Here is a 66,521-nt window from a genome sequence, read left to right as displayed (position 1 = left end):
GTGGAGAGTTTAATTTGATTGGGGGGGGATTTATTTTGGTTTGGGGGGGATTTATTTTGATTTTTAGGGGGATTTATTTTGATGTTGGGGGTGTTAATTTGACATATTTTGTATTTATTTGGATTGTTTTTTAACATATTTGATTTGGGGCTGGGCTATTTTTCTCGCGGTGTCTCTGCTGACTCCTGGGGGGTCTCTGTGATCCCCGGGGGGGTCCCCTTGGCGCTCCCACCTGTGTGCGTGCGCTTGTGCCGCTGCAGCTCGTCGGAGCGGGTGAAGCGCTTGCCGCAGAGCAGCCAGGTGCAGACGAAGGGCCGCTCCCCCGTGTGCCACCGCAGGTGCGCCCGCAGGTGCGAGGTCTTCCCGTACACCTTCCCGCAGCCCGGGATGTGGCAGATGTGCTGCTTCTTCTTCCCGGGATCCCCGGAGCTCCTGGGAACAGAACACAAGCAAAAATAAATCCATAGAATCCAGAGTGTCAGGGGTGAAGGGCCCTGGAAAGCTCATCCAGTGCAACCCCCCATGGAGCAGGAACACCCAGATGAGGTTCCACAGGAACCAGGCGGGTTGGAATGTCTGCAGAGAAGGAGACTCCACAACCCCCTGGGCAGCCTGGGCCAGGCTCTGCCACCCTCACCACGAACAAGTTTCTGCTCAAATTTAAGCGGAACCTCCTGTGTTCCAGTTTGCACCCATTGCCCCTTGTCCTGTCCCTGGTTGTCACCAATGGCTCCATCCTCCTGACACTCCCCCTTTCCATATTGATCCCCATGAATGAGTCCCCCCTCAGTCTCCTCTTGTCCAGCTCCAGAGCCCCAGCTCCCTCAGCCTTTCCTCACACGGGAGATGCTCCACTCCCTTCAGCATCTTGGTGGCTGCGCTGGACTCTCTCCAGCAGTTCCCTGTCCTGCTGGAACTGAGGGGCCACAGCTGGACACAAGATTCCAGGTGTGGTCTCCCCAGGGCAGAGCAGAGGGGCAGGAGAACCTCTCTGACCTACTGACCCCCCCCTTCTAACCCCCCCAGGTCCCATTGGCTTCCTGGCCACAAGGGCCCAGTGCTGGCTCAGCCCACAGCACCCGGGATTCCCAGCTGGTCTCCCATCCAAGTGCTGACCGGGCCCGACCCTGCTTAGCTTCCCAGATCAGACGAGATCGAGCATTCTCAGGGTGCTATGGCTGTGTATATTAGGCATTTATACATATATATGTTCCCCGAGTATATCCTGATAGTATCCAAACTAAAACCTGTTTACAGGGGCAGAGCAGAGGGGCAGGAGAACCTCTCTGACCTACTGACCCCCCCTTCTAACGCCCCCCAGGTCCCATTGGCTTCCTGGCCACAAGGGCCAGCGCTGGCTCATGGTCACCCTGCTGTCCCCAGGACCCCCAGGTCCCTTCTCCCCGCTCCAACAGCTCATTCCCAACTTACACTGGAACCTGGGGTTGTTCCTGCCCATATACAAGTCTCTACACTTGCCCTTGTTCTATCTCCAGAGGGAGAAGGGGGCCGAGTGGCGCCAAACGAGGCGCTTTTGGGGTGCTTCTTGCCGTTCTCTGGCGTCGCAGCCTCACCTGCCCTCGCTGTCCTTGCAGTAGGGGCAGGTACACGCTTCCCTGCGCGTTTTCCGGCCCTGCTGGGGCTGCGGGTCCGGGCTGGTCTCTCCCTCCTCCACCGCCGCGTTCTCGTCGCCCAAAGCGTCGCCGCTCGCTCCGTGAAGCCCCAGCTGAGCGCCGTGCTCGCCTGGAATCACAATAAATGGGTTATTGGGAGCTCTGGGGCGGGAATGCGCCAAAAAGCGGCTTTGTTGTGGCTTTTCGCAAAGGCGGGGGGGTCTCGGCTTGATTAAAATAGTGAAGTTATTTGAATCAGCGGAGGGAAAACGGGCAATTCCCCCAATCACACCTTCCTACTGACCTCAAGTCCCTTTTCTGGCGTTTTTGGGATGAAAGAGGCAGTTTTCCCCCTTTTTCAAGCATCTTTGAAGCCTGACGGAAGCAACGGTCCCGGAGCAAATCTACAGGGCAGGCTCCAAACCAGCCCCCCGCGATAAATCAAGTGGGTTGGAGACATTACAGAAAGGGGAAAATAGATATATATATGTGCGTGAACGTGGTGGAGATCAAACACGTGTCCCCAGCAGCAAATGACGCTGAGATCTGTCACGTTTTCCCCCAATGAAATGAGGGTGCGTTGGGGTGAGTTTTACCCAAAACCATCCATCTGGGGCCTTTCCTGACGCTGTTTATCGGCAGCTCCGGCAGGACGGGTGGATGGGAAGGATCGGACCCCTGGCAGAGGCTGCTGGGACATGGGGACACAAGGGACATGGTTGGGGACACTGGTTTGCTCGCTCCGTCTCCTCTTCAAGGCGGGACACGGAGCATCCGCGGGGCGCTGGAGGATAAACTGCAGGCTTAGGCCAGGCCTAAGTGTCGGCTTGGCGCAGGTCGGGCTTTCCCTGCGGCCAGGAGGGAGTTTCACAACATCAATGGAGTGACGAAGAGTTTCTGGTGGCCGGAGCCATCGTGGCCCGGCGTTGCCATTACCAGCAGGTGTCAGTGGCGCCCAGTAAAGCCGGGCTTAAGGCCCAAGGCCACCAGGGATGGATCCCCGGGTACCTGTGACAGCGGACGGATCCACAGTGGCATTTTGATGTCACGGAGGGTGGATTTATGTGCACAACTGGGTCATTCTTCACGAAGACGCGGCTTCAATGAATCCGGGTGGCGGCGGCATCAACCGGAGCTTCGCGGTGCCGCGATTTCAGGACAAAAAATGGGGGGGAAACCTCTTCAGGCCCCTTGTGTTCACAGCCTCAACCAGCCCAGAGCGACGCGTGCATTGGGGTTTTATTAAGCTTTATAAGCCAACGACGACAGCTTGTGCTCCTGAGACAGATTATAGAGATTTCCCCGTGGCGGATGCGCCGGCCGGGGGGAGCGGCTGGAAAACATCAAAAAAAGGGAGAAGACACAAGCGCTCGCCCCAAAACGCGCTCGGGAGGGGGAAAATCCACCCTGATGTCCTGGAACCGCTTCATCTTCAAAGGCGCCAAAGCCTACGCAGCGTTTTATAGTCAAACAGAGCGGGGGGAAATAACCCAAATCCTCCTCCTGCTAATCTACGGCTCGCATCTAATGAAGGGAGAAATAAATTACGGCGAGGGAAGACAGATCCTGGACGTACGCGTTTTGTTCTTCGCATTTGGGCCGCGCCGAAGTCTCCAGAAAATTGGAGTTTGAGGAGGAAACAGCTGGATGATTGATGCTGATTATCTCTGCTAATATAGACCGCGCCTAAGACTAAAGCTTTCGTGGGGGCTGCCAAACTCAGGGCACCGAGACCCTGATGGTGGGGGGGACGTCGTCACCGCGCACGACAAACCGGGGTCACCTTCCCGACGCAACAAAACGGGGCGAGAAGAAGTTTTAAGGCCAAAAAAACCCTAAAGACGAAACCCCAACCAAACCTTTCTCACTCACAATTGAGTTCTCCCCACTTCAGCCTATTTTCGAGCAGAACACGCAAGGCCAGGGTGGCAACGCTCTCCCCAAAGGCACTGTCATCCTCACCCCATCGGATCCGAGACAACCCAGCTGCGCCAAGGGACAAAAGTCGCTTCTGTAACGCGGTCCCTTTGACTCCAATCACCTTCTATTTCCTTGCTAATTAGTGAAACGAGTTAACCTGCAGTAGGAGCTGGTTGGTGCGAACGGGCCGAGCCCTCGCTCGGTACCTTTTTGGAGTCACAGGATGCGCAGCACGCGGTTGCATTTCTGAGGCCGGACCGCAACGCTTTGAGTAATTGTGTTTGAATGCGGAGCTTTAACGAGGCGAAAAGCCGCGCGGCAAGTTCTGCGATAGCCTTTAATTGCCGGAGGCTTCTGCGTCACAATAAATGACGCTTCCTGCGGAGATGAAGTCAAGAGGGAGCTGGTGGGTGACAAACGGGGGGACGCGGGTGACCGGGAAGGCACCTTGTCCCACTTTCAAGACCCCAGGACTCGATAAATACCTTTATCAGGCTGTAAACTGAAGCACAGATCTCGTTTGCCCTTCTAATTGCAGCCTGGGTTGCTGTTAAATGGGGATGAAGCTCCAGTCCTGCTAAAGCGTTCACCGGGGGGGTGGCCGTGCCGGGGCGAAGCACCAGCAACCATGCCAAAAAATAACCCGGGTTTATTCAAAGGAAACGTCGCTGATGACACGGGGAAGGAGGAGAACGCGCAGGTGGGATGGGGAAGGGCCAGCAAGCGGGGAAACCCCCGCGGGCACCTGAACCTCCAAATTCTTCTTGTCTATCACCACCCACGGGCACCTGAACCTCCAAATCCTTCCTGTCTATCACTGGTAAGCGCGGACGCTTTATCCGAGCCCGCGGTTCCAATCCCATCCCTGTGCAGAGAGGGGGATCCGCAGCTGTATCACCCACGGGATCCCCCAGCCCTGCGCGGGGCCCAGGAGATGCTGCCCGGAGTGACGGTCTCAGCGCGGAGCCAGGTGGGAATCGCCCTGTTCCTCGTTGGGACGCAGCTCCTGCGGCACGGAGATAAACCCCGGCTCCTCCGCGCAGATAAAGAGCAAACAAGGGGAGATTAGAGGCTGGCGAGACGGCGCGGAGCCGGCGGGGAAACTCCTCCGCGGAGTCACGGAGCGCGACCGGTCCAACCAGCGCGGGGAGGCCGAGCTTCGGCCTTGGGGAGGAGGAGGAGGAGCAGGGAGAGCCCAGACTGCGATGGCACCATTTCTATACCCCCAGCACCCCCTTTTCCCCAAGCAGAGCCGGGGATCTCGTGGGATTTGTGCCGTTTCTTCCCTAAACCTGTTTGTTACAGCAAAGAGCGAGGCCAAGGAAGCCGGGACGGTACTTAAAGTCCAGCCCAGCTGGAGTTTAGAGGAGGAAATGTCACAATATAATTATTTTCTGACGCGGTGTCGCGGGTGTAATGAAACAATTAAGGAGGGATCCCATCAGGGTTTGCTGGCCCGAAAGCGGCTCCCATTTCCCTCCTCTGGCAGCCGCGGGGATGGCTCAGCAAGGCCACAAAGCTGCCCTTAAAAAGCAGAGAACAGGAGACAATCGGGTCTTTGTGCCCCGGGAAGAGCCCCGGACCAACAAAGTCGCAGCCTAGAGCTGGGACGCGCTTAGTAACACAGATTTCCAAGGGTTACTGCTTCCCCCACGAAGGATTTGGGGGTTTTTGTCTTTCAGAAGGGGGTCACCGCTGTGTCCCCGTCCCACCGCTCCACTCGACTGCAAATCTCAGTCCAAATGATGGATGGAGCCCCGAAAAGGGAGCAGGGGGCACCCCTGGGACAACACAGAATGTAGCGCTGGGCTGTGTTGCACAAAACCAGGGTTGAAGCCGCTGCCGCCGCCTGTTTACCCAGCACATACCTGGCGCTTTATCTCCGAGGGGACTCTGGTGGGGACAGGGACATCGCTGGCGAAACCGCAGGGACACGGAGCTAAAAAAGCCCCTCTTGTCCTCCCTGCAGCTCGGTCAAAAGGGGAAGAGAAACCCCGGTTCGCCTGGCACAGCGTCACCTCCCCGCGGACGTCCCCTCCATGAGCACCGCAGGGACAGTCGGTGACACTGGGGACCCCACCCAGGCGCCCGAGTTGCAGCACCCGCAGCTAAACTTGCACAGGAGCAAAAATCTGATTTTTAAAGGCATTTTCAAGCATCGCTTTCCTCCAAGAGGATCTTTCCCCTCTTGGGAAAGGAAACCCAAAAGCAGAAATCTCATCAGCGACCCCCCCGGGCCCTCAGGAGGAGCCGCTGTGACCTCGTCCCTGCGGTGCCATCGAGCCGGGGTGTCGGAGGGTCCCCGCGAACCCTTCCAAACCTGCGCCCCGCTCTGTATGTTTCAAACGTCACAACGTCAAAGCGCGGCCCCAACGTCACGTCGTCCTGCGAGCGGAGCCCTCGGCTGCGCTTCCCGGGGCGGCCGCCGGTGAAGCTGTCGCTGCGGATCAAGAGCTCAAAAGGAGGAGAAGGAGGAGGAGGAGAGTGGGCTGGATGGGTGGTCTCTGGAGCGTCCCCACCTCCGAGGGCAGAGCCAGGCGCAAATACAGGAACTAAAAGTCGCCCACGCGTTTCGCCGGCGCCTTCAAAACAAGCGCCGAGCAAGCGAGGGGATCCCGCCAAACGCGGGCGGAGAAAGGCCAAAGGGACCCCCCGCCTCCTGCCTTTCCACCTGTAAAATAAGTGACTGGGGGCAAAAGCAAAGGTGCTGGAGCACAAGCGGGTGTCTGGGCTCAGGGAAATCCGAGGATCAGGCTAATCCCGACCGCGGTGATAAACCCGGCGAGCCCGGAGCCGGGCGGCTGGAGCGACAGCCCAAAATATGCTGCAAAACAAGCCGGGGCGAGCAGCCGCCGCCTCCTCTCGCGAGGAGGAAGCACGAGTCAGATTGAGCAACGTTTCTGCCGTGACTAAACTTAGCGAGTGCCTTTTTAGCCCGAGCGAAACAAAGCAAAGAGGAAAACGGGGGGAAAGCGAGCAGAGCGCCTTCTCGGCAGCGATTTCCTCACGGAAGGGGCTTAAAACCCCCTGGACGGGCAGCGCGGTGCTTCCAAGGGACGATGAGCAGGCTCCAGCTCACAGCCCGCGTCCACAGCCCCCCCGGGGGCCGGGGGAGCTTTGGGGGGGCGAGCGGGGAGCCCGGCGGGAACATCTCGGGCAGGATGAGCTCACGGCGTCCCACGCCAGCGCCCAACTCGAGGCTAAATATACACCCAAGAGCCCGTCCTTCCGCCCCTGCGAGGAAATCCCCCGCGGCTTCGCGGCTGCTTGTTTTCTAGGGGGATTTAAGTTATTCCTGAGTTTTAGAAGGCTGGGACTCAGCTCCACACCCCAACCCTGACCTGAAAACCCCACGGCCTTGCAAATAACCCCACAATTGACCCTTTGCAGCGCACACAGTGTCCCCCGCTCCCCGCACATCCCTCCTTCCCTATCCACGAGCATCCGCGCTCTTCCTCTTCCTGGAATCACACACCCAAGAGTTAACTCGATCAGAAACTCCCCAAAATGAGCTTCAGTGTCTCTTGGCGAGCGGCAGAGCTTCAATAACTTCCTTCCCAACTCTCCAACTCTCCTCAGCATCAATCGCCCCCCTGGTGCCCCCCAAGCCCAGACGGCGCGGGGCAGCGGCCAGGCCGCTTCGTTTCGCCTTCCGTTTCCTCTTGCCCGGCTACGGAAAACGAAACCAAGGCAGAAAGAACTTACCGGTAGCATTGGCGATGGCGAGCGGCAGCCCCTGCAGCTGGTGCACCTGGATCCCCGAGGCTCCCAAGGCACTGAGGTTAATAGTCTGGAGGCCCGGCACGCTGGAGAGCTGGGCGGCGTTGACGGTGACGGTGCCGCTGGGGAGGGAGGCGATGGGGGTGAGCGCGGTGCTGGTGGTGCCCGTCTGGCCCAGCGACACTCCCTGCATGGGGGCCAAGGTGATTGTCTGCGCCTGGGGGTTCTGGACCTGGAGGTTTTGGAGCTGGATGGTCTGCCAGCTCACCTGGCCGTTGGGACCCACCGTGGGCGTGCGGATGATGATGGGCCCCGAGTTGGGGACGGCTTGGAGCTGCAGGTTCTGCAGGGCGTCTTGGGAGATGGCTTGGGTGGCGAAGGTCTGGCCGGAGAGAGGGGTGGTCTGCAGGGCTTGGATCGTCTGCCCCCCCTGGACCAGCTGCGGCTGGATGAGGATCTGCTGCTGCTGCGACTGCTGGCTCTGCTCCCCCTCCTTCTGCGCCCCCGTCTGCAAACCCACCCCCGAAACTTGGCTCTGCAGAGAGTCCGAGCTGGGGCCGCTGCCGACCCTCTGGGGCGTCTGCGCCTGGACGTTGGTTCCCACCGTGGCGCCGGTGGAAAAATTCATGATGCCCACGTTACTGGTGGTGGTGGTGGTGGAGTAGCTGTTGGCGTTGGTAAAAAAGGCGCCGGAGCTGGCGTGGGACGTGGCCGTGTTGGTGGAACTGACGGTGGCGCCCGAGGTGACGGGCTGGGAGCTGCTGTCCGGAGAACCGGAGCCGCTCAGCGTCACCGTCTGCGAGGTGGGGGCCAGGCTGGCGGCCACGCTGTTGACGGGCAGCAGGGTGATGTTGCCGTTTAGAGCCACGGGGACGTTGGCCACGTATTGGGTTTGCCCCGAGAGGCTGTTGTTGGCCAAACCCACGCCCTGGATGGGGACGGCCTGCTGCAGCAGGTTGGGCATGGCGATGAGGTTACTCGTCCCCGCTCGGCTCGTGATGATCTGCTGGTTGGTGCCGGGGATGATCTGGAGCTGCCCAGACGCATCCTGCTGCACGTTGACTTGGGCAGGGGTGGTGGCGAACTGGAGCTGCTGCCCGTCAATGGTTTGGAACTGGGGAATGACCTGGTACTGGATATTGGGGATGACCCCCGGCAGGCCCGTGAGCACCTGCTGGTTCTGCAAACCCGAGGCGGTCGTGACCACGTACTGCCCCGCGCTCACGGGGCGGCTTTTGGAGCCGTCGCCGCCGTTGTTGCCGTTGCCGCCCTGCTCTTTGGAGGCCGTCGGCGTGCTGGAGCCGGCGGAGATGATCTGCCAGCCGTTGGCGGACTGGGCGATCTGGGCGGCGGCGGCCGTGAGGTCCAGCTCGCCGCTCCCGCCCTGCTGGCCCTGCGAGCTGTTGGAGTTCTCGTTGGGAGACTCGATGCGGCTGCAGGTGGCCGCCAGCAGAGCCAGCGGGGAAGGCTGCGACTCCTGGGAAGGAGAAGGAGGAGTTAAGGAAGGCGGAGGCGGCCCCGCTGGGCAGGGCGAAAATTGGAAAAAAAAAAAAAAAAAAAGAGGGAAAAAAAATAAAAAATTAAAAGAGAAAGCAGGGAGGAGCGTACTTGGAAAAGATAAACACTCCTTCCTGAGAATACCCACCCACAGCCGGAAAAATACGGCTGCCAGACACAGGGCTGTCAGGCCGGGACAGGGTGAACCCGCAGGGAAAAACCCTCCGGGAGAGAGGAAAGGGGAGAGAGGCTGCATGGAAAAGGGGAGGAGAGACGGGAGAGACGTCTCCTCCACCCCAGAGCGGGCAAATCTCCCCACGGGAGAACAATTCTGGGGAAGTACGGTCATCTCTGGGCACCGCGACCTGGAGAAGGGCCAGCGGGGCTGCGGTGTTTACTGGGAGCACTGGGACTGTGTTTTCGAGGGCCCGGCGCGGGGCTGGGGGCGGAGGGGACGCCAGGGCGCCGTGGGTCAGCGCTCCGGCGGGGCGCTTGCCAGCGTCGCCGGCCCTCGGCGCTCGCTCGCCCTTTCTGTTCCTCTCCCCGGGGAGCGGAGCCGCCGTAACGCTCGGCTGGGCCAAACAAACACCGCGGCCCGGCCCTGGACTTTGCCACGGGGACAGCGAGTTCCCCGGGGCTGGCGGTCCCCTCCCCGCACTCACCTGGCCCTCCCCACCGCCCGCGCTGCTGGTGCTGCTGGCGTCTCCTTCGCCCTTCTCGGGCTTCACTGGTGCCATCTCCTCGGGACTCTCTTGGTCTGCGCGGGTGGGAAACGACAGCGGGAATTACAGACATTTTCGGGCGGGAGTTGGGGGCCGGGAGGGTGAGGACAGATGGGGTGTCCCGGCCGGGCGGGGGGACACGTCCCGTTGGCTGGCACGCCGGGGGGGCCCTGGCGCTGGCGCGAAGGGGCTGGGAAGCGGCGGGAGCTGCCAAGGGGAGCTGGCGCCGGGACAGGCGGGGGAGGCCCCGGCCCCGCTCCAGGCCCCGGCTCCGCCCCGCCCGCCCGGGACACTCCCTGCCCCCCCTCCCCACCCCTGCCCCGGCCCCCCCCCCGGATCTCCCCTCCCTGCCCTGCCCATGGGATTCCCCAACGTGGATCCAGCCCCCGGGGATCCCTGCCCGGGATTCCCGGCAGCGCGCGGGGTCTCTGCTCCTCGGGTCCCCGCTCGGCCCCCCCCGCTCCCCCAGCAGCGCTCCGGTGTGTCCCCCCCCCAAACCCCGCGGCGGGTCACACCGGCCCCGGCGATCACCACCCCCGGGCCCCCCACCCCGGCTCCATCCGCCCCCAACGGCGCCTTCCCCGGGGTTCGGATCGACACCCCCCGCAAACCCCCTCCGCCCCGCGCTCGGTCTGCCGGCCCCTCCCCGCAGCGCCCCCCCCGCGCCCCGATCCCCGGGGCCTCCCCATCGCCCCCCCCGCCACGCCGCCCCCTCCTCCGCTCCAGCCCGGCCCGGCCGCCGGTCCCTCCCCCGAGGCCTTCCCCCTCCCCCGGGTCCCTCCCCCGGCAGGTCCCCCCGGCGCGGCGAGGCGCGGCGAAGGCCCGGCCCGGCGGGGCCCGGCCCGGCGTGGGGCGGGGCCGCCTCTGGCCCCTCCGAGCGGGCGGGCGCCGTCGTTCTGCGTGTGGTTGCGGCCGAGCGCCCCCCGCCCCGCCGGGCCCGTCCTTACCGCTCATGGTGGCCGGGGGGGACGAGCCCAGAGCGGCGGCGGGGCGGGGGGGAGGAGGGGCGGGCGCGCCCGGTTCGCTGACGAGGCGGCCTAACCCCGCCGGTGACCGCCAAGGGGCTGCCGAGGGAGGGAGCCGCGCGCCGCGGCCCCGGCCCCGCGGCCCGCCCCCGCCGCCTCACCCACCAATGGGACGCCGCCGCGGGCGGGCGAGTGACGGGCGGCGCGGCCAGTGAGGAGCGAGGGCGGGCCGGCGGAGGGGGGAGGGAGGCGGGAGGGGCGACGCCCCCGCCGCCCCGCCCCGTGGGGGAGGGGGAGCGCCGCGGGCGGCGGCCAATGGGGAAGCGGGAGGGGTTGGCCGGCGGCGGCGGGGACCAATCAGCGCCCGCGCGGGCTCGCAGGGAGACCCCGTATGGGAGCGGCCGCGGCGGCGTGGGCCGCGGCGTGATGGGCGCGCCCCGCCGCCAATGGGTAGCGGGAGGCGGGGTGGAGGGCTGACTGGCAGGAGGGCCCGCCAACCGGCCGCGCGGATCGCGCCGTGGGGGAAGGGAGACTCCGCTACTGACAGGCGCGCTGTCCAATCCCAGCTAGGAGGCGTCGGCCGCGGCGGGGCGCCTCGCCAATGAGAACGGCGACCCGTCTCAAACTAGCCAATAGGCGGCGCGGGGAGGCGGGGCGAGCGGCCGGGCTGCGCCCTTGGAGGGGCGGCTTGGCGGCGCCGGGAATGTGGCGGAAAAGGCGCCATTTTGGCGCTGGCTCCGCCCCGGCCGCGGCCGCCGCTTCACCGGGGCCGCCCGCCCGGCAGCCCGGGCCGTGTCCCCGGCGGCGTCCCCGGCGTCCCCGGGACACGGGCCGTGTCGCCGCAGCACCGCTCCTTGCCCCCCGCCTCACGTTTTCCTGTCACCCGCCCCCTCAGCCCCCAGCTCAGCGCGACATATGTCACGGGGCCTCGCTCCCCGGGGCCGTCGCCCCCGCTCCCTGTCGCGACAGGCCCTGCCACAGCGCCCAGCCCCGTCACGACAGCGACCGTCACCCCCCCCCGTCCCCCCGCTCTGTAAACGGACGTTTTTCGTGGTGTTTCACAGCAAAAAAACAACGCGCAGTTGACACAAACACAAGTTCCGAGCAAACAGGGTCCTGGGGCCGCGGGGGGGGCGGCTCCAGCGGCGAGATGACGTTTGACGGCTTTTTGTGGTGTTTCTTGTATTTCATCAAAGCCGCCCCCCCCGGGCCGCCCCCCCGCTGCCCTTTGATGTGCCGGTGCAGTGACAGGGACCCCCCCAAGCCCGGCAGGGGGTCACCCCGTGTCCCCCCGTCCCGCGGGGCGGTGGCCGCTGTGTCACCCCGACCCGCTGTGGCCTTGATGCCGCCCCCGCGGGGGACAGGGGGTGTCCCCGCGCCCCCCGCCCCGCGGGGACACGCGGTCCCTCTCATCCCCCGTGTCCCGCTGGCTGCGGCGTCAGCGCTGGGGCCGGGCCGGGCCCCCCCCGGGCCTCGGGTTCCCCTCCTGACCCGCTCGGGGACATGTGGGGACACGGAGCGTGTGGCCACCCGGCACCCCAGTCCCCCCAGTCCTCCCCCAGTACCCCCCAGTCCTTCCCAGTCCCCCCCAGTCCTCCCCCAGTACCCCCCAGTCCTTCCCCAGTACCCCCCAGTCCTTCCCTAGTCCTTCCCAGTCCCCCCCAGTCCTTCCCAGTACCCCCCAGTCCTCCCCCAGTACCCCCCAGTCCTTCCCCAGCCCTTCCCAGTCCTTCCCAGTCCTTCCCCAGTACCCCCCAGTCCTTCCCAGTACCCCCCAGTCCTCCCCCAGTACCCCCCAGTCCTTCCCAGTCCCCCCCAGTCCTTCCCCAGTACCCCCCAGTCCTCCCCCAGTACCCCCCAGTCCTTCCCAGTCCCCCCCAGTCCTTCCCCAGTACCCCCCAGTCCTTCCCCAGCCCTTCCCAGTCCTTCCCAGTCCTTCCCCAGTACCCCCCAGTCCTCCCCCAGTACCCCCCAGTCCTTCCCAGTCCCCCCCAGTCCTTCCCAGTACCCCCCAGTCCTCCCCCAGTACCCCCCAGTCCTTCCCTAGTCCTTCCCAGTCCTTCCCAGTACCCCCAGTCCTTCCCCAGCCCTTCCCAGTCCTCCCCCAGTACCCCCCAGTCCTTCCCAGTCCTTCCCAGTTCCCCCCCCAGTCCCCCCCAGTCCTTCCCAGTCCTTCCCAGTCCCCCCCAGTCCTTCCCAGTCCCAGCGCCCTCTGGTGGCCGCAGCCGGTCGGTGCCGCCCCCGGCCGGGTCTCTGCTGCCGCCTGGCGCCCTGTCCCGCTGTCCCCAACGGGGTCCCCGAGTGTCCCCAACCCTGTCCCCAACCCTACCCTGTCCCTAAGGGTGTCCCCAACCCTGTCCTGTCCCCAGCCGTGTCCCCAACACCACCCTGTCCCTAACAGTGTCCCCGACCCTCCCCTGTCCCCAACCACGTCCCTACCCTGTCCCTAACGGTGTCCCCAACCCTGTCCCCAACCCTACCCTGTCCCTAAGGGTGTCCCCAACCCTGACCTGTCTCCAACACCACCCTGGCCTGTCCCCAGCTGTCCCCATGTCACTGTTGTGTCCCAGTTTCTCTCCCTATCCCCAGTTCTGTCCTGTCCCTGTCACTCTGTCCCCAGCCCTGTCCCTGTCACCATCAGCTCTGTCGCTGTCCCCAACCCTGTCCCCATCCGTGCTGCTGCTGGGGACTCAGGACAGGGACCGAGGGGTCCCCAGCTCTGGCCAGGGGGCTGGACCAGTATGGGGACAAACTGGGAGGGGGAGCAGGGGCACTGGGACCAGTCTGGGAGAGAATGGGGGCACTGGGATGAGGAATGGGGGCACTGGGACCAGTCTGGGGGGGTCACAAAGGCACTGGGACAGGTAGCGTGGGCACTGGGACCAGTCTGGGAGAGAATGGGGGCACTGGGGTGGGTGACAGGGACGCTGGGGTGGGTGAGGGGGGGCAGCCCGGGGCCCCCAGCCCCCCCCAGCCCCCCCGGCCCCCCCGGCCCCCCCGGTCCCCGGCCCCCCCGCAGGTCGCGGCCGCGGCGGCATCAGGGCGACGCCGGGCGACTCCCGGCAATTTTGGGTTGGGAACCGCAGAAATGCAGCGCGGCGCGAGCCAGGGCCGGCCCGACCGCGGGGACGGGACCGGGCACGGGGGGGCCACGGCACGGGGGGGGCACAGGGAACGGGGAGAGCCCCCGAAACACTGGACGGGACCTGGGGGGGACACAAGGGACGCCGGTCCCTGGGGGGACCTGGGGCTTCGGGGGGGTCCCAACGCTCGGGAGGATCCCCTGGCAGCTTGAGTGGTCCCAGGGCTTCGTGGGGGGGGTCCCAGCCCCCGGGGGGGGTCCCTTGGCAGCTTGGGGGTCCCAGAACATCATGGGGGGGTCTGTGACAGTGTGTGTGGGTCACAGGGCTTGGGGGTCCTGGTGGGGACCCAGGTTGCAATGAGGGGTCGCAGGCAGCTTGGGGGGCGCAGGATCCCGCAGGGGGGTCCCACGGCAACCTGGGGGGGTCGCAGGTCCCCGGGAGGTCCTTTGGCAGCTGGAGGGGGGGGTCAGGGCCCCCAATGCCACCCCCGCTGCCACCGCTTTGATGTGGCTTCTGCACCGCAGCGCAATGAGAGCCACATGGCGGGGGGGGACACACAGATGGGGGACAGACGGACGGGGGTGCGGAGCGGGGGCCCCCCCCGGGTCCCTGAGGTGTGTCCCTGCCACACCCCGCTCTGTCCGGCCGCACTGGGGGTCCGTCCCTGTCCCCCCCCCGGGTCTGTCCCTGTGTCCCCGCGGAACGGGACTGTCCCCCCCGTCCCGGGGCCACCGCAGTTATTTCGGGCCAGGCCGGGGATAATTAGAGGGTGGGGAGGAACCGCCGCGGGGGGGCCCGGCCCGGCCCCGGGACAACCTCTGCCCCCGGCTTCCCCGGGGGGGACCCTCCGCTTCCCCCCGCACCTCCCTTTGTCCCCACGCACCCCCAATGTCCCCTTGCGTCCCCCCGGAACTCCTGGGTCCCCCCCAGGTGCTCCTGGTGCCTGTGTGTCCACCATGTCCCCGTGGGTCCCTCCCAAGCTCTCCTTTGTCCCCAAGGGTCCCCCTTGTCCCAGGGGTGCCCCCAATCTCCCCCATGTCCCCTCGGGTCCCCTTTGTCCCAGGGGTCCCTCCAAGTTCCCACATGTCCCCATGGGTCCCCTCAATCTCCCCCACGTCCCCTTGGGTCCCTCATGTCCCTATGGGTTCCCATGGGTCCCTTTGGGTCCCCCCCAATCCCCTGGGACCTCTCAGGATCCCCCCACATCGCCTTATTTCTCCTCGCGTGCCCCCAGACTCTATAGATCCCCCCATGCCCTATAGATCCCCCCCAGTCCCTATAGATCCCCCCCAGTCCCTACAGGTCCCCCCCAGACCCTCGTCTTTCCCCCCATGATGAGGAACTTGGGGGGTGGTGGGATGCCGGGGGTGGGGTGTCCCACCCGAACGCCTGGGTCCCTCACACCGTGGGGGGAAAGACCGAAGCCGCGGTGTGGGGGGGGCCCTCAGAGAGTCCCGCTGCCCCCCCGTGTCCCCCCGTGTCCCCCCGTGTCCCCCCCGTGTCCCGCTGGAGCCCGCGGGCGCTGGCAGCCGCGGCCGGCGCACCCACACGCGGGGGGGGCGGGGGGGCCGCCGCTATTTCGGGGCCTCCGACCGCAAGAGAAACATCCGGGGGCAGGAGCGTGGCGGGGGGGGGACATGGGACGGGGGGGGCGCGGTGGCCACCGCCGGTAAGAGGGGCGGGGGCGCCTGGGGCCACCCCCGGGGTCCCCCCCCAGCGGCTCCTCATGGGGCTGGGGGACAGCGCGGGGACACGGTGCTGGGGTGGGCGGTGGGCACCACGTTCCCAGTGCTCCCAGTTCCCATTCCCGGCGCTCCCCGTTCCCAGTGCTCCTTATTCCCAGTTCTCCTCATCTCCAGTGCTCCCAGTTCTCCCCATTCCCAGTTCTCTCCATCCCCAGTGCCCCCAGTTCCCATTCCCAGTTCTCCCCATTCCCAGTTCTCCCTATTCCCAGTGCTCCCAATTCCCATTCCCAGCGCTCCCCATTCCCAGTGCCCCCAGTTCCCATTCCCAGTTCTCCCCATTTCCAGTTCTTCCTATTCCCAGTGCTCCCAATTCCCATTCCTAGTGCTCCCCATCCCCAGTGCCCCCAGTTCCCATTCCCAGTTCTCCCCATTCCCAGTTCTCATTCCCAGTGCTCCCAGTTCCCATTCCCAGTTCTCCCCATTCCCAGTGCTCCCAGTTCTCCCCATTCCCAGTTCTCCCCATTCCCAGTGCTCCCAGTTCCCACTCCCAGTGCTCCCCATCCCCGGTGCGCCCAGCCCCGGCCCCCCCGCACACATGGAAGCCATTCGGGGCTGGTTTCCCTCCCTTTGAAGGGCCGCGGTGCCCCCGGCCCAGCTGCCGCCTCTGACCGCAGGACGCCTGGGTCCCCCCGCTCTGCGCAGGGGGGACCAGTCCCAGCTGGGGGGGCGGAGTGTCCCCCAGCCCCTGGGGACAGGCCCCGGGATGGGGACAAGGACAAGGACATCATCCTGGGGCACGACGGGCACTTCTGCCCCCACGGGGGTTGCAAGATCCGTCCCGCTGAGACCCCCCCAGACTCCTATCATGGGCGCTGAGACCCCCCAAACTCGGGTCGTGGGGGATGAGACCCCCCCAACTCATATTATAGGGGATGAGACCCCCAGAATTTGTGTCACAGGGATTGAGACCCCCCAGAACTCATCTCATTGGGGCTGAGACCCCCTGAACTCGTATCATGGGGGCCAAGAACCCCAAAATAGTTGTGGGTCTGAGACCCCCCCCAAACTCATGTCATGGGGTCAAGCAGGGATGTCGGGGGGGGGGTAAATAAACTCAAGGCTGAGGGGAAGGATGGAGGGGCGGCCAGTGGAGGGGGTTGGGGGGGGTGAGAGCCGAACCCCCCCTGCCCCCCCCCCCCCCCGCCAGCGGACCCAGGCGTCCGGCCGGGGTATAAATACCCGGGTAATTGCGGGGGCCCCGAGTGCGGCCGCGGGGCCGTGGGCGGCCGGGCGGGCGCCGCCCTGTAATCAACCCCCCCGCTCCCCCCCCGGCGGCCACCGCCGAGCTTTGAAGGGTCCCAAGGGACACGGGGGGGTCCCCACCACCCCAAACCCGGGGGGGAGCCCCAAATCCCAATTTATCCCCCGAACGAGGGGACCCAGGCGTTCGGTGGGGACCCAGGCATTCGGGGGGGACCCAGGCGTTCGGGTGGCTCCCAGTTCCCCCTCTGGGCGAACCAAATCATCGCAGCGGGAGCCAAACCCCCTGACCCCCCCAAAACAAAACGCGAGGAGGGGGTGAGGAAGAGGAGGGATGAGCGGCTGTCCCAGTTTGCTCCCAGTTTGTCCCAGTTTGCTCCCAGTTTGTGGGCAGTGGAAGCCCTGGAGAAAAGGGGGGGCCCTGGAGGGGGGGCCGGTGGTTGTGGGAAGGGGGGGCCGGGGGGGCCGGTGGTTGTGGCCTTCGGCCGCGGCGCCGGCGGCTCCGGAGCGGAAAACCCTGAGTCAGGGCTGGGAAAGGGCCCCGCTGGCTCCCGACCCGCCTGGGGGGGAAACACGGGAAAAGGGGGAAGCGAAACGGGGAAAATAGGAAGAAAAAGGAACAAATTAAAAAAGAAGGGGGGGAAGAAAAGGAGGGGAAAACAGAGTGGTTGGAACAAGCCCCCATAGTGGGGAAACTGAGGCACGGGGGGATCCCCAGCCCCATCTCCAGGGCCACTCATGTCCCTGTCCCCAGCCCCTGCTCCCCCCTGTCCCCATCCTGGGTCCAGTTCTGTCCCCGTCCCTGCTCCGTCCCCTTCCCTGGTCCCTCCAGCTCCATCCTTGTCCTCATTCCTGCTTTGTCCCCATCCTGTCGCTGTCCCCACCCCAGACCCCCGTCCCCGCGCTGCTCCATCCCCGCTGGCACCACTGCGGGTGATTTCGCCCCATGTCCCCCGCGCAGGCCCTGGGGTGACAGGGTGAGGGGGTGACGACGAGCTCTCAGGTGCCCCAGGTCCCGCCACCCCCTTTGTCCCTTTGTCCCCTTTCCCCTCCCTGTCCCTCTCTTCCCTGTTGCCTTTTTCCTTCCTCCTCTCCAGCACTTTCCCGTTCACCCCTCCTTGCCTTCCCTTTCCCCTTCCCCTTCCTCTTCCCCTTTCCTTTTCTATTTCCCTCTTTCCCTTTCCTTTTTCCTTTTCTTTTTATTTCCCTTTCCTTACTCATTTCCTTTTTCCTTTCCTCTCTTTTCCTTTCTTCTCTTCTCTTCTCTTACCTCTTTTCTTTCTCTTTCCCTTCTCAACTGCTTTCCCTCTTTCAATTCCTTGTCCTTTTCGTTTAGACTTTTCCTTCTTTTCCCCTTTTCCTTCTTTCCCCCTTTTCCTTCTTCTTCTCCCCTCTTCATTATTTTCCCCTTTCTTTCTACTCTTCCCCTTTTCCTTCTTTTCCTATTTTCCTTCTTTTTTCTCTTTTCCCTCTTCCCCCTTTTCCTTATTTTCCCCTTTTCCTTCTTCTTTTCCCCTTTTCCTTCTTTTCTCCTTTTCCTTCTGTTTCTCTCTCTTTTCTCTCTTCTCCCTTTTCCTTCTCCCCCCCCTTTTTCTTCTTTTGCCCTTTTCCTTCATCTTTCCTCCTTTCTCTTCTTTTCCCCTTTTCCTTCTTTTCCCCTTTCCATCCTTTCCCCCTTTTCCTTCTTTTCTCCCCCTTCTTTTGCCCTTTTCCTTCCTCTTTCCCTTTCCTTCCCCTTCCCCTTTTCCCTTTCCCCCTGCCCTCCCTCCCCCGACCCCCCCCCGTGCCCGTCCCCCCCCCGCCGAGGGGCGGTTCGGGGCTGGGCTCCCGTTCCGGTGCCGGCCCGGCCCAGCCCCGCCGCAGCGGCACAGCGGGGCGGGCGGGCGCGGTGCTGCTCCGGCCCTCCCGCGCCGACCCCGGGACACCGGCACCCGACACCGGCCCCCTGGGACACCGCGACACCCCGGGACACCGACACCCCGCCACGGCGACACCCCCGGCCAGCGACACCCCGACACCGACATCGGCCGCTACCCACCGCCGGCACCCCCGGACCCGCGGAGCCCCGGAGCGCGGTGAGGAGCCCCGGGGCCGGGGACACTGGGGATGGGGGACACTGCGCTCCCCGAGATGGGGACTTTTCGGGACGGGGACCTCGGGATACGGGACCCTGCGGAATAGGGGATCCCCCTGCTCCCGGGGACGGGGACACTTGGGGATGGGGGACACTGCGCTCCCTGGATGGGGACGCTTGGGGATGGGGGACACTGCGCCCCCGGGATGGGGACGCTTGGGGATGGGGGACACTGCGCTCCCTGGATGGGGACGCTTGGGGATGGGGGACACTGCGCCCCCGGGATGGGGACGCTTGGGGATGGGGGACACCCCTCTCCCCAGGATGGGGACTTTTCAGGACGGAGGGCACCCCATTCTGCAGGATGGGGACTTTTCGGGACAGGGACCCTGGGAATAGGGGATCCCCCCCAGCCCGGGACAGGGACTCTGGGGATACGGGACCCACTTGAGGATGGGGGACACTCTGTCACCGCTGCCACCGCCACGCTGGCCACCAGCACCCAGCGCGGGGACCGCTGGGGTCCTGGGGCACCCCGGGGTGCTCAGCCCCGGGTGCTGGTGGGGGCGGATGGGGACAGGGTGCCCGGGACCTGCTGCTGGGGACACGTCTGTCCCCAGGGTCATGGCACCCCCGGACCAGCTGATGGGGACATGTCCGTCCCCAGGAGTTTGGCACCTCTTGGGGACACATCTGTCCCCAAAGCCACAGCACCCTGTGCCTGGTGATGGGACTCGTATGTCCCTGGCACAGGGCCACGCTGGGAGGACACTGGGCTGGCACTGGAGGCCACCGTGGTCCCTGGGAGCCGTGGGGACCAGGAGATGGGGACCCGCTGTCCTGCATCCCCACATAGGGCCCGATCCTCTCTCCTGCTGTCCCTGTACCCACAGGGGACATCCTGGTGTCCCCCACCCCAGGAGAACCTGTGCCCCACTGTCCCCAGGGAGGGGACAGGGACACAGGGATGGTGCCAAGTGCCACCTCCACCCCAAACTGTCCCCTCTTTGGGGACAGTTTCACCGTGAGAACAGGGGGAGCCGTGGCCCTGGGTGATGGGGCGTCCCGGACGCCTGGGTTCATGGGACGGGGGGCTGGTGGCAGGGTGGCCTGGGGACTCGCGGGCACGATGGTGGGGGAAACTGAGGCAGGGGCTGGGGTCACCTGCTGGGGGCAGTGGCGCATTAGGGACAGGGGCCAAGGGTGGGGTTTGGGGGACCTGGGGATGGGGACAAAGGGTGGACTTTGGGGACAAGGGAGAGGGGACAAGGGCTGGGGTTTGGGGACCTGGGGTTGAGGACAAGGGACTGGGGACTTGGGATCAGAGATTTGGGGGATCACAGATGGGGAACCAGGCTTGTGGTCTGGGGACAAGGGGGACAAAGGACTGGAAATCAAGGTCTTGGGGACAGGGGACCTGAAACTGGGGAGCAGGACCTGGAAATCAGGGACAAAGAACTGGGAACGGGGGACTGGAGGCTGGACCTGTCCCCGCCCCGGTGGCTGCTCAGGACCGGGGGGGTGACACAGCAGAGGCCACGAAGCCACCAGCTGTCACCCCCCCAGCAGCCACTGGTGCAGCGAGCTCGTGCCGTTCTCAGCCCGCAGCTCCCCGGGGCTCCTGCTCTTAATTTCCCCGGCGCAAGCGGAGCTGATTTATGGGGAGGTTTCCACTATTTTTAAGCGTGGCTCAGTTAGGCGCTCGCCCTGGTTTTAATTAGCTCGGCTCTGGCGGGCAGGGCAGCGTTCCCGGGGCACAGGCCTGGCCCTTGTTATCCTTGGAAAACCGGGAGCCGCGCTGCGGCCGCGGTCGGGCCCGGCTTAAAAATAGGAGCGAAAACCACGGCGAAAAGGGAGGGGGACACCCCCCCAAAAAAAAAAAAATAGAAAAGCCACAAAATGGGTGAAGGAGAGGGATGAATTTAAAAAAAAAGAAGAAAAGAAAGGGGCAAAGTGGGGGTGATGGGGGGGGCGCAGGTCAGGACGCCCCGCGGCAGCTGAAAGCCATGAAGGGTATAAAGCAGAGGAAGTCGCGCGGGGAGGGGGCGGCCACAACGTAATTCGATTAAAAGGTCATAAAAGCAGAAGGAGCTGAGATTGGGGGTGGGGGGAGGCAGAGAAACCCCCATGAGGGGGGAGACGGGGCCTTCTCGGCTCCGCGAGGGGAAACTGAGGCACGGGGAGTGGGGAGGGACGCGATGGGCGTCACCGGGGGGGGGGTGTAGCTGGGGGGTGGGTGCTGCCCACCAGTTACCCCATTGCACTGGTTACCTCATTGCACTGGGTACCCCATTGCACCAGTTACCCCATTGCACCAGTTACCCCATTGCACTGGGTGCCCCATTGCACTGGGTGCCCCGTCGCATCAGTTACCCCATCACACCAGTTCCCCCGTTGCACCGGGTGCCCCCCAGCACCCTCACCCCCCTGTCCCTCTCTCTCCCCACAGGCACCATGGCTCCGTGTCCCCGCTGACGCCGCCGTCCCCAGCACCTCGGGGCGCTCCCCCGCGTGTCCCGGGTGCCGCCATGGGTGACTCCTACACGGCCGCCTTCCCCAGCGCCCCGGGGCTGCTGTCACCCTCCGCCAGCCCCCAGGCGTCCCCCGGGCCCTACGGCCCCGACTACGGCCCCTTCGGCCACCCCTTCCCAGCACCCACGGGTGCCCAGGAGGTGCTGGGTGCCCCCGTGGTGGTGGCGGCCAAGGGCCACCCCCCGGGTGACTGCCTGCCGGGGGTCTACCCCTCGCTGGAGATGCCCCATCCCTACGGCTCCTGGTACAAGGGCGGCATCGGGGGGGGGCTGCCGGGGGGGTCGGGGCCGGCGGCGCCCTCCTGGTGGGACGTGCACCCCAACGGGGGGTGGCTGGGGGGCCCGGCGGGTGCCGAGGGGCTGCAGGGCTCTCTGCAGGCTCAGCCCACCCTCAGCCCCCCCCTCCCCACTTACAGCTCGGATTTCAGCGCTCTCAACCCCCCCCCTTACACCAACACCCCCCCGGCGCCCCCCACCCCTAAACCCACCGACACCCCCAAAGGTCCCCGCGGCGGCTCCTTGGGCGGCCGCCCGGCTTGCGATTGTCCCAACTGCCAAGAGCTGGAGCGGCTCGGGGGGGGCGCGGGGGGGTCGCGGCGCAAACCGGTGCACAGCTGCCACATCCCGGGCTGCGGGAAGGTGTACGGGAAGGCGTCGCACCTGAAGGCGCATCTGCGGTGGCACACGGGGGAGCGGCCCTTCGTGTGCAACTGGTTGTTCTGCGGGAAGCGCTTCACCCGCTCGGACGAGCTGGAGCGGCACGTCCGCACCCACACCCGCGAGAAAAAATTCACCTGCCTGCTCTGCAGCAAACGCTTCACCCGCAGCGACCACCTCAGCAAGCACCAGAAGACCCACGCGGAGAACGGGCCCCCCAAAATTAACAACACCCCCCCCGCGCCGGGGAGCGGGGAGCAGGCGGCTCCGCCCGCCTCGCCGCGCCCGCCGCCGGGCTCGCCCGGGAAAGACGCCGGGAGCCCCGAAACCGGGAGTTTGTTGGAGATTTGAGCCTTCGTCTTCCATCCTCATCCTCCTCTCGGGGATATTTATTATGGGGTGATGCCCCCCCACACTCCTCCGCTCCCCAAAACCTCGCGTTGTCCCACCGCCCCCGCCCCAAGGGCTGGTGGCAGCTCCTTGTTAGCAACTGTAATTTATGTCTTAAATTATGGGGGGGTCTCTGAGCGCTCTGGGGGTCGCTGGGAGGGGGGGTCGAGGTCAAACCCCCCCTCTTCTCCCCCCATCTCTTCTTCCCCCCATCTCTTCTCTCCCCCCCATCTTTTCTCCCCCAAAACCCCACCGGCCGCCTCGCCCCCCCGCACAGAGCTCAGGGACAGGGTTTGCCCCCTCTCCTCCCCCCCCCGGCCTCGTTAGCACACCCGGTTCATTAGGTGCTAATGTATCCCCCCCACCTCCTTTTTCAGCTGGCTGCCCCCCTCAAAAAAAAAAGCAATAAAGGGATTGCTAAAGCGTGGGAGCGGAGCTCGTGGTGCTCGCAGGGAAACTGAGGCACGGAGGGGACGCGGCCGCTCTTGGGGTCAGCGTGTCCCCCCTCCTCGGGGGTGGCGGGAGCTGGGTGGGGTTGGGGACCATGTGGCCCTGTCACTTTGTCCCCCACCCCTGTGTCCCTGTGTGTCCATAGCCCCATGGTCCCATATCCTTGTGTCCCCATGTCCCCAGGGCCCTGTTGTCCTGTGTCCCCATAGCCCCAGGGCCCCGGGTCCCTCTTGTTCTGTGTCCCCCATTCCCAGGACCCCATTGTCCCACACCCCTGTGGCCCTGTGTCCCCAGGACCCCACAGCCCCATGTCCCCATATCTCGGTGTCCCCATGTCCCTACATCCCTATGGCCCCATATCCCCAGGACCTTGTGGTCGCACATACGTCCCCATAGTCCCACGTCTCTGTGTCCCCATGGCCCTGTCCCCCCAGGACCCCATAGCCCCGTGTCCCCATGGTTCCACACCCTCTGTCCCCATGTCCCTGTGTCCCCAGACTCAGGTACCACCCCAAGCGACTCTTGGGGACCCAACAGAACTTTTCCACCCACACGTGACAGCAGCGATGACACCAGCTTTGCCTTTCACATGCGTGTCCCCACAACACCGTGTGTCCCCAGTCCCAGGGACATCCCTGCACCGGAACACACACATGCGTGTGCACAGGACCACGCGTGTGCACAGGACCACGAGTGGGCGCAGGACCACGCGTGTGCACAGGACCACGCGTGGGCGCAGGAACGTGTGCGCCCCGTGCCTCAGTTTCCCCACAGCAGCGTCACCGGCGGGGGCCACGTGGCAGCGCTTGTTGGGGCCACGTGTTGCCGAGGACACCCCAATTTTGGGTGCTGCGGGCTGGCAGGGACCCCACCCGTCCTCCCCCAGCACCCCTCCCGGCGCCCTGGGCTCCCGCCAGCCCTTTGATGGCCCAGCCCCGGTTTGGGGCTTTTCTGGGGTTTTTCTGAAAAAAAAACCCAACAAAAAAAGCCACAGCAAAAGGCCAAAAGGAGGTGGAAAGCGGCTCCTGCGCCAGCGTGAAATTGGGTGGGGGGGCGGCTGCTGGCACCCTGTGAGGGGACAGGGACGGCAGCGGGTCCCCGTGCCAACGTGGCGGGTGTCCCCTGAGTGTCCCCCCCCGGCCACGCGTGACAGCCCCGGGCTGAGTCACCGCAGAGCTGGCCAGGACCCAGGTGTCCCCGGGGACGGGGGGACACGCTGCCCCCCCATGCAGGGGGGGAAACTGAGGCACGGGGGTGTCCCCATTCCAGGGCGGGGGTGGAGCCCGGCGCCAGCACACGGAGGGTGACAGAGCCGTCCCCACGGGGGCACCCGGGGGAATTCGGGATGGTGGGTGCCAGCTTTCCCTACAGCCCCCCAACTCCACTCCCCCCAGATACAGATTTGCTCTTTTTGGGTCGTTTTCCCCCCCAAAACGCCGCCGCTCGCCGTGGGTGGGCCGGTGCCAGCGATTCCCCCCCCGAGCCAAACCCCGACCCCGGCGGCCACCGAGGGCTCGACCGCCCGGAGCCTCCCAAACCACGGAGCCCAAACGCAGCCAACGACCCCCCCAAAACACCCCTGTCAGCCCCCCACGCCCCCGCCTTTGGCAGCACCAGCTTTTCCTGCCCCATCAGGGCTTTTTTTTTTGAGGGGGGGTCCAAGGGAAGCCGGGGGACACGCCAGCCCCGCGGTGGCTCTGATGTCGCGATGTCGGCGCCGTCCAAATGGGAGTCTCGGATCAAACCCCGCTCGCTCGGTAACGGGTGAGGAATGCAGGGCCCCCCGCCGCACCCCCCCGCCGCAGCCCCCCCCCCGCCGCAGCCTTTATTGAATATCCTGAAAAAATTAAAATAACTTTTGCGGCCGCTAAGGAAAACACAGAGATAAATACAAAAAAAGCGAGCCGAAAGGGAGAGGGGGGAGGAAGGGAAAGCGAGAGCCCGAAAAGAGGAGTTGGGAGAGATCCAAGGTGGGGGGGAGCAGAGGGGGCGCAGCACCCACTGTCCTGCCTGGGGAGATGCGGGCACCCGTGGGACCCAGGGGTGGGGGGACATGGACACCCATGGGACCCGGCACCCACGGGACCTGAGTATGGGGTGGAGGGACACGGACATCCACGGGACACGCGCACGGGGGGGACACCCACGGAAGTCAGCAACTCCCCCACGGGAGGGTCACGATGTGCCCGGGGCACCCCCAAGTCCGGGGGGTGCGGTGAGCAGGGTGACAGGGCAAGGGGTGCCCGGGGACCCCACGGAGGGGTGCGGGACAGCGCGGGGGGCGCTGCTGAACCCCACGGGAGGGTGTGGGACCCCGCGGGAGTGCTGGACACCGCGGGGGGGTGCAGGACACGGGGGTGCCCGGGGACCCCATGTCGGGGTGCAGAACACGTGGGTGACCCGGAGACCCCATGTGGGGAGTGCAGGACCCCACCGGGGGTGCTGAGACACCGGGGGCGGGGTGCAGGCCCCTTTAAGCTCCACCTGCGCAGCCAGCACCACGTGCCGCTTCCCCGCCCCCGCCAGGGAAGCACCGCCTCCCTTAAAGGGGCAATGTCCCTTATGGTGTCCCCACCAATTTCTCAGCCCTCCCCGTGAACTTTGGGAGCTCCTAATTCACCGCACGGGGTTCTCTGCGAAGGGAAGAACCAGTCGGAGAGTCACGGCGGAGGTAGACCGGGGAAGGGGGGCGCCACCCCCGCTGTGCTGCCCGCGGGGTAGTTGCCCTTTTAAATCCCCCCCACCCGGCGCGGGGCAGCGCGGGAAGGCGGCGTGGGGGCGCGGGCTGGTGAGTGGGGGGTACATGGTGGGGTTGGGGAGGCAGCGGGGGTCGTGCCGAGGTACGGGGGGGCGGTGGGGCTGGGAGGGGCTCGTAGGGACGCGGGGGTGGGGTCGGGGTCTCGGGGTGAACGGGGCTCCCCAGCGTCACCTCTGGCTCGTCCCGGGCGTCACTGGGCGGGGGTTTACCCGGGGTGGGGGTGCGAGGGGTTCCGGAGCGGGGGGGTCGCGTCTCTCAGCCTCTCAACACGTCTGTGCCCGCCCCCCCCGCCAGGAGCTGCGGCGCCATGTGCTCCCTAGCGCTGTTCCCCCCCCCGCCGCCCCCCGGCGACATCACCCTCTACGAGTTCAACAACGCGTTGGTTTGCGGCCGCATCTCGGAGCTCCCGCTGCCCTTCCAGAACCAGGTGAGCCCCCCCGGGCCCAGGGAACCCCCGTCCTGCGGGGGTGTCACCGCCTTGGCCCCCCACCCCGAGGTCACCCTCCAGGTTCCAGTATAAGTTGGGAATGAGCTGTTGGAGCGGTGAGAAGGGATCTGGGGGTCCTGGGGACAGCAGGGTGACCATGAGCCAGCACTGGCCCTTGTGGCCAGGAAGCCAATGGGACCTGGGGGGGGTTAGAAGGGGGTGGTCAGTAGGTCAGAGAGGTTCTCCTGCCCCTCTGTTCTACCCCTGTAAACAGGTTTTAGTTCAGATACTATCAGGATATACTTGGCAAACATATATATGTATAAATACCTAATATACACAGCCATAGCACCCTGAGAATGCCCGATCTCATCTGATCTGGGAAGCTAAGCAGGGTCGGGCCCGGTCAGCACTTGGATGGGAGACCAGCTGGGAATCCCGGGTGCTGTGGGCTGAGCCAGCACTGGGCCCTTGTGGCCAGGAAGCCAATGGGACCTGGGGTGGGTTAGAAGGGGGTGGTCAGTAGGTCAGAGAGGTTCTCCTGCCCCTCTGCTCTGCCCTGGGGAGACCACACCTGGAATCTTGTGTCCAGCTGTGGCCCCTCAGTTCCAGCAGGACAGGGAACTGCTGGAGAGAGTCCAGCGCAGCCACCAAGATGCTGCAGGGAGTGGAGCATCTCCCGTGTGAGGAAAGGCTGAGGGAGCTGGGGCTCTGGAGCTGGACAAGAGGACACTGAGGGGGGACTCATTGCTGGGGATCAATATGGAAAGGGGGAGTGTCAGGAGGTGACATCGGTGACAGGACAAGGGGCAATGGGTGCAAACTGGAACACAGGAGGTTCCACTTAAATATGAAAGAAACTCGTTCGTGGTGAGGGTGGCAGAGCCTGGCCCAGGCTGCCCAGGGGGTTGTGGAGTCTCCTTCTCTGCAGACATTCCAACCCGCCTGGTTCCTGTGGAACCTCAGCTGGGTGTTCCTGCTCCATGGGGGGGTTGCACTGGATGAGCTTTCCAGGGCCCTTCACCCCTGACACTCCGGGATTCTGTGTGTGACAGACTCCCCCCCCCGGGGTGTTTCCCATCCCTTCACCCCATCTTTATGCTCATCACTCTGTGTTTTCTGTGTCCCCCCATGTCACTCTCCACCCCCGCAGGTGGCCGAGCTGCCTGTGCCCACCCTGCCCAGGGAGACCCTCAAGGCTCCCGGCCGCCTGGAGCCCAGCGCCCGCCCGGCCTTCCTGCACCACCGCGAGGCCCTGTGGAAGCGCTGCCTCGGCGCATGGTGGGTGCAGCCCCGAACCTGCCCTGGGGGGGCTGGAAAAGGGGCTGGGGGTGTTGGTGACAGAGGCCAAACCGCGAATCCTGGGGGCAGCTTTGGGACCTTCAAAACGGCGACGCCGAGATCACCTCAGGGCTCAAAGTGGCGGCCCCAGGGCCACCAAAATCACCCCAAAACATGAAATTGTGGCCCCAGGGGCACCAAGATCACCTCAGGGCTCAAAATGGCAGCCCCAGGGGTGGCGGGATCACCTCATGACAACAAAGAGCTTGAGGAGCTGTAGTGAGTTCAGAGAAGGGAACAGAGCTGGGAAAGGAGGAGAAGGTTGGAAGTTTGGGGTGATTTGTTCCCCAAAGGGCTGTTGGGCATTGAACAGGCTGCCCAGGGCAGGGCTGGAGTCGCCATCCCTGGGGGGGTGAACAGACGAGGTTCTTGGGGACACTGGGCTCGGTGTCCCCTCGTGTCACACGAGGGCTGACGGGTGTTTTGCAGGCGGGACGTGGGGCTGCGTGGGCTGCTCGCAGAGGTGGCTGCTGCCGAGGACGAGGGTGAGTCCAGGTGCTGTGGGGACCGGGGTGTCCCTGGTGTCCCGTGTCCCTGGTGTCTGATGTCCCGTGTCCCCCAGGGCCGCAGTGGCTGAACGCGACCTCGCGGTTCCTGCTGGCCCTGTGCCGCTGGCTGTCCTCGCTGCACGGCTCCTTCTTCCCACACCTCTCGGTGAGTCTTTTTGGGGGTTAAACCCTCGCGCTTGGGAAAGCAGGGACAATGTGACACCCGCAGTGACACCCACAGCGCGGGGGGTCTGGTTTGGGTGGGAGGTGGGACCGTCCCACCTACCCAGAGAGGTTCAGTGCCCCCCGGTGGTAGACGTTACCTCCCCAGGCTGTTCCCGCCCAGGGTAGACGTTGCCTCCCAGAGCCCCCAGACCCTCCCAGCTCCCTTGGGCTGGGTGCTGGGTGCTGACCGGGTGCTGGAGCCCTGACGGCAGCCGCCTGCTCTTCTCGGTGCTGGGGAATCACACAGTGAAATGTCCCTCCTGAAGCACTGTGGGTTTCCTTCACCAAAGGGAGGAGAGCGGGCGCTGGGAAGGCAAAAACAGGACCAAAATCGAGGTGGGGGGAGAGGAAAAGGGGGGTTGGGTCCGGGGGGGCCCTCACTGCTCAGCATTGTCTCTTTACCCCGCAGCTCAGCACCGAGGACATGATCGCGACGTTCTCCCAGGCTGTGGATTGGTGAGTCAAACCGCTGTACCGGGGGGGCTGCGCCGCCCTGCCAAACGTCACCGCCGTGTCCCTGTGTCCCCCCAGGGCTGGCTGCACAATCCGCGCCTTCGCCTGGCACCCCCACACCAGCAAGTTCGCCGCGGCTCTTCTGGACGACTCCGTTCGGGTCTATAACTCCAGCAGGTGAGGGCTGGGGGTCTGGGCACCCCCTGCTCCCCGGTTTGCCCCCCAGCGCGGTCCCAGGGCCCCCCCAGCCCCTCACTGCCCCACGGTTCGCTGGGGCTTTGCTGTCCCTGGCACCGTCTGTCCCCAGAGCCTCTTGCTGGCGATGTCCCCAGAAATCTCTGTCTTTCCTTATGCTTCGTATTTTCTTCCCCCCCGCCACGGCTCTGCAGCCCCCAGGACAACCCGGGTGCACAGACCTGGCAGAGCAGCCTCGGGGTGTCCCCAAGTCCCCTTTGTCCATGGTCCCCCTGTTCCCTCCCCGTGTCCCCCCCCCCGAGCTGGGACTTCAAGCCACCAAGTGCTACCTCCCAGCTGCTGGTGTCACCTGGCTGGGGTCTCTGTCCCCAAAGCGATGCAGGTGACAGTGGGACACATCCCCCCCTCCTCCCACTCGAGCTGGAGGGGGAACACCAGGAGGTGGCCACTGGGGACTCTCGATTCCCCGTTGTCCCCTTTGTCACCTGTCCCCCCTCTCTGGCAGCGTCACCGTCCCCTCGCTGAAGCACCGGCTGCAGCGGAACGTGGCGGCCCTGGCCTGGAAGCCGCTCTGCGCCTCCATCCTGGCCGTCGCCTGCCAGAGCTGCGTCCTGCTGTGGCACCTGGACCCCACCTCCCTCTCCACCAGGTGACAACCCGCGTGTGTCCCCGCACGGGGGGACTGGAGCCCCTCGGGGCTCCCACAGGGACCCGACGCTGTTTCTCTGTGTCCGTCCCTGCAGACCCTCGTCCGGCTGCGCCCAGGTGTTGTCCTACCCCGGTCACAGCCCTGTCACCAGCCTGGCCTGGGCTCCCGGGGGGCAGCTGCTGCTCTCGGCGTCCCCGGCCGACACGGCCATGCTGGTGAGTCACAGGGGGGTGGCTCGGGTCCCCATGTCCTCTTTGTCCCTTGTTTGAGTCCCTGTGTCCTCATCCTCCTCCTCGTTCAGCTCCCAGTGTTACCACCCTCCTCCTTGTCCGCTCCTCAGGTCCCTGTGTCTTTGTCCTGCTCATTTAGCTCCAGTGTCCTCATCATTCTCCTTGTCTCTGTCTCCAATTTCCTGCTTGTTCAGGTCCCAGTGTCACTTGTCCCCTCCTTGGGTCTCCGTGTCCCCATTCTACTCCTTATCCCCTCCTCGGGTTCCCATGTCCCCATCGTCCCCTTGTCCCCTCCTGCAGGTGTGGGACGTCTCCACCGAAAGCTGCGTCCAGCTGCCGTGGGTCGGGGGTGGTGGCGTCACCTACTTGTCCTGGTCACCAGATGGCAGCAAGGTCCTGGCGGCCACCCCCTCGGCCGTGTTCAGGTCAGCTCCCCCCTCCCACGTATTTGATTTCAGCCCTTATTCATTTTACTTATTTTGTTTTATTCATTTTGTTTCATTCATTCTGTTTTACTTATTTAAAATTGAATTTTGTTTAGTTACTTTATTAATTTTTATTTATTCCAAAACCAAGCAGAGCTGGGTTCTTTGCACCTGATAGGGGGGGATAAAACAGGGTCCAACATCACCCAGGAATTTCTCAGGCTCCGTTTCTTTTCCAGAGTGTGGGAGGCTCAGACGTGGACGTGCGAGCGCTGGCCCACGATCACGGGACGCTGCCAGGTCAGACGGGGGTGGCATTTCTGACCCCGGGTGGCGGGTAGACGGAGCCTCCCCCGGGTGGCGGGTAGATGGAGCCTCCCCCGGGTGGGGGGTAGATGGAGCCTCCCCCGGGTGGGGGGTAGATGGAGCCTCCCCCGGGTGGGGGGTAGATGGAGCCTCCCCCGGGTGGGGGGTAGATGGAGCCTCCCCCGGGGCCCGGGTAGACGGAGCCTCCCCCGGGGCCCGGGTAGACGGAGCCTCCCCCGGGGCCCGGGTAGACGGAGCCTCCCCCGGGGCCCGGGTAGACGGAGCCTCCCCCGGGGCCCGGGTAGACGGAGCCTCCCCCGGGGCCCGGGTAGACGGAGCCTCCCCCGGGGCCCGGGTAGACGGAGCCTCCCCCGGGGCCCGGGTAGACAGAGCCTCCCCCGGGGCCCGGGTAGACGGAGCCTCCCGGTGTTGTTGCCTCCCAGTGTAGATATTGCTTTCTAGAGCCCCTGAACCCTCCTGGGCCCCCTGGGGTGGGTGCTGGGCGCTGACAGGGCCCTGTGTCCCGCAGACAGGGTGCTGGAGCCCCGACGGCAGCCGCCTGCTCTTCTCAGTGCTGGGGGAGTCTGTCATCTACTCCCTGTCCTTCTCGGAGCCCCGTGGTGAGTTTGTTCCCCCCACCCATTTTCTTTGCTTTTTGGTTGTGGCCCAATGGGATTTTCTCTTCTCGGCCGCGTTCGCAGCAAAGAGTCTCCGTGGGGTTGGGTTTTTCCTCCTTGCGTCACTTCTTGCTCCCAGTTCTGATCTTACAGGCCCAAAAAACCCCCTTTAAATGCTCAGGTGGGTTTTTTTTCTGTGGAGGCGGCTGGTGCTGCTGTTTGCAACCTCCCCATCCCCTACCCAGGAGCGTTGTCCCTAAATCAGGGTTTTTCACCCCGGTGTGTGTGCAAACGAGCCCATTTTACACACAGACGTGAAACATTGACTTTGTTAGAGTTGTACAGGTCTGGATGCCGGATCAAACCAGCAGCCCAGTCTCAATCATTTATATAAAATCTTATTATATACACACCCTCAGGACAGGCCTGTAGGACTAATTAGTTACAATATTTGCATACAAGGTAAATTAAATAGGGGTTTTCTCCTAATGACCTTCAACGAGGAGCTGTATTTTGATATTAAAACAATATTCTAATGAACAAAAGTGGCTTTAGGTTAAGCACATCCGCAAAATTTAGCACTAATCACTCAATAATCAACTGTCTGTGGTTCAGTTCTCAATTGCGGGGTAGGTTTTGTTGTACAATTAGGTATCTCATTTATTATTCATCTAGTATTAATTTTCTCATAGGCCTTAGTGTCGGGTCCTTCGTGCTGTTGGTACCGGGATGTAACGGGGGCTTTTTGTTCCAGGGGAGATGCAGGGGCAGGTGGGAGGCTCCAAAACAGCCTCTGTGGTGGCAGATCTGTCCGAAACCACCTTCGAGACGCCGTGCGGGGAGGAGAGGTGGGTCTGGTGACAGCGGGGGGGCCGTGGCCGCGTCCCCCCCTCGGCGGGACACGGGGGGATCTCGGTGCCGCCTGTGCCCGTTTCCAGGATCGGAGGAGAAATCCACTCCATGGCGTGGGATCCCACTGGGGAGAGATTAGCGGTGATCGTCAGAGGTGAGAGCCGCCCCCCGTGATTTGCCCCAAATCCCCCTTTCTGTGGGGAAAACAGCACAACCCCCCCACCTCGGCCAAACCCGAGAGCTCGGAGCTCGATTTAAATCCCCAAAAGGGCTTTAAAAGCCGCATCCGGGACCCCGCGCCCCTCAGGGCACCGCTGTCGTGTCCCACCCCCCAAACCCGCCCCGTGTCCCCTGTCCCTGGGCCAAGGGGCATCGCGGTGGCTCCTCCGTCCCCCCAGGGCAGCGCGACGCTCCCGGCAGCCAGACGGTCATCGCCGTGTTCCGCACCCGCAACAGCCCCGTGTTCGAGCTCCTGCCCTGGTACGTCCGTTCGCTTCGGGTTGATTTTGGGGTGATTTTGGGGGGTTTCAGGCCAGCGATCCCCTGGGGCGCGGTGGCGAAGACGCTGCCACCCTGCGCTCCCACTTTGGCCGTTTTACCCCCAAAACCAGTTGCGTTTTGTCTTATCCATCACCCGCCTGGAAGCGCTTTGCTCTACGCCGCCCTCGCCCGGCGCGTCCCCAAACGTCCTCGTGTCACCGCGAGCGCCGCGGAAACGCCGCGTTTTGCCGTGACCGCGCTCTGTCCTCTCCCGGCAGCGGGTTCCTGCGCGGCGAGCGCGACGCGCAGCCCCAGCTCGTGGCCTTCCAGCCGTGCTTCGGGAAGGGCGCCCTCCTGACCGTGGTGAGACCCCAACCGGGCTGACGGCGCTTTATGGGGTCCCGGGCGCAAAATGGGGGGGGGGTGTCCCCATGGGGAGGGGAGGGGGAGGAAAGTGTCCGCGGTGAGAGGACGGGGAGGACAAGACGGTGACACTTGGACTCTTGTCCTTTGCTGTGTCCTCACCTGCTTCCTCATGTCGTCCTCTTCCTCCTGATGTCGTCGTCGTCCTCGTCGTCCTCTTCCTCCTGATGTCGTCGTCGTCCTCGTCGTCCTCTTCCTCCTGATGTCGTCGTCGTCCTCGTCGTCCTCTTCCTCCTGATGTCATCCTCTTCCTCCTGATGTCATCCTCTTCCTCCTGATGTCATCCTCTTCCTCCTGATGTCATCCTCTTCCTCCTGATGTCATCCTCCTCCTCTTCCTCTTCCTCCTGATGTCATCCTCTTCCTCCTGATGTCATCATCCTCCTCCTCCTTTTCCTCCTGATGTCGTCCTCCTCCTGGCGTCATCCTCTTTTCTTCCTCCTCTTCCTCCTCACGTCGTGGCTCTTTCCTCCTCCTCGTCCCGCAGTGCTGGTCCACAGGGAAGATCAGCCACGTCCCCTTCTTCTTCGTCAGCGGCCGCGTCCCCCGCGCCAGCCCCGTCCGCAGCCCCGCGCTGCCCGCGGCCGCCGGGCGGGAGCAGCCGCTCTTCTCGGAGCTCTGACCCCACCGCCACCTTCCTCTTCATCCTCCTCCTCCCGGGACACGTGCGGCCTCAGGCGGCTCCGGCACCTCCGGGGGGGTCGCTGGGTGGATTAAATCTGGGTCTCTTTCTCTTTGCGTGTCGCTCGTTGCTGGTCGGGGCTGGAGAAGAGGAGCTGAGAGGGACCTTAGTGATGGGATAAATGGATAGAACGGGAGGAAACCGCCTCAAGTTGCGCCAGGGGAGGCTGAGGGGGGAAATTTGGGGTGATTTCTGCCCCAAAGGGCGTTGAACAGGCTGCCCAGGGCAGGGCTGGAGTCACCGTCCCTGGGGGGGAACAGACGAGGGTCTGGGGGCGTTTTGGTGCCGGCGTTGGGTGAACGGTTTCCTCGACCTTTAGTCTTTTCCATCCAAAATAATTATGTGATAAACACTCTGGGACCATAAACCCCAAAACTCATCCCGGGAGCCGATGGCCCCCCAGCCCAGAGCAGGATTAACGCTGAGGCTGCGGGTTAAAGCCCAGGATTACACGTTTAATCCTGGGATTACGCTGCCATCGCTCCTAAAGCACAGAGATGATGGGGGGGGGGGGCATCAACCCCCCAGCTCTGCAACCATCCCCAAGACCTCCCTAAAATCCCCCCAAAAAAAGGCACAACCCCCCCCCTCCCCGGGCATGGGAACCCCCCCATGGGGACACCCGGTGCCAACAAGGGGGTACGAACCCATTTCCAGGCGCTGAGGTGGGTCTGGGGGGGTTCACCCCCCTGGGGCTCCTCAGAGGACGGTGCTGAGCGTCTCATCTTCCACCCCCTCCTCCTCGTCCTGGGCGGGGGGGGCCGGGCAGGGCAGCGCCCGCAGGTACCGGAGGTGCAGCCGGGTCCGCGCGCGGCTCCTCCGCACCGCCCGGCCCACGCACAGCAGCACGGCCACCAGCCACCCCCCCACGGCCACCAGCCCCCCCACGTCCGGCGCCCGCCCGGGCCCCCCCGGCGCCGCGGTGCCGTTACCGCTGGGGGGCAGCGGCGGGGGGGGGCAGCCGGGGGGTCCCCAGCGCGTCCCCATCGCCCGCTGACCGGGAGCAACGCGGGGGGCTCGGTGTCCCCCCCCCGCCTTGTGGTGACAGATGGCGGGTTGGGGGGGGGCGGGCAGGACGCCTGGGTCCCCTCCCCAGTTCCCAGGGGGTGTGGGGGGTGATGCTTGTGCCCCAATTTGCAGCCCTTTCAATGTAGCTACGCACAGCCCTGTCCCCCCCATCACCCCCCGACCCCCCCCCGCCCCATTACCCGAGCAGGGAGCGCACTGGGAGCAGACTGGTTTTTACTGGGAACGCAGCAGCGGCTGCGCGTCAGGAATTGGGACAATCTCCAGGGAAACGGGTCCCGAAAGTCTCTTTCTTTGGGCTGACTGGGGTGGCACCAGCTCAACACGGGGACTGGGACCAGGGACCCCCCAGCCGCACAGACGGCGCTGTCCCCATGTCCCACTGTTCCTGTGCTGCGTGGGGACATTCTCAGCCACCCCAAGGTCCCTTTTGGGGTGATGCTGACGGGGGGGGTCACCCACTCTGCGCGCCCCCCCCGTCCCGCAGCGCCAGCGTCCTCCGCGCCATCTCCAGCGCCCCCTCCCGCGTGCGGTTCCCTCCGGTGAAGCCGCTGGCGTGGACGAAGACGCAGCCGGGGACGCCGGCGACGAGGGACAGCGGCTCGTCCCGCAGCCCGCGCCACGGCTCGGGGAGCGGGAGCCTGCGGGGGGGGGCGGGAGGTGACAAACGGCCCCGGGGGGTGTCACCGAGGGGAGGGGGCGCGGCGGGGGGCTCACCGGCTCTGGAAGGTGTGTGGCCCCGCGGGGACGCTCTGCAGCCGCCACTGCCCCGCGCCGTCGGGGTAAAGCACCAGCTGCAGGGGGGCGGGCAGCGCCAGCTCCTGCTCCAGGCGGAAAACGTGCTCCTTCCAGGGACAGCCCCCCCCCGGCAGCTCCAGCACCGCCCCGCTGGCGTCCACCTGGGGGGGACACGGGGGGACGTGGGGGCGCTGCCCCGGTGCCGCCCGCGGCTTCGGTTTCCCGCTCCCTGCCTCGGTTTCCCCTCCGCACCCATGGGCGTCTGGTGCAGGGGGCTGCGGGGGGTGGGGAAATGAGTTGGGGGGGGGGTTGGGGGGCACAAGGTGGGGGCACGGCCATATGTAAGGCTGTAGGGGCACAGGAGGGGGGCACAGCCATATATAATACAGGGGTACAGGGGTGTACACAGCCATATATAAGGATACAGGGGCACAGGAGGGGGGGCACGACCATATTTAAGGATATAGGGGCAAAGGATGAGGGCACAGCCATACATGAGTATATAGGGGTATGGGGGGTGTACAGCCATATATAAGGATATGGGGCACATGATGTGGGGCCCAGCCACATATAGGGGCACAGGAAGGGGGGCATGGCCATACGTGAGTATATAGGGGTACAGGGCGGGTACACAGCCATATATAAGGATATAGGGGCACAGGATGTGGGGCACAGGAGGGGGGGCATGGCCATACACGAGTGTATAGGGATACAGGGGGGTGCCAGCCATACGTGAGGCTATAGGAACACAGCGGGGCTGCACAGCCATACGGAACAACAGGACCCAGGCTCCCCACACCCCCCAGCCCCCCAAGACCCCCCCGTTGGGTACCTGGAAGCGTTTCCGCACGGCGTCCTCGACCAGCGCGCGCGCCGGCAGCCACGCGCCGTGGTAATAATCCAGCCGCGCCAGGAACTCGCTCCCCACCAGCTCCGTCGCCCGTTTAAAGGCCGCCTGGGGACAGGGGACGCTCAGCGCTGTCCCCGCGCGGGGCTGCGCGTCCCCCCGCAGCCCGTTTTGCTGCCGCCCACCTCGGGGTCCGGCCGGGGGTCGTTCCAGCGGGGGTTGAGGCGGGCGACGCGGGCGCTGAGCGTGGTGGTGACGGCGTAGCGGGGCTCGCCCTCCGCCTGCGCGATCCCGTTGTCCACCGCGTCGATCTCCTCCACGAAGTCCTCGTACAGCTGGGGACGGAGGGGACTCGGTGGGGGACACCGTGGGGGACTCAGTGGGGGACATGGGGGGGGTCCACGCGGGAACAAGCTGGTCCCCAATTTTATGGGGTCTCTGGTGGGGTGACACCTCGCCAAGGGGACACCCCAGGGAAAGGTGTGCGGAGATTGAGCCCCCCAGGGGACCCTGAGAGGGACAGGGGACCCAAAGGTGGCCCTTGGGGACACCAAGGGGACTGCAGACCTAAGGGTGGTCCCTGGGTGGGAACGGGGACCCCCAAAGGGTGGCCCCTGGGGACCCGAACAGTGGCCCCTGGGTGGGAACAGGGACCCCCAAGGGGGACAGGGGACCCAAAGGGTGGCCCCTGGGGACCCCAAGGGGACTGGGGACATAAGGGTGGCTCCTACGTGCATCTGGGGATCCCAAGGAGGGACTGGGGACAAGAACAGTGTCACCTGGGTAGGACCAGGGACCCCCAAGAAGGACGGGGGACCCAAAGGGTGGCCCCCGGGGACCCCATTGGGGAACGTGGGACCCCAAGAGCTGCCTGTGGGTAACCCCGAAGGGGGACGGGGCACCTAAGGGTGTCCCCAACGAGGACGCCAGGACTCAAGGGCGGTGACACCGTGCGGTTAGAGCCCCCCAGCCCCCCTCCCCGGTACCTTATCGTAAAGCGCCGTCACCACGGGCCCGTCCTCCGGCTGCCCCAGGAGCCCCGCCAGGATCTGCGAGCCAAAGTGACAATAAACCAGCCCGGCGCTGCTCAGCTTCGTGGTCCAGGGCTTGTCGGGCCGGAGGCTCCGCATGGACTCGCTGAAGGACCTGGGGGGGCCGTGGGGTCACCCCAAGGGCCCCCGGCAGCGGGGGACCCCGCGCTGGGCGGGGGGGTCTCACCTCTGGTGGTGGTCGTAGCGGTGCCGCTTGGGGTCGTACTCGCCCCCCACGTCCACCACGACGTCGCACTGGGCCAGCAGCTGCGGGTCCCGCGTGCGCAGAACCTGCGCGGCCTGCGGGGGGGAGGGGGGGCCCCACGCGTGAGGGGGGAAGGGGAACCCCCTGGGCGTCTTGCCGGGGGGGGGAGGGGGGAAGGGGGGACCCCCTGGGCGTCCTGCGGGGGGGGGAGGGGGGAAGGGGGGACCCCGCTGGGCGTCCTGCCGGGGGGGGAGGGGGGAAGGGGGACCCCCTGGGCGTCCTGCGGGGGGGGGAGGGGGGAAGGGGGAACCCCCTGGGCGTCCTGCCGGGGGGGGAGGGGGGAAGGGGGACCCCCTGGGCGTCCTGCGGGGGGGGGAGGGGGGAAGGGGGGACCCCGCTGGGCGTCCTGCCGGGGGGGGAGGGGGGAAGGGGGACCCCCTGGGCGTCCTGCGGGGGGGGGAGGGGGGAAGGGGGGACCCCGCTGGGCGTCCTGCCGGGGGGGGGAGGGGGGAGCCCCACGCGTGAGGGGGAAGGGGGGACCCCGCTGGGCGTCCTGCCGGGGGGGGGAGGGGGGAAGGGGGGACCCCCCTGGGCGTCCTGCGGGGGGGGAGGGGGGAAGGGGGGACCCCCCTGGGCGCTGCTCCCGGGCCCCAAGGAGGGACTGAGAGCGTAAGGGTGACCCCGGGTGGGATGGGGGCCCCAAAAGGGACCTCAGGGCGACCCCTGGGACCCCCAGGTGGGACTGGGGAATGAGGGCGGCCCTGGGTGCAACTGGGGACACCCGAGAGGAACGAGGGACCCAAAGGGCGGCCCCGGGTGGGCACAGGGACCCCGGAGGTGACCGGGAGCCCGAGGCCGGTCCCTGGGGGGGAGCGGTGACCCCGAGGAGCGGCCGGGGGGACCAGGGACCCCCAGGAGCGGCCCCAGGTGCCACCGGGGACCCCGAGAGCCGCCCCCGGGCGGCGGGGAGGCCCGAGGGGGACGGGGCACCCGAGGGCACCCGGGGAGGGGCCCTGGAACGAGCCGCCCGGCTGCAGGGGAGGCCGAGCAGGCCGCAAGCCCCGTCCCGTCCCGTCCCGTCCCGCCGCGCGGGCCGTACCCGGTAGCGGGGCAGGAGGCGCAGCAGGGAACACGCCAGCACCTCGTCGCAGTGGAAGGTGCCGTCGTGGGTGCCGATGCGGGGGGGGCGCTCGGGCCCGGGCCCGGTCCCGGGGCTCCCGGCGGCGGCCATGAGGCGACCGGCGCGCGCGGCGACGCGCATGGCACGGCGCATGCGTGGCCACGCCCCACTCGACAGTGCGCGTCGCACCGCGCGCGCGTGGCCACGCCCCATGGCAAATCGTTCCCGCCCGCCTTCGGCCTGCGCGTGCGCCAGCCACGCCCGACCCCCTCCCTGCCCTGCTGCGCGTGCGTCAGCCACGCCCCGTTGCCATGACACCGCCCCGCCCCTTCGCCAGCCCCGCCCGGTCCACGCCCTTCTGTCTCGCGCATGCGTCGGTTCGACCCCGTCCCCGCCCCTCCGTTGCGCGCGCGCGCTGGGGGCGGGGCCTCGCGAGGGGGTGTGGCCGAAGTGGCGCGCCGGGGACAGGTCGGGGGCACAGGGCGGGACAGACAGGCGGACAGGTGGGGGGGACACGGACACGCACAAGTGTAAACGGGGATACAGGGGGACGCAGACACCTCCCGGACACCCCCGCCAGCCCCTCCGGGAACAGACAGACAGACAGACACGGTCATGCCCACCCCCATGCGGGCACGGACAGACGGACACGCAGCCCCCCCCAAACACCAGCCCAGGCGCCCTTCCCAAACCAGCGTTTTATTTGGCAGGAGCAGCCCCGGGCAGCGGGCCGGGCCCCCTCGCTGACACCGTGCGGGGCTCGGGGCGCCCCCTGCGCCCCCTTCTCCCGGGCCGGCTCCCCCAGCACCGGGGGGGACAGTGGCCCTGAGCAGCCCCCGGGTCCCCAATTCCAGCTGCCACCAGGCACCGCGAGGTGCCAAAGCCACGCTGGGACCTGCCATCATCACCGTGACACCATCATGGGCTGGGGGGGGACATGGTGAGGGGGTCCTGCCCGAGGGTGTAGTGTCACCCCGACACAGCGCAGTGTCACCCTGCTCCCCCAAAGCCAGCGGTAGCGTCAGGAACACAAACTACAGCCCATTCGGCTGTTTCTGTTGAGGGTCGATGAGAAATTGCCCCCCCTGGGCTGACACAGGCATCTCCAGCCTCTTCCCAGTCTCACAGTGGCTCGGGAACTGGGTTTAACTGGTTGTACGTGGGGACACAGTCCACGGCATTTTCAGGAGGTTCGATACAATCGGCATCTCCCTTTTTGAAAAGCGGGGGGGACAAGTGCTGCAGATTTTAGGAGAGGATGGAGTCCATCCCCTCCCTCAACACCAGCCCTTCTTCCACACACCCCAACCTTCCAGGTCAAAAAAGAAGAGATTTGAGGCAGCCCAGCCTCAAAACATCCAGAAAGGGATAAGTCAGCTCTCGCAGACGGCGGGGAAGCGGAAAAGTGGGGGGAAAACACCCAGATTTGGGTGTGTCGCTGCTCCATATCGAGCAAACATTGGTGGCGGTGGCTGAGGAGACAAAGACCCTCGAGTAGTGTGAAACCAAAGCGTCCGCGCCCCAAATTCCTCACAACGGGGTCCCGTGCCGCCCTGGGCAGCCGTGGGCTGACTTATCCCCGCGAGCGCCGCGGCGGCCGCGGTCACGAGATCTCGTTGCCGAAGACCTCGAGCACGAGCGGGGTGAGCTGCATGCTGTGCTCGGGCTGGAAGGACAGGCAGCGGTACTGCCGGGAGTGCTCCTCGTTGAGGCTCCGCAGGTCCGCCAGCTTCTGGATCATCTTGGCGTAGAGCAGGCGGCTGCCGGGCGGCGGGTGCCGGCAGCGGATGTAGGTCTGGAGGGTCTCGGAGAGGCGATCCTGGAGGGATTCCACCAGCGACGTGTCCTGCACGCCCGGGCGATCTAAGGAAAGCGGCGGTGAACGCAGTGAGATTTTGGGGGGAAAGGTGGGGTGACGCAGCTAAAGATTTGGCAGGTTAATGATTCTGGGGTGTCCTGGTTTTGTTAAAAACAAGTTTCTCTTTGAGTGAATTTGCCTGTCAGCTCAAGCTTCATATCAGCTGCATTTTCCTGGAGAACCAGACACATGTTTTGGTGAACCTATCAATGGAATGCAAACTTATTGATAAGCACGGATGGACATCTCGCGAGAGGGGCAACGAGAAACCGGTGACCAAGAGACTGACCAACGGTGTATAACATCCCCTTCACGTGAATACTTCATATAAAAGTGGGAGATCACGAGGATCTCGTCCTTTTTGCCCTTTTGCCTTTGCTTTTTCCCTTCTGCTTATGGCGACATTAGGAGAGGGCCTTGCGAGTCGTCCCTGCGAACTGAGGCCAAGTGAGAGACTGAATCCAGCTCCGCTTGGCTGCAAAGTCCAGTCCAGGACTTCGGGTGCCTGCCCTGCAGCTGCTAAGACTTTCAAGATTGGTTTTGTATATTTTGTATTATTTTCTCTATTCTTATTAGTAGCATTAGGAAAACATTGTTAATTCTTCCAACTCTCTTCTCTCTGACCTTCTTTTCCTCCTGTCCATAGTGGGAAAAGGGGAGAGGGAGGGGCAAAAGGGGGAAGTGGGGCGGGGGAGAGGAGGTTAACAATACATCTGCCAGGGTTTTATTGTCACCCCGCAATCTAAACCCTCGACAGGGGGGATGAGCGTCCTCCCACCTGGGGACAGGATGCAGATGGCCATGAGGAGCACGTGCTCTTCTTCGTGGAGGTTCAGCTTCTTCAAGCTGACCTGGAATTTCACCAGTGGCTCCAGGAGGTCCATGCTGTGGCCAGCTGGGGAGAAAAAGGACGTTTTTAGGACATTTCACTCAGCACAAGGTGCCCCAGAGGTGAGGGATGAGCATGGAGCTCGGCGGCTCCTCCGTCAGCGCCGCAGAGCAGGGACAGTGGAAATAAGACTCTAGATACAGCTTCAAACGCGTTGGTATTTAATGTCACTTTTCCCCATCATAATTTCACTAAAGCAGATGATGGAGCGGATTTTGCTTTGGAAATCTATAAAGATAATTAAACCTATGGACATTTTGCCTCCTTATAGAATCATTTTGGGTGGAAAAGACCCCCAAGCTCATCAAGTCCAACCGTTCACCCAACGCTGGCACTAAAATGTCCCTGAGAACCTCGTCTGTTCACCCCCAAGGGACAGCGACTCCAGCACTGCCCTGGGCAGCCTGTTCAACGCCCTTTGGGGCAGAAATCACCCCAAATTTCCCCCCTCAGCCTCCCCTGGCGCAACTTGAGGCCGTTTCCTCCCGTTCTATCCATTTATCCCATCACTGAGGTCCCTCTCGGCTCCTCCTCTCCAGCCCCGGCTCTCTCAGCCTTTCCCGATGCTCCAGACCCCTCAGCATCTTCTCGTCCCTCCCCAGTAACTCGTCGTCCTTCTCAAACTGGGGAGCCCAGAACTGGTCCCAGTGGCTCCGGACGGGGCCGAGCAGAGGGGGAGGATTCACCTCCTTGGACCAGGACCTTCCAGACTGCCCAGGGTGGGATTTTTGCCTCTGAGTTTAAGGCTGGGACAACATTCCTCAGCGCCTGTACCTTGGGTGACGTCGCTGATGTGGTACTTGAACTCGTTGCTGCCGCAGGTCCACGTCATGTCCTCGAGGGTGAAGGACTGGTTGGAGCGCAGCATGATCACCTCGATGGCGCTGGATTTCAGCAGCGCGATCTGATCCTCTGCTGCCAGCTCCCTGGGGACGGGGACACGGGTGATGTGGGACCCGGCCGGTGGGCGACCGACAGCCCGCTCCATCCCTAACCCGACTTCTTTGCTGGGCGCACCCCAAATTCCTCCTCACCCCGGGTTTCTACCTCATTAAGCCACAGGTATTAATGTTTTTGATTGATTTAGTGGTACCACCCAGCACCCCGAGCACAAGTGACACATTGCCGAGTCCTTCCCAAATCATGATGGGGACCACTCGGGCAGCATCCAGCGTCTTAGGAACATTTTGCTGGCAGAGTCTGGGTGAATCGGGGTAAAATAGGAGAGGAGTGACCCCAGGGAGGAGGAGAAGATGGAAAATGTGAAAGTAGGAACAGATCTGGGAAGGGAATAGAGCCTGAAGGTGAAATGGAGAAAAATGTGAAGGGCAGGACGGGATTCCTGAGAGCGGAAAACCCCCACGGACGTGGGGATCGGGAAGCTAGCGTCTCACCTGAACCCCGGGATCATTTTGGCAAAGCCGATCACCTTCTGGATGCTGTAGCTGACCAGGTCGGCCACGTGTGGGAGCATGGAGAGGTGGGAGAAGTCGATGTTAATGGAGGAGCTCTTGTCGTTCTCCTCGGAGAGGTCCAGGTTGGAAAACATCTGGGGCTCCACGGACTCTGGAGAGAAGGGAGACGGTCAGAGGGCCCCTGGGTTGTAGGGAGGACGTTACGGGCGAGGGGTGGACGTCGGGAATGGGATCTGTCGTGCTTTGCTTTGCGTTTAGACAGTGGGGTGTGAGGAACCAGACTGGGAGAGCAGCCGTTCGGTGGCTGCCGACAGCAGCAGGAGTTCTGCACTGGGATTTTTAGCTCGTCTCCTGTGCCGTGATCAAGTCAAAGGGAGGTTTAGGTTGGAAATTTGGGATAATTTCTTCCCCAAAGGGCTGTCGGGCATTGAACAGGCTGCCCAGGGCAGTGCTGGAGTCACCGTCCCTGGGGGGGTGAATGGATGAGGTTCTCAAGGGACATTTTAGTGCTGTGGTGCGGTAACAATTGGACTCAATCTTGAGGGTCTCTCCCAAACAAAATGATTCTCTGATTCCCTTATAAGCTACTCAGATGAGGTAAAAAAGGGTCAGAATAGCCAGATTTGGGGAAAAACGCTGCATTTCTACCCATCGCCCACGGAGTGCGGTACCTGGGAACGTGCCGAAGCCGTTGGAGCTGAAGAGGTCGGTGGAATCCTCCGAGGACAAGTCCTGGGTGAGGACGGACGAGGATCTCGCTGCCGCCTGCGTTTTGAGGCTGTTTCTCACCGGGGGCTGGAAGAGAGCGGGACGTGAGGAACGGGTCCGGGGGAGCAATTTGGCCTTTAAGGTTCCTGCCGTGGCATTTTTAACTCCTCTCTAGCGAGAGGTTTTGGGATGAAATGCATTCGGCACACCCGAGCAGGAGCCGCTCAGTGCCGTGTGTGGGAACGGGGGCCGGTGCGCCCCAAAAACGTACCCGAAACTTGGTGAAGTCGGCGTAGGTGGTGTCGTAGGTTTTGCGGTGAGCCTCCAGGAGGATGTCGATGACTTTCTGCTGCTCCTCCGAGAGCTTGGGCTTCAGGCTCTCCTTCAGCGCCTCCTCCTCCTTGCGCTTCAGGATCATCTCCCGCTTCCTCTGCACCTCCTCGTCCGTCAGGATGACTGCAGGGACAAGGGGAAATGTCACAGGTGGGGACTGGAGCGACCAGCAGGACCCCGAACTAATGAAATCTCCATCCTGCGAGACTCGGGCCGGCGGGTTCGTCTCGCTCCGACAACAGAGGGAGCCTGATGCGGCGGCGATGGGCTGCAGCCTGAGGATCGGCAGCGCTTCTGCAGCATCGCGAGGAGTTTTAAGCTAAAGGAACGTATAGACAGACCCCCCCAGCAAGGGGAGGGGATTTATGGCTTGTGTTACGGGTGACAACGTTTGGCAGCGGCCAAGGGTCCGCAGGGTTTCTCCTGTTTGATTAGGGAACGGGAGCACCCACAGGCAGCTTGGGCTCAAATGTGACCTTTATAAAAGGACCTGAATGGCCTCACGGGATGGAAAGAGAATCATTTTGGGTGGAAAAGCCCCTTGGGGTCACCGAGTCCAACCGTTCACCCAACCCTGTCACTAAAATGTCCCCAAGAACCTGTCTGCTCACGCTCCGGGGATGGTGGCTCCAGCACTGCCCTGGGCAGCCTGTTCAATGTCCCACAGCCCTTTCTGTAAATTAATTTTTCCTAATATCGAAGGAAAAAAAAGCACCAGGGAGCGACCCCCCCGCCCCACAACCGAGTCACACATTCACCAAAACACTCCAGCACGTCCTAAAAATAGCAAAGCCCATTCGTCCCTCCAGATATGAATAGCCCTTTAACCAGCCATTAACGAAAAACCCCAAGCACATTATCTGATGCTACCGCGATGTTCTGCCCGCCCCGGGGTGGAATTTGGGACGGAGGTGGCGCAGGTTTGCAGCCCCTGTCCCTTCCAGCCGCCGGCGTTTTTCCAAGATGTTTGTCAACCTCTCGCGGTTCTCAGAGGGGACTCGGAGACCTCGGGGGGACAGGAATGACCGCAAGGTCGCTCCCACCATCGCTGCGTCTGCTGGGGACTCCACGATGGGGTTTTACCACCCAAAGCACCGGCTCCTGAGCTCCAGGCAGCTGGCAAAGGCCGTTTTGCAGGCCAGGAGGGGGAACTTGAGCGTTTTGCCACCCAAACCAGCGGCAAAGCCAACAGGAACAGGCTGCCAGGGCAGCGGTGGAGTCGCCATCCCCGGAGGGGTTGGACACATGAGGTTTTGGGGACATTTTAGTGACAGCGTTGGGTTAATGACCTCAGCGACCTCGGGGGGGTCTCTTCATCCAAAGTTATTCTATGATAGTCCAGCAACAAACCCTTTGCAGTGCTTTCAAGTACATTCACGCTCAGCATCATAACAACCAGCGGCCAAGGCAGCCGAGGTGTCCCCAGGGCCACCCGAAGGGACATCGCTCCCCAGAGCGGTGGCAGGAGCGTCCCCAAAGGCCACGGGTGGATTTCTCCTCCGCCCGCTCGCCCTGCGCAGATAAGACAGACAGAAACCCACAACTATTTGCTAACGTTGGCTGCGGCCGGCGCGGGGCCAGCCCAGGCTGTAAATCCTCGTGGCCGCGACCTCGGCTGCTTTCCAGCCTCCGCCTCCTCGCGGTGCCTCCCGGGGGACGGTGGCCGCCCAGCGCTGTCCCCAGCTCCCGGGGGCGCGGGGTTTTTGCTCTGTTTGTGTTTCAACACCCGCAGTCCCTTCCCCAACAGGCTCCTCCAGCCCGTCACCGCGGATCCGGGACCCTCAGCCCTTTGTGCTTTGGGCTGGGGGTGGTGTTTAAAACCATCCGACCACCCCGCAATCCGGGGACGGAGACGCATCCACCTGCACCCAAAAAATAGAACCTGTGGGTGTTGGCAGGAAAAAAAAAGCCTAAATCTCCATTATTCCCAAAGATGGAGCAGATCCCTGATGAAGAGAAGATCCCTGGATCTTCTCCTTTTAAACGAGCAGCCATGCCCCATAAGGAGGGAAAAAAACCCAACATATAAACCACCAGATGTGTTTTGGGTGAGCATGGAGATGTGCAAGCCCAGGGTAGCCGGTCAGTGCGGCGCAGCCGTTCCTAACGAGGGCAAAGTGTTGACTTGCACCCGTTAATTACCCAGGAAGGGCTGAAGATTCACACTGGCCAGGTCCCAGGGGCGTGTGTAGGAGTTAATTTGCCAGCCACCCCGTTAGCAAGTTGTTAACGGAGTCTCACGCTCTCCTTGCCGCTTCGGTTGTAGAATCATAGAATCACAGAATCACTTTGGTTGGAAGAGCCCCTTGAGATCATGGAGTCCAACCATAACCTAATCTAGCACTCAACCATGTCCCTAAGAACCTCAGACCAGCCCGGCCTCGCCTGTGACAATCCCGCCACCTCCGGTGACAGCCCAGGGAAGACACAAACCTCCCTCCGAGAGCTTCAAGATCCCAGATTTGACCTAAAAATAACCACAGCACACCTCGTTCCCCTTCATTTAACCAGCAGCAAAGTCCACGGGAGCCTATTTTTAGTCTCCTTAGGTCAGGTTTTGTTAATCCAGTACCAGTTTGCTAACGCGGTGGTTTACAGGTTAACTACCATGGAGAGCACACGCGTCCCTGGGACCCGGGGTGCAAACACCCCATTAATTGCTGTATTTTTTTGCCTTTCCTGGATAATTAGCTGGGGGAAATTAACACTTTTCTCTCATTAGCCAAACGGGCTCACGCGTCCTCTTGCTCACCGAAAAGATGGGTACACCTGGTGCTTTATAGGGGCTTTTTCTCCCTCTTCATGGGACACAGCTGCTTGTTTGAAAGGCAGAGATCCAGGGATCTTCTCTTCATCGGGGATCCGCTCCATCTTTGCGACAAATGGAAATTCAGGGTCTGATTACTGAGGTGCTTTGGTGGCACCCTGTGACATTGCACGCTGTTCTGTGCTCGCCGCACAAGGGAACAAGCGCCACTTCCATTGTCCAAACGTTCAGGTCCATCAATCACTCCACACAATGTCCTGTTTGCGACGTGTCCCCGGAGAAGGGTGTTATTTTGGTTTGAACCCTACGCCGACACCAGCCTTCCCCTGAAAACTCAGGACATGGAGAGCATGTGGACGTAGGAGGCGGCGTGCCAAGCGGCTTTTATTTTTAAAAGCTGCTTATCTATAAATACAGCTGAAGAAAATAAATATTTGGACAATGTGAGCCTGTTTGGATTGGGTTAAAAACAACTTCACTTCCCACTGCTATTTGCTGGAGTCTCTGCCCTGCACGTGGCTGGACAGACGGACTCATTTTGTAAGAATAAAAGAGCAAAACACTCGTTTTACGCTCGTGGAAGTTGCCGTCGCCGTGGGGAAGTTCATTGAACTCTCCCTGTTTGGCTGCACCGAGGAACGTGCAAAAGGTTTCGGAGAAGACGATGACTTTGCACGGGCTAATTCAGGCAAAGTTAATAAGAAATGGCCCCGGATGCTCTTGTGGAGCTGGTGTCCCCAAAGGTGACTTGGCGCTGCTAAAAAGGCAACTCCCTGCTCACTGACCAGCGCAGGAAGCGCCTCAATCATTAAACGAGCTGCTCTCAATCATTACCCGCCGTGTCCCCTGCCCTTTGCATCCTCTTGGGTTTTGCGCTCACGTGTCCGCCTCCTGCACCAAACCTTAATTCATAGAATCATTTTGGTTGGAAAAGACTCTCAAGATCATTGATCCAACCGTTCACCCAACGCTGGCACTAAAATGTCCCCAAGAACCTCGTCTGTTCACCCCCCCAGGGATGGCGACTCCAGCACTGCCCTGGGCAGCCTGTTCAATGCCCAACAGCCCTTTGGGGAACAAATCACCCCAAATTTCCACCCTCACCCTCCTTCTCCTCCTTTCCCAGCTCTGTTCCCTTCTCTGAACTCACTACAGCGCCTCAAGCTCTTTGTTGTCATGGGGTGATCCCGCCACCCCTGGGGCCGCCATGTTGAGCTCTGAGGTGATTCCACTGCCCCTGGGGCCGCCATTTTGTGGTTTTAGGTCATCTTGATGCCCCCGAGGCCACAATTTTGTCAGCTGAGGTGATCCCGCCACTCCTGGTGCCACCATTTTGAGCCTTGAGGTGATCTTGGTGCCCCTGGGGCCACAATTTCATGTTTTGAGGTGATTTTGGTGCCCCTGGGGCCGCCATTTTGAGCCCTGAGGTGATCTCGGTGCCGCCATTTTGAAGGTCCCCAAACCACCTTGGCTCAGCCGCTGTCACCAACACCCCCATTTAAAAACACCTCCACGTTAATGGAGGAGGACAAGGACACCCCATCGCGCTGCCGGGACGCGTCCCCATCGCACTCACACTCCTTCATCATGCCGATGTCCACACAGCGCTTCAGCCGGCAGGCCTGGCAGTGCCGCCGGTTGTCCTTGGTGATTTTGCAGTCGCCGTTGAAGGGACACGTGAACATCGCTTTTCTCTTCATGCTCCTCCTGGAGACGAAGGGGAAAAAAATACATATTGGGTCAAATAAATGTTTTTTTGAGTGTGCAAGAGGCTGCTGTGAATATTGCGGAGAGGTGCGAGCACAAATCCAGGTCTCTGGACAGCAAAGGGATTGCTTAGAAGAGCTGGAAACATCTCAGACCCGACTCTTCAGCTCATCTGGTCGCTTGAGAACATAAGTTGGATAAGCCGCACCTGCGTGGGACACGCACGGGTTTGATCTTAGAGGTTGGACAGCACGGAAAAGGGGAATTTCTTACAAGGGGGTTGAACCACAGGTTAAGCAGCTTTCTGGGTTTGTCCGGGTCTTTTGAAGGCTGAAAGAAAGGTGGAAGAGCGGCAGAGAAACCAGAGCGGCGCCTTATTAAACATTGACCAGCCTTTAAAGCCCGGCTTTGCTAGAATAACTGGCCGGAGCGCATGTTTGTGTGCACAGGGGACAGAAGCCTCACTGCAGGCTACAAGAGAAACAACACTTAACATAATAACCCCCTCCGCCACCAAACCCCCACCGTGCCACGTCCGCCGCCGCCGTCGGGACCGTAAATCTTCCAAGTACAAAGGGTCAAAGCTGGAGCACCAGCGACAAGTCGCTCTTCTGCAGGGCTGCCCTGCGATATCGCTGATGACACGTTACGGGCAGAGCTGAAATAATCCATCCAGAGATGCCGCGTCTTCGCTTCGGAGGAAGTTCCTCAACGAGCGAAGCTTATCTCTGGGTTTGCGACTATTTCTAAACGCTTCAAATGAACGGGTGACCTTTCGAAACCGAGCGCGGGGCTGGAAAATCAAAGCGAGGACGTTCGGGGGGAAACGCAAGATGCGATTCAGGCACGACCCAAGAAACCCGCCACCGAATTAATTCTGTTTCAGCACCGGGATGAAGCGTCTCCCGCTAGAAAGAGCAATAAAATCGCTCTGTGATGCTGAGCTGATGTGCAGGACCCACAGCAAACACCGTGGAGGCACCGAACGGTGGCCAAGGGGCCCCTGCAGCCCAGGAACGGCGCCAAACCTGCGCTTATAGGGTATAAATATAAAATACGTTCTCGGGCTGCAGACCCGGAGCGGCACGTAGTGTGCAATTAGAGGCTATTTTCGAAAGGGGGATGTAAACAGAGAGGCTTTTGCTCTCCCTTCACCTCATAGATGAATAAATAAATGCGTTGAGGCGGGTGGCGGAGGCCTCTATAACCTGCCTGATACCACGAAATTCCTGTTCCACCCAGCAGCTGCCTCCCAGTTTATCGCTTTTCTCTGGGTTTTCCGCTTCCATCACGACCTTTGTTTTCCCAGGAACGGGGACAAACGTCACCCGGGTCAGGGGCAACTCAGGATTTGCAACCAAACACCCCCAAAATCTCCCAGTTTCGGTGAAAAACGCGGTTATCGAGCACACGGCTCGACTCGGGAACGCACAAACAAGCCAGAGCAACGCGAGGCCCTCAGGCAGGGAAAGATGTCCGAGGAAAGGCCAATATTATGGGTTTGGTATGAAAATTGCAGCTTATTCGAGTGCAGGGCACAATAGAGGGTTTCTAAGCAGCCGCTTCTCTGTCCCAAAGGCTACGAGGGGCCCCCCCGGTTACAGCAGCAACCCCGGGAGCGCCGGTCTGACCCGCGGTGGGAACTCACGCCGTCTGGACAGGGTGTATTTTTGTAAAGCTCCAGAACCGGCCATTTCAAGGCTCATTTAAGATCCGCGTCCCGGGCAGGCTGCCGAGCAGTAAAAATAACGCCATCCCCTCCCTGCGCAAACACGGCGGGGAGGGAGGTTTGGAGGGGCTGTAACTGGTGGTGGTGGGGAAAATAGGGACAATTCGGGTCGAAGGGAAATTCAAATGTCATCTTATCCATCCCTGCCATGAGCGGGGACATCGTCACCAGCAGCCCCTCATCACAAGGACAGCGATGGGGTGTCCTTGTCCTCCTCCATTAACGTGGAGGTGTTTTTAAATGGGGGTGTTGGTGACAGCGGCTGAGCCAAGGTGGTTTGGGGACCTTCAAAACGGCGGCGCCGAGATCACCTCAGGGCTCAAAATGGCGGCACCAGGGCCACCAAAATCACCTCAAAACATGAAATTGTGGCCCCAGGGGCACCAAGATCACCTCAGGGCTCAAAATAGCGGCCCCAGGGGCACCAAAATCACCTCAAAACATGAAATTGTGGCCCCAGGGGCACCAAGATCACCTCAGGGCTCAAAATAGCAGCCCCAGGGGCACCAAAATCACCTCAAAACATGAAATTGTGGCCCCAGGGGCACCAAGATCACCTCAGGGCACAAAGTGGCGGCACCAGGGGTGGCAGGATCACCCCAGCTGACAAACTTGTGGCCTCGGGGCATCAAGATGACCTAAAACCACAAAATGGCGGCCCCGGGGGCAGGAGAATCACCTCAGGGCTCAACATGGCGGCCCCAGGGGTGGCAGGATCACCTCATGACAACAAAGAGCTTGAGGAGCTGTAGTGAGTTCAGAGAAGGGAACAGAGCTGGGGAAGGAGGAGAAGGAGGGTGAGGGTGGAAATTTGGGGTGATTTGTTCCCCAAAGGGCTGTCGGGCATTGAACAGGCTGCCCATTGAACAGGCAGTGCTGGAGTCGCCATCCCTGGGGGTTGAACAGACGAGGTTCTTGGGGACATTTTAGTGCCAGCATTGGGTGAATGGTTGGATTAATGAGCTTGAGGGGCTTTTCCACCCAAGAGCTCCTGAGCAAACAGCTCAATAAAACGCCGCTGTCGCCGTGGGCATCGTCAGCAAACCGCAGACTTTGGAGCAGCCAAAGGTCGCCCCACGCCTGGTTGTGCCGCACGTTCCGTGCGTGTCTGAGCACCCAGGGGTGCCAGAAAACACCTAATGGCTTTTTGGGGAGTCCTGTCACACAGGGACATCCCCGAGGCAGGTGCTGCTGCGTCCCTGCACACGAAGCTCCGGCGACAGAAGAACCACAAAGACTAAAGTTGTGTTTGCAGCATGGACACGCTCAGAATAAACCAATCTGCAAGACCTTCCCGAGGTTTTGCTGCTGCCGTTCAATATTTGCTCTTATAGCCCCTTCCAGCTGCGAGTCCGGCACCCGGGACAGCGCAATCAGCCACCAGAAACTGATAGCACAGCAGCCATTTTGGGGGTTTTTCCCCCCAAAAATCGCTCAGGGAAGTCGAAAAAGCAGCGAGTGCACAGGAGCACAGGTTGTTATAAACCTCAAGGTGCTGGCAAAGGGACCGGGGTCTGTTCTGGGAGAGTTTTAGGGGTTCGGGCTCTCCTGTGGCAGCACTATTTTACTGCAGAAAGCAGATAGTGCGGCAGCAGCAAGTATTAATTAATCCAGTGATTGAAAACAGTGATTGAAAACAGCTTGTAAACAAGCTTGCAAGCAGGAGGGAACACACCAAGGCCCAGCATGGGGAGAGGGTGTCTGCAAAGCAAAATCGAAAGTAGCAAGAGCCTTAAATTGCAAATAAAGGCTCGATACAGGGGCATGAAGGGCTCGCTGGAGATGAGAGCATTTCTCAGCATCAAGACGTCTGTTCGGCAACACCATCGCGGTTGCTCGTCTTGCATGATCGCAAGGGCGTGACGGCAGAGCTGGGGAAACAGGAGCCGCAGTCGCATCCAAAAAGGGCTCGTCAAGCAGCACTGGCTGTTTCGGAGCTGAAAAGGCTTTGTGATCACGAGGATGAGGAAGGTCGGGGACACCAGAGCACCTGCATGAAGAATTACTCGTTTTGCAGCAGTAATTGAGGAAAACACTGTCGCGCAGGTTGGCCGAAGCCGCCCCATTCGCCGGCAGCCTGCGGTGCGTGAAAACCCCCATCCGGCCCCAAAATTCCTGCGAGAGCAGGTTAGTTCTGACTCTGCCACGAGGTTTCAGCTCTGGTTGCTGCACCAGCCCGGCTCAAGGCACAAACCCCTGCGCTCCGGTGTGCGCAACGCTCCGGTGTGCGCAACGCTCCGGCGCCAAACCCTTGAGCAAGGCTCTTCCCGGCCCACGCCAGGCATTAGGTCTGGCTTTGTTGCACCAGCGCTTAGTCACTCTCTCGCTTGCTGCAAGCGCTGCCAACTCCCACGTGAATATTTCAGCTCCGTCGGCGCGGGGGTAAAGCCACCAAAATGTGATTTGACAGTCCACAAACCTGCAGCTCTCCACGCTCTGAGGTCTCAGGAGCTTCCGAGATGTTTCTATCTTGCTAAAGACCAGCCTGAGACCACTTAGAACCTTCATCTAACAGCAAAAAGCAGCCTCAAAATAGCTGCATGTACATCCTACAGCGACTTTAAACCCCTGAAAGCCAGAGTCGCGGGTTAAGAAGTTTCAGAAAGACCCTGGTGGCCAAAGAACCCCCCGTATCTCCGTACGCAGCACTTCAGAGTGCACAGGAGCCGCTTGCTTTAAAGACAATACGTTTGTGGCCATCCCACCTGTTTAGTTTTCAAACCGGGTGTATTTTCGAGGCGCCGTCCCCAATGTTACGCACTCCCGCGAGGCTCCCAGACTGATGGAAATCTCTGTCTCAGGGGGAAAAACAACCTGTTTCCCACTAGCAAATGGTGTCAGGAGGGAAATAAGCCCGCGATCTTCACCATTATCAAGATCCGACGGGCGCGTCAGCCGTCTGCGATGCTGGGCCGCCCGGTTTGGGGGCCGGAGGTCACTGGGACAGCGCCCCGAGGGCTCCGCTCTCCCGCTCCGGGCGGTTCGTGGGGCCCGGAGCAGGATTGCCCCCCCAGAAAGCCCCATGCCCACCTGAAGAAGCCCTTGCAGCCTTCGCAGGTCATGGCGTTGAAGTGGAAGCCGGTGGCTCTGTCCCCGCAGACGCCGCAGATCCGCGGGACGTTCCTGTCCGAGTCGCCGGCCGCGTCGGGCAGGGACGTGCTGGCGGCCACGATCTCCATGTCTGGGACAGCACAGAGAGCCAGGTATTTATTTCATCAACCTGTCACACCTTTACACTTTAATTTCTAATCTGATTTGCTTTACAAAATCAAACGCAAAGAAATCATCCTTGGCTTCAGCACGATTTGGCAAGAGAAACTTCTGTGCTCCCTTTGGCTCTGTGTATTAACACCGCCAAAAATCAGGTTCTAGATAGTTTTTAATAGGTTTTTAGTACACTTTTCCATCTACGCAGTAAAATCAGATCCCCTTTTCCCACACCCGCAGCCTTAATCACGCTGTAGGACACACAGCGATTTTCGGGGCTTCAGTGGGAGAAATCCCATAGCCCAAAGTGGTTTGTGCTCCTTTGCGTGTGCTTTTAAAAAGCCTCGAGGGGAGCAGGATTCACCCCGCTCGATGCTGCAAAACCAAATGCTGCTCGAGAGAACCTTGATTAAAATAAAACCCACCTCAACAGGGACGTAAACAAGGGAGGAAATTGTGCTGAAATTGAGATTAAAATGGGGATTTTCATACTTTCTCCAGTTTACAATAGGATCCTGTTTGCTATTAGAATGAGCATCTAAAAGTTTTCATGGTACCAAACCAGTATTTTGGCTGGCCGGGCTGCTCGTGGCTCAGCTCACCCTGGAGCCCCAGCAGCTCCCGTGCCTCAGTTTCCCCGCACACAGGACGGAGTTGCCCCTTTTATTAGTTCTCAGGGTGAGAATTTCAAGTTGTATCAAGATTTTTTGGTTGGTTGGTTCGGGTACGGCCCAAAACTGCCCCCAGGATTCGCCGTTTGTCCCCCCAGCGCCCAGCACAGGGACGGTCACCCCCCTGGTCACACCAAGGGTGGCACAAGCCGGGATGCTGGTGGCCTTTTTGGCCACTTGGGCAACTTGGCATGGTCAACAGCCCCAGCATTTCTCATAGGAGACAGTGCTGCTTGGAGAAACCCCCCAGGAAAAGACGGGCACAAGAAGGACATTCACCTGTGTCGGGAAGATACACCACGGTCTGCTGGTGCATCTCCCAGGAGCTCTGGAGCTGCGACATGGAGACACCTGCAATTCCAAAGACAAAACAGGACACGGTCTGGGACAGATTAACAACTTGCGGAGGTCGATGAGTCAACGAGCGTCGGGCCGCGTTCCCGGTCACGGCTCCGGCACCTCGGCGAGACGTGAGAGCCGGAAAGACGAGGGCGAGAGGCGCTCGACTCGCCCCTGCACCCTCACTAATACTTTCCTACACATTTAAATTTCACAATTGAGTGGCGCTGGCAAGCGTGGGACGGCACGAAGCTGAACAGCTGCTATCAACAGAGCCTGCGTGCTCCGAATCAACGGGATCCTCTGGAGCTTCTCCGTGGTTTAGTCCTCGATTTAGGTTACGGTTGGACTCGATCTTAAAGGTCTCTTCCAACCAAACTGATTCTACGATTCTCCCTCCTTATGTCACTTTGTTCCTTCAGCCTCTCTGCTCACGGATGGGGAGCACCAAGGGTTAGGACAGGGCTAGGAAAAGGTTTTACTAAGTTACTTTGCTTTCCTTGAGCTTCTCCTTAGGCCTGGCTGATCCAGCTTAGGGTGTCGGGCTGGCTTGTCCCCGTGGGTCACCCCACCGCTCAACACAAAGTCACAGCCCCAAATGCCATGGAGGGGAAAGCTGCTCTGCAGGTAAGGACATGGGGACAATGGGGTGACTGTGGACCGTGGGGAATGTGAGGAAGAGCGTGACACGGTGAACGGGGACGCTGGCACCTCCAGCGAGGGAAAGCAGGTGCTGATGCCACCGAGCCAACCTCAGAGGGGTCTCCCCCACCCTCATCGTGCCTCGTGCTTTCCCCAGCATTAATTAACACTGACACTCATTAGAGAGCAACAAGCCCGTGCCAGACGCGATTCCCGCGTGGACGACGGCGCCGCCTCAACCTCCCGGCTCTGACTTCTTGGAAGCCGTGACTCAGCCCCGAATGGAAGTGACGCGCGGCGCAGCGGCCGCGGAGTTTCCCCTCCGCCCCCAAAGGCCGCTCGCTCGTCAGGCCCCGCGTTTGGCCCCTCGGGAGGAGCGGAACAACCTGCGCGAGAAGCACCAACCTCCCCCGGACCGGCACCAGGAGGGTCAAACCCCTTTTGTAGCTGGTTAAGAGCAAAACCGCAGCTCCCGGTTGTCACCGAGCAGCCGCGCTTTGCTAAAGCTGAGATTTTCTTGTTCCCAAGGCACCAAACGCGTGTGTTTGCAGGAAATCGCAATTCTCAGGTTATTTTCGGGGGGGTTGAGCTGTGGCGGCAGCAAAGCTCCAGCAGCCACAAGATGCTGGCGGGGAAGGGCTGCGCGGTGTAATTAGCAACCAGAGCTCTCGGCGGGGACGCTGCCAGGTGACAAAGGGACACAAAAGCCACCAGGGTCGGGGTTTAAAGCCATGGGAAAAAATCTCACCTGCGGGAGAGACCCAGAGGGGAAAAAACCAGCACAAATAAGCCCCAGTAATGGCTCAGAAACTGGTAGGAAGTGTTTCTAAGCGTTTGCTCATGCTTTACCACTTTCGCTTTTCCCCGGCCAGCTTGCAGAACTCGCGCTCGCAGCTCCGCGGGACTTGGCAGAGGGAAAAGGCTTCGGAGGACAGTTTCTCCTGCTGGAAACCTTCCTCACCCTCCACAACCCCAGCACCAAAACGCCTCCGTCCTTCCTCTAAAGCCGCAGCGACCGCCCGAGCCGGGAACGGCACCCCACGGCAAAGCCAGCGCCAAAGCCAGCGCCAAAGCCAGCGCCAAAGCCAGCGCCGGGGCTGGCTGTGGGGCTGCCCCTCGGCTTTGCCCCACGCTTCCCTCACGGGCAAAGCCAGAAATGTGTTCCTAACATGAATATCCAGCGGAAGAAATACCCAGAAGCAAGAGCAGGGCTTTGTCTGGCCAAGGATACGGGGTTTATTCCGCCAGGGCTGCAACTGGCAAAGGAAACGGGTTTATATGCAGCCAACGGCTCAGGCTTCGCTGAGATTTTGGGGAGAAACCAAGCGGGTTAAGGAACAGCTGAACACTCCCAGAAAACAAGAGCAGCGTTTCGTTACAGAGCCTTTGGTGTCTGAGGTACCATCCTCAAACATTTTCAGGATGCAGAAAACAAACGCTGACACCACCGTGAAAGCATTTGTCACCTTCTCAGTCTCTCACTCGCTCCATCAAAACGCTTTTTTTTTTGCTTAATTTGTTTGCCAAGCAAAACAAAACCAAACCAACAACAACTTTACCCGCACGGCCTGAAAGGAACAGGCTGGCTTCTGAAAATCCAAGCTCCGATTCGCTGCCGAACACTCGAAATCTCGGTGATTTACGGGGAGGTTTTGGGCCGTTGACATGTCAGAACAACGCGCCGAGCCCCCGGCAGCGCGTTTTCAGCAGCTCTTCCCAGTACAAATCGGCCTATTCACGCCAGCCAGTTGCAGCATGCGAGCAACCCCCTTTTCTCTTTTAATGAAAGACAATTAAATAATTTCCTCCTGTCGCTCCGGGGATTATTTTGCTGCCTGCGATGAGATTTATGAGCCGGTGGATTGATGGGAGAGGGAGCAGCGGATCCGGCGCGAGCGGGGATGGATGTGGATGGGACCACAGGATTATTTTGGGTGGAAAAGACCCTGCAGATCAAGTTCACCCATCACTGGCACTAAAATGTCCCAAATAACCTCATCTATTCACCCCGCCAGGGATGGCGACTCCAGCGCTGCCCTGGGCAGCCTGTACAATGCCCAACAGCCCTTTTTATGAAGAAATCACCCCAAATTTCCACCTGGTGCAACTTGAGGCCATTTCTCATCCTGTTGCTTGGGAGCAGAGCCCAACCCCCCCAGCTCCAACCTCCTTTTGGGCAGTTGTAAGAGTGATAAGATCCCCCCTCATCCGTTTTTAGGTTGGAAAAACAACTTCTTCTTGCAAAACCCGGAGCAGCCGCAACCTCCCAAGTGGAGCCGAGGGAATCGGGAGACCAAGAGCTCGTTATTACCTGACGCAAGTCAGCTCACGTCACCCCTTCCTCCGTTAATGTGATGAGACGTTCGCCCCCGCGAACGCCCCCAGACTGCGGTGGAGGCTCCTCCATGTCACACACACGGGTGACAACTCCTGCTCCGGGAGCACAGACACTCCCAGTCTGCAAACACCACATCACCATTGCAGAGGAGGGTCCGGCTGCGTGACAACCGCAGGAGCTACAAATACAAGTCTCGAGAAGGTCAGAGAGACTTCAATTTAAACAAACAACACCTTTCGAAGGAACGGGATGTGAATCTCATTCCTTGCGAGGAATCGGGCGCTTACGGGCTCCCGAAACGCTTGGTGGCGTGGGCGCGAGCAAGCCCGGGGACACGCTGAGCTCAATTATGGTCACCAGTGCTCCCAGTAACGCGGTTGGGAGCGACATCTGAGCGGCCGCGGCCCTGGCAGCAAAGCTCAATTCAAAATAAGCATTGACAGAGGGAACTCAGGTCTGTTCTCAGCCCGGCGAGGCTCCTGCATCCCCCCCGGAGCAGCATTGCTGAGCACCCTCCCCACCGCACCCAGCACCGGGATGCAGGAGGGAGCGGGGGGGACACACCGCGTCCCCACATCCCCGCGGTGGGGTTTCCAGGGTCATTGTCACAGCGATACGACCCTTCCTGACGCTTTTGTGAGGGACGATCGCTCTGCAAAGGTGTCGGAGCAGCTCCGGGCGCTGCAGAGTGTGCAGCACTCCGTGTCACCTTCAGCCACTCTCACCAGCACCCCCAGCTCCTTTTCCACCTTTCCAGCTGCTCTTTAATGCCCGGAGCATTAAATGGGATTTTCCCCCCCCGATGCATTAGGCTTGAAAAGCAACTTAACCTATTCTTTGGGCATCCCAGCGCAAGCCGCGGTGCCTCATTTCCTGAGGATGTTACTCACGACCGAGAAGCGCCGGTGGTCACCAAACCCACGCCTGGCGGGCCGGAGAACCTGCGGATGGCGACAAAACCCCCGCGGGGCCGGTCTGCGTGGGGTTTGTTTCGCTCGGAAGCTGCCGCATGTGGTTGTGATTTAAGGGAAAGAACCACACTGAATCGGCTTCTCTCAAAAACAGCTGGTGTAGCGCTGTATTCACAACTAGAATTGCAGATTCTGGTGCAAATACCTGGCTGCAACACCTAAATTATGGTCTCTCGGTTACAGCCAAATCCAGTTACGCCGCACCCAGCACAGGACAGAGCCATTTTGCTGCTATTTTGCTAGAAAAACCTGGAAAACAGCAGATTTTGCCACCTTACCGCTTCACTGCGTGTTCTGCCCAGAGCACAGCGGCTGCTCAGCCCAGTGAAGCAAGGCCAGGCCTAAACCCTTCCCAGCAGCCACCTAAACCGGGCTGCAATCCCAGCAAGTTCTACCAAGGCCAAGAGCTCCAGAGGGACGTGGTCTGGGTGACACACGGGTCCCTGTGACAAATTTTTGTCATTACAGGTGTTCTTTCCCTGTGCCCGAGGGCACCGCAAGAGCCGCGACCAAGAACCGCGATGGTGGAGACGGTTGTGGGATGACAGAATAACGATGGATGGAACAGCCCCTCGAGATCAAGTCCAACCGTTCACCCAACGCTGGCACTAAAATGTCCCCAGGAACCTCGTCTGTTCACCCCCCAGGGACAGCAACTCCAGCCCTGCCCTGGGCAGCCTGTTCAATGCCCTTTGGGGCAGAAATCACCCCAATATCCAAATACCCACAACTTTCACACCGACCCCATCCAGCCTGGCCTGGACGTCTCGCTGTGTGATTTTCCTCCAGGCAGGACCAGCGCGCAATGGCTATTTCAATCTTGCACCTTTCACTTCTTATCTGGAGTCATTTCTCATGTTTCCGATGGCAACTCTGCCTTTAGCTGAGTCGACACGATTTCCACACCGATACCGCGGGCACCGGTGCCCTTATAACTGAATTGCAGGGCACGGCAAGGCCGGGTCAAAGAGAAAACTCCGCTCCTGCAAACCCGGAGCAGCAATTATCCCGTAGACTCGTCCCCGCGTCACCCGAACCCTCCCCGCGTTCCAACCGCCCTCTCGCTCCAAATTCCTCGTGCGTTTCACCGGTACCTGTGTTTCCCAATCGCCGATTCCTGGGTAAGAAGGTGAGGAAACATTTCCCCCCATTCCAAAAAGCTGCGGGAAGGAGCTGCCCCTGCACGCGGCGAATTCCACGCTCCTTCCGAGCTGCTCCCTTGTGTCGAAATCTATGCAAACGGGTTCCTAAGAATGCAAATGGCCCCGTCGTTCTGCAGCAGAGCGAGAAATCGCACCGAGAATACACAACCTGATTTAATACCGAAAACGTATCAGTTATATCATTTATTAACCTCTGTTGGGGTTTTTTTGCTAGAGATGGAGGAAAGGCTACAGCTGATTAAGCTGCAGGATAATACTGAAGTTTGTATAGAAATAATTATCTACTGAAGTCTGCATAGCAATAATCTGAAGATGTGCCCTAGATTTGGGAGGGGAACCGAAGCTTGGCTGGAAAAGACAATTTACACCTTTGTCCCCCAAATCGGAGCCGGTGCCGGGAGCTGAACGTCCAACCGCAGCTTCTCCGCAAAAGCACCAAGAGCTCTGCAGGAAGAGTCCAGAATTCAAGGTCTGGGAGCCTCGCAAAGTCCTGACACAACAACAAACCCAGCTACCCAGACCCAGCGAGGCCGCTCCGCCTCTCCTGGAGCAGATTTAGCTGCAAAAGGGCTAAAATACCCCGTTACACCCACAGATTTAATTTATGTCGAGCAAAACCCTCTTGTGAAAGTGCAAAAATGACTTTTAAAGCCTCTTGTGTCTCATAGAGCTGCTCCCACAGTAGATTTTTCTACCCAGCCGCCTTATCTCTTGGTTTATTGGGGCGTGAAAGACACCGACATGGAGAAAAGCGCGTTCGGAGAAGCGGCGAGTGAGTGGAAATGGGATTTGTGAGGGGTTAGTCACCCTAACCCAGCACCGGAGGAGCACAAGCCTTGACCAGCCCTTAACAAACCCAGATCTTCTGGTTTTAAAGCCATCGCGCTGCAGCTCCGAGCTCGTTGCCCAGGGACTTGGCCTCAGCCCAGGCAGCGAGCGGCCTTAAGAGTCTCATTGGTGAAGGAGGGAAAGCAAAAGCTCCTAAAACACAGAATTGACAGGACTGAAAGTCTCATCGTTGCGTTCGAGCGGGTTCCAACGCGACCCCGGGCGCTGCCAGGTTTTGGGTATGACCTGACCCAAAAAGCAACGAACCCCTGGATCTTTTTGCACTGGAGAAAGCTGGAGCACCACACGAGGTTATTTATTTCCCACCACACGAGGATATTTCCCACCACACGAGGATATTTCCCATTCTGGGGAGGAAAAACCCCCCGAATTGTGTCATCTGAGGCCACCCCCGAGCAGGAATATTCACATTATGCAGATCCAAGAGGGCACAAGCTCCAGGTGAACGTCCCTGGGAGCAGAATCACTCCCATCGGCTCCTCAGAAATGAGCTCTAGAAGCTCAGCTTGTTCATTAATCACATTAACTCCTTGCTTTCTGAATTCCAGCCCGTGCACCTTCCCAAAATCCTCTTTACGTGGTGAAACCAGCCCCAGTTAAACAGCTCCCCTCGCCCAAGAGCCTCGCGAGACCCAGAACGGCGATTTTTGGACCCATTTCGCGGGGCGTCGCGTCCAAGCTCCACACGTGGCGGCCGGGGACACGAAGGTGACTCGAGACGCGCGGGACGCCGCGTTTTCCACAAAACTAAGCAAGTCTAAATATAGCCCTGCCGTGTATCTTATCTGCCTTCTGTTCAACGGGGTGTTTATCACCCGAGCGCTTATTTATAAGGACAAACCCCACGTCAGCGCTATCGACGTCCCCGCGGCAGGGGGTGACGCCTTTACAGACCCAAGGGGACAAAGGGGACACCAGGTTTTGCTTGGACATCAAATTTTGGTTGGAAAAGCCCCTTGAGATCATCGATCCACCCGTTCACCCAACGCTGGCACTAAAATGTCCCCAAGAACCTCAATCTGTTCACCCCCCAGGGACGGCGACTCCAGCACCGCCCTGGGCAGCCTGTTCAACGCCCTTTGGGGCAGAAATCACCCCAAATTTCCACCCTCAGCGCGACATGAGGCCGTTTCCTCTCATCCCATCGCTCCTCACGTCCAAAAAACCTCCAGGAACAGCGCAAACACACACGGTTTCTGTTGAAAACAGGAGATTCACTCACCAACTTCCCACCGACAGAGAAACGGGAGCTCGGGAGCCACGGCAGCAGGTCCCGGCGCCTCGGGCACACGCGGCGTGTTCCTGGCAATGAGGAAACTGCCTCGAGATCTGCAGATAAAGGTTCCAGGTATTGTTTTTTTCTCCTTTTTACACCCCGTTTCCATTTATTAGGAGCCAAAAGCCGCTCACATAATGAGGTTTGCGCCGATACCGCCGTTAAACGCCACAGATAAGGAAATTGCGCTCGAGCCGCGGCTGATTCAGCAAAGATTTAAGCTAAAGGTGGAGCAGGTGACACCAAGGTGGCTCCGGCCACCAGTGTCCCCAGTCACACCGAGGTCCCTCGGCCGGGCCAGGGGAGCGTTTCCCGCTGTCACGTTTGCTTTTTCAGGTCAGAAGCTGCATTTTTAAGGCTTTTGGGAGCCTCTGGGCTTCCTTATCTCGCTGGACTTTTGCTCCTCTTGTCACTCGTGTCCTCACGCCCTGGTTTAACCGGCCCTCCCTGTCCCAGCCCCGCGCACAAGAGGCAAACACCAGCACGCACGTCTCATTTTTATACGAAAAACAATAAAACCCCACATATTTTCATGTTTAGAATAGAATCACTCAACTGGAATGGACCTACAACCACCAGCCAGCCCGGCTCTGGTTTTACGCCACCTGGTTCTTCATTTCTGCTCCACAGGTCCCACAAATTCAACCCCAAAACCAGAGGGTTGTTTCGCACAATCTGGGGGTCAATCTCTCTTTTAGGAAGCAGTTCCCTGTGCATTTCTCTCATTTTGGGGGTTATATTTTAATCCCCACCTGTGCAAAATATTCTAAGCTAAGGCCGCTGTCTTATCACCATCGTGGGGTGTTGCAGGGACGGTGACTCCAGCACTGCCCTGGGCAGCCTGTTCAACACCCCACAGCCCTTTGGGGAAGAAATCACCCCAAATTGCCACCCTCAGCCTCCCCAGCGCAGCCTGAGGCTGTTTCCTCTCATCCCATTGCGTCCCACATGAAGACACCGACACCTTCCAAAACAAATCGTCACTTCTGAGCTGCCACCCACAGCGTTTTCAAATACACCCGGTCGTGCGTAAAACCCGCGAGACGCCCCCAAAACGGGACACCCTGGGGGGTTTCATTCCTCCCACGCAACGCGGCTTCGGGCAAGTCCCATGAAACAGCCCCGCGTCTCTTCTAGGGGCTGATCGCCCTCATTAGGGGCTGTAATTAGCGCCAGGAGGTGCTGGTGTGCTCACATCCCCTTGCACAAGCACAGGAGAAGCACCACATCTTCCTCCCCATCACCTTCACCACGTGGGAGGGACAGACCCACTCGCAACCGCTTGTAATTGGGATTATTCACCTCCCAGCGACGCCGCATTTCAATTTCTAAAGTTTTGGGCCAGACCGACTTCACTTCAGTTCGGTGACAACAGGTTAAAGATGATTCCTGTGCGCACAGGGGGGAGGCAGAACCTCCGCTGAGCTTTTCAACGGGAAAAGAGGCTGGAACAGCCAGTTACTCTGTTCTGAGTGCACCGGGATTCAGAAAAACACCGAGCAAAACACGAACCGAGCCGAATTCTTCCCTGATGAAAACACCTCTTTGTGCTTCACGCTGTTGTAATTCTACGTCTCCAGGCGAGATCTCACACCTGATGTGTTCACAGCCCGATCTCGGGCAGATATCGGCTAATTCTGCCCACACCTGCCTGGCCTTCCTCGCTCACGCGGTGCCAACCGGGGGGCTTTTTCCACCCCAAAATCCAGCTAAACGCACTTTCACAAGGTCGACCCCAACAGCGTCGCCAGCCCGATCCGATTCGGCTCCGTTTTAACCGGCTGCTCCGGAGAAGGAAGACGAGGTTTTATTCAAATGAGTAATTAATTACAGCCGTAACTTCCTCCCCCGGAGCAGACGCGTTACACGTTTCGCCCGAGCGGCACCGGGGCACTGACCGAGACACGGGGAAGCGCCGCGGAGCGGATGTCTGTCTGTCTGTCTGTGTGCCTGGCTGCTCTCGGGGGACACGTGTGGCCCCGAAATCGCTGGTGCCGCTCGAAGCGAGTCCTGGGAGGAAGATGAGTCACTGCCCTGGTGTGGGAGGGGAACGCGCCGCAAAGCGCCGGCTTCTGGGGAAAACCACCTTCTGGAGAAACTCGGAGCGCTCAGAGCGCCGGGCCCCAAGAGCACAAGATACATTAAAAAGAGGAAGGAGCAGCTCAACACAGAGAAAAAGCACCTTAACCTGCCCAATATCCGCAACCCCCAGGGCCCTTTGGGTGCTTGGTAGGCTAAAAAATACCCCCCCCCCGGCTCCTTCCTGGCATTGGAGCTGCAGGAAAACTCCCGGTACCTTCGTTTTCACTGCGCGGCTGGAAATCCCGGCGGGCGCATCGGAGATGGACGGAAAGTCACTGGGGAGTGACAAACAAGTGACATTAGGGCCCCGCGGGGGCCACGACTGGCTCTTGATACCCTTCCCCCCCTTACAAAATATCCTTGATTATGAGATTGAGTTGAAGGTGTTTTTTGAAGCTGATTGTTAATCAGGAATTTATCTGAGTGGGAGACCAGGCTGGAAACCCCAAAACACCACTTAAGGACCCCAACAGCAAACTGATAACTCACCAGCTTCAGAGCCCCCTCCAAAGGGGACTGGGAGCCCCAGAGGGGACAGGGGTGACACCCCAGGGTGGGGGTTAAAGCTTGGGAAGGGGCTCAGGGTGCAGAGGGGAAATGGGGGTTCACACTAACAAGTGGTACGTGACTGAGTCTGGTTCCCCCCCATCCTCACGCCAACCTCAGACAGCCCAGAAATGGTGAATCAGACAGAATTTCAGGGGGAAGGGATGACAAGAACCCCCTTCCCCCCCCCAAACCTAAGGGAACTGCAGTTTTGGCAGAGGGAGCACTTAACAGCCCTGAGAGCCCCCAGCTGCAGGGAGACACAGGGGGTCCCCCCAAACCAGGAGGGGGAACACACGGAGCCCCACGCAGGACCCCAAACCAGGGAGCACACAGAGCACCAGGGGGGTCTCCGTACCCACATGAGACTTCCAAACTGCGGGGGACTGTGCACCCCCAAACCCCCATGGGACCCTCTAACTAGCATGGAGGATACAGAGACTATGCGGGGGTGACCCCCTGCGCCTACAGCCATAGGGAACACCAGGGTCCTCCCACCCGTGTCCCCCGTTCCGCGGCAACAGCCGCCCCCATGGCCGGTGCCACTCGTGTCCCACCGAGCCACTGCCGCCCCCGAGAGCCGGCCCGCGGCGGGCACTGAGCAGGGGTGCCCCCCTACGACCAGCGTCCCCCCGGTGCCCCCAGCCCGGCCCCGGTACCTGCGCTCCCGCTGCCGCCACCCCCAGCCCCCCCGCGCCGCCCGGAGCCGCCTTTTGACGGGAACCGGCCGGCTCCGCGCCCCGCCCCTCCCGGGGCCACGCCCCCACATCGACCACGCCTCCTCCCCTCTCTCGCCAATGGCAGCGCTGCACCGCCTCAGCTCCGCCCTCCTCGGGGGCGTGCCGGCGGGGACCCCGCCCCTCAGCGCCGTATAAGGTTGTGCTGGGCGAGTCCCCGCCCACTAGGGGCGTGGCGGGGGCTGGCGGGAGATTGCACGTGGCTGCCGGTCCCCGCGGGGGCTCCCCGGGGCTGCCCGGGCCTGGGGACCCGAACCCCGCTGTCCTGCCCGGTCCGCACCTTCGGCCCGGGCCCTGCCCGCGCTGCCCCGCTCCCGGGGCTTGTGAGGAGCCCTGTGCTCTGCCAGCGGCTTCAGGGACGCTGCTGGGGGGTTTGGGGTGCTGCTGCCAGGTGCTTTTTGGGGGCAGAACCTCTCTAAAAAGCATGGCGGGCTCAAGGAGCTCACCTGTTTCCTCCTGGCCTGCGGTCAGTCCCTTACTGGGACAGAACAAACGCCACCAGTACAATAGTGCCCACCCCAGCACTTTCTCCCTGTAGCATCAGGCTCTGAGCAGCTTTGGGTGTCGCCACCACGTTTCACCTTCACTCCAGTATCTCTTGGAAGTCCAGGGGTTACAAAGCTCCATCCCTGGGGCTGGCAGTGGTTCAGAGGCTGCTTCTCTTCCAGATTCCTAAGTAATAAACCACCATGTGCCAAGAGCGCTCGCCGCATTCATCACCTGGCAAACAACCTCCCTCTCGTTTGTGCAGCTGCAGGATTCGCTGGGCTTGTCTCCCTCCTGTCCCAATTTCGGGAGGACACCAGAGGCACCCACCACCGCGCTCTGCACAACCTCCATCCCATCGCCGCCCAGAGAGAGTTCTCAGATCGGCTTAGATCAGATAAAGGGCAGAGGGGGAGCTGATTCACCTCCTGCCTCCGGACCAGAGAGCAGCGTCTGCAAGAGCCGCGGCGCAGCCGCACACGGCCGAGGGTGGGCAGCTTCCCGGCTCTTTGCAGCCTCCAACCGGCCCCAAGCTTCGTGTCCTGAGCCTGTGTGAAGCCCTCCCAGGTCTGGAGGCCAAAGACCCACAGGACACCCGTGTTTCGGCTGCTCCCGCAGGACCTGGTGGTATTTGGGACAACACAACGAGGTCACAAGACCTTGGCCACCTAAAATCCCATTAAGCGGTGACGTGAGTCAAACTGGGAGCACGGGGGTTTGGGCTGAGCTGGTTCAGCCGGTGCCACAGCCCCAACCCGGGCACGTTACACCCCCAGGCTGAAAAACCTCCGGTATTTCACAGTTTTTCCTTTTCCACCTTAAAAAACATACATTTGGGATGCCACCCTCAGCAACACGTTATAAAGCGGCAAGAAACGTTTCAACGATGCCCCCGCATGATGCTCTGGGGGTTTATTAAGTGTCCCTTAAACCCAAAATCCCCGGGGAAAACGAGGCAGGCGGCAATCGCCGCCCCCCCGCCGCAATCACCGGGTTCACGGCTCTAACTGCGTGGGGAAAGCGCCTCGCTAACCGCTTCCCGATTGATTTAATGAGGCCGACGAGAGAAAACGACGTCTGGGAAGAAATGGGAGCTCATCAGAGGCAATTTAGCGGCGCGGAACCTGTTCGGGAGGGCGCGGAACGGGCTGCCGTGACTTTGCAGGGGAGAAGCCGCTCGTCCCCATCCCACCGTTGTTTGTCGCCACCGCGGCGGTTTAAGTGCTGAGCCCGGACCGGTGCGACGGGCTCCACAGCCCCATAAACCCCACGGCTGCCCTTTTCCCGCAGCCGCGGCCGTGCCGAGCACCGGGCCGGGTTTGCGGCACAGGAGCTTTCGCCTGCTCTTCCTTTCATGTGGTGGGTAGAACGGTTTTCCAGCCGCTTCCCAGCGGCTTTTCCACCTTGCACGAGGGGATCGGGACCGGGTCCCGGTGCTGCTTCGCTCACCAGAGCTGTGACCCCCCAAGCTGTGACCCCCCAGAGCTGTGACCCCCCAGACCAGTGTCCCCCCAATGCTGTGACCCCCTCAAAGCAGTGACAGCACCAGAACTGTGACACCCCAGAGCTGTGACCCCCCACAATGCTGTGACAGCCTCAGAACTGTGACCCCTCCCAGACCTGTGACCCCCAGTGCTGTGACCCCCAGACCAGTGTCACCCCAATGCTGTGACCCCCCCAGAGCTGTGACACCCCCAGTTCTATGGCACCCCAGAGCTGTGACC

The 66,521-nt window shown here is 61.6% G+C and overlaps 5 protein-coding genes across 12 annotated transcripts in view; 2 read left to right on the top strand and 3 right to left on the bottom strand.

Annotated features, from left to right (window-relative positions):
• SP1 (Sp1 transcription factor) overlaps positions 1-10,566 on the bottom strand; it is a gene marked incomplete at its 3' end in the record, with an annotated part of 11,793 nt that extends 1,227 nt beyond the window's left edge. Inside the window, exons 1-5 of the mRNA XM_082076555.1 lie at positions 10,420-10,566; positions 9,413-9,507; positions 7,239-8,730; positions 1,575-1,743; positions 233-432 (exon numbers count right to left, since the gene is read on the bottom strand). Of these exons, the coding sequence (XP_081932681.1) occupies positions 233-432; positions 1,575-1,743; positions 7,239-8,730; positions 9,413-9,507; positions 10,420-10,426 (1,963 nt within the window). The remainder of the gene's footprint in view (positions 1-232; positions 433-1,574; positions 1,744-7,238; positions 8,731-9,412; positions 9,508-10,419) is intronic.
• A 7,711-nt stretch (positions 10,567-18,277) lies between these two features.
• SP7 (Sp7 transcription factor) lies at positions 18,278-22,530 on the top strand. Its single transcript, XM_082076552.1, has 2 exons — positions 18,278-18,540; positions 20,989-22,530. The coding sequence occupies exon 2, from the start codon at positions 21,068-21,070 to the stop codon at positions 22,076-22,078; it is 1,011 nt and encodes a 336-aa protein (XP_081932678.1). The 5' UTR covers positions 18,278-18,540; positions 20,989-21,067; the 3' UTR covers positions 22,079-22,530.
• Positions 22,531-25,233: 2,703 nt separating this feature from the next.
• AAAS (aladin WD repeat nucleoporin) lies at positions 25,234-33,169 on the top strand. 2 transcript variants are annotated; one of them, XM_082076548.1, is made up of 17 exons: positions 25,234-25,355; positions 25,620-25,752; positions 26,906-27,033; positions 27,523-27,578; positions 27,656-27,747; positions 28,216-28,262; positions 28,338-28,436; positions 28,960-29,103; positions 29,198-29,318; positions 29,634-29,758; positions 29,998-30,058; positions 30,594-30,684; positions 31,436-31,529; positions 31,620-31,687; positions 31,932-32,013; positions 32,292-32,376; positions 32,923-33,169. In XM_082076548.1, the coding sequence occupies exons 2-17, from the start codon at positions 25,633-25,635 to the stop codon at positions 33,055-33,057; spliced, it is 1,548 nt and encodes a 515-aa protein (XP_081932674.1). In that variant the 5' UTR covers positions 25,234-25,355; positions 25,620-25,632; the 3' UTR covers positions 33,058-33,169. The 2 variants fall into 2 exon arrangements, with proteins under 2 accessions (XP_081932674.1, XP_081932673.1); XM_082076547.1 differs by lacking the exon at positions 25,234-25,355 and adding an exon at positions 25,359-25,407.
• Positions 33,170-34,341: 1,172 nt separating this feature from the next.
• On the bottom strand, positions 34,342-38,241 carry MYG1 (MYG1 exonuclease). 2 transcript variants are annotated; one of them, XM_082076549.1, is made up of 7 exons: positions 38,064-38,241; positions 36,947-37,059; positions 36,715-36,874; positions 35,914-36,063; positions 35,714-35,836; positions 34,861-35,042; positions 34,342-34,784 (listed from the first exon to the last, which is right to left on the bottom strand). In XM_082076549.1, exons 1-7 carry the CDS (start codon positions 38,235-38,237, stop codon positions 34,598-34,600), a joined length of 1,089 nt encoding a protein of 362 aa, XP_081932675.1. In that variant the 5' UTR covers positions 38,238-38,241; the 3' UTR covers positions 34,342-34,597. The 2 variants fall into 2 exon arrangements, with proteins under 2 accessions (XP_081932675.1, XP_081932676.1); XM_082076550.1 differs by having other exon boundaries at positions 38,106-38,241.
• Positions 38,242-38,744: 503 nt separating this feature from the next.
• On the bottom strand, positions 38,745-64,257 carry VDR (vitamin D receptor). Of its 6 annotated transcripts, XM_082076556.1 has the most exons (11): positions 64,234-64,257; positions 63,243-63,303; positions 53,648-53,719; positions 52,521-52,671; positions 47,631-47,761; positions 43,226-43,410; positions 42,918-43,041; positions 42,226-42,397; positions 41,606-41,757; positions 40,721-40,837; positions 38,745-39,947 (listed from the first exon to the last, which is right to left on the bottom strand). In XM_082076556.1, exons 3-11 carry the CDS (start codon positions 53,709-53,711, stop codon positions 39,688-39,690), a joined length of 1,356 nt encoding a protein of 451 aa, XP_081932682.1. In that variant the 5' UTR covers positions 53,712-53,719; positions 63,243-63,303; positions 64,234-64,257; the 3' UTR covers positions 38,745-39,687. The 6 variants fall into 6 exon arrangements, with proteins under 6 accessions (XP_081932682.1, XP_081932683.1, XP_081932685.1 ...); XM_082076557.1 differs by lacking the exon at positions 63,243-63,303 and having other exon boundaries at positions 64,234-64,251; XM_082076559.1 differs by lacking the exons at positions 63,243-63,303; positions 64,234-64,257 and adding an exon at positions 62,845-62,865.
• Between the last annotated feature and the right edge of the window lie 2,264 nt (positions 64,258-66,521).

This window comes from Streptopelia decaocto (assembly GCF_964273445.1).
Source record: "Streptopelia decaocto genome assembly, contig: HAP1_SCAFFOLD_369, whole genome shotgun sequence".
Lineage (NCBI taxonomy): Eukaryota > Metazoa > Chordata > Aves > Columbiformes > Columbidae > Streptopelia > Streptopelia decaocto.
This window is presented reverse-complemented; position numbering and strand designations above follow the sequence as displayed.

Bases quoted from the DNA above. Each gene is read 5' to 3' on its own strand.
- AAAS (XM_082076548.1), top strand. From the start codon at position 25,633: ATGTGCTCCCTAGCGCTGTTCCCCCCCCCGCCGCCCCCCGGCGACATC. The intron at 31,530-31,619 runs GTGGGTCTGGTG...GCCCGTTTCCAG, and splicing joins ACGCCGTGCGGGGAGGAGAG to GATCGGAGGAGAAATCCACT. The intron at 32,014-32,291 runs GTACGTCCGTTC...CTCTCCCGGCAG, and splicing joins GTGTTCGAGCTCCTGCCCTG to CGGGTTCCTGCGCGGCGAGC.
- SP7 (XM_082076552.1), top strand. From the start codon at position 21,068: ATGGGTGACTCCTACACGGCCGCCTTCCCCAGCGCCCCGGGGCTGCTG.
- VDR (XM_082076556.1), bottom strand. From the start codon at position 53,711: ATGTCGCAGCTCCAGAGCTCCTGGGAGATGCACCAGCAGACCGTGGTG. The intron at 43,411-47,630 runs GTGAGTGCGATG...TTGTCCCTGCAG, and splicing joins CATCGGCATGATGAAGGAGT to TCATCCTGACGGACGAGGAG. The intron at 41,758-42,225 runs GTGAGACGCTAG...CCCCGTCCCCAG, and splicing joins AAAATGATCCCGGGGTTCAG to GGAGCTGGCAGCAGAGGATC.
- MYG1 (XM_082076549.1), bottom strand. From the start codon at position 38,237: ATGCGCCGTGCCATGCGCGTCGCCGCGCGCGCCGGTCGCCTCATGGCC. The intron at 35,837-35,913 runs GTGGGCGGCAGC...CCCTGTCCCCAG, and splicing joins ACCCCCGGCCGGACCCCGAG to GCGGCCTTTAAACGGGCGAC. The intron at 35,043-35,713 runs GTACCCAACGGG...TGTCCCCCCCAG, and splicing joins CCGTGCGGAAACGCTTCCAG to GTGGACGCCAGCGGGGCGGT.